The following is a 52,220-nucleotide window of genomic DNA, read 5'->3' as shown; positions in this document are numbered from 1 at the left end:
TAAGAGCTTATCATCTTACAGGTACAGTAAAGTGACCGACAACTTGGAGACAGAACCAGGCCAAGATTTTATGGAAGGATTTAGTGGAATTGTACAGGATCAGCAATGTCACAGAATATAACAAAGGTTGAAAAGTTCCAGCTTGGGAACCGTAAACAAAGGGGGAGAGATTGTGCAGGTTTTTCCCTGTCAGTCTTTGCGCATCCTATCCCTGTTTCTCCCTTTGTCAAAGAGGAATTATACAGTATGGGACTCTGGGACTTGGGAACAGGCTTTAAACATGATAGGATGATGTAAATAAACACAGACTTAACGGAAATAAACAGACAAACACGCTTCCACATAAATAAAGATTGATTGACAGAAACAGAACAAAAATGAGCCTCAAAATGACCTCTTGTCCATCCTGGAATAGAACTAATTATCTTCTTGTCTGATGTGGAGGATGTATTGTCTGTCCCAGGTGGGAGTTTTCCTTTCTTCACAGTCTCATCCCTGTTAAACAGCCAGTTCATCTAATGCAAGCAATAGCCTAACAGTCCATCTACAAGTCTGTTATATGATATTCATCACATGCTGACAAATATATGTACACTTTTGCACATGTGCTGTATACATAGTTTAGTGTTGTTTAATTGGCTTACTGTTGACTGGTTTCCCCCTGTTTGCATCGGTTTCTTCCCATTGTCCATAGACAGACTGGTACTGTAGGTTCATTGGCCTGAACCTAAGTGTGGGTGTGTGTGTTTGTGTCTGTGTGAGCCCTGTGATGGACTGGCGTCCCATCCAGGGTGTATCCTGCCTTGTGCCTGTCGCTTGCCAGGATAGGCTCCAGCTCCCAAGACCCTTAATTGGAGGAAAGAATTAGAAAATAATTGGAAGGATGGATAGATGTTTTACTGGGGGTTTGGATTTAAATTTGAACATAAGAACTTGATTTTGAACTTCATTTTGGAAAATATTCTTTATCTTGTGTAGTTTGTTCAGGTGCACAAAAGAGATTTTTTAACAGAATGGTCATACACGCTATTTGTTAATAATAATGAATAACAATAATTGCTTACACTTATATAGTGCTTTTCAGGACACTCCACTCAAAGTGCTTTACAGCTCATTGGGACTCCCCACCACCACCACCTATATGCAGCCCCACCTGGATGATGCAACGGCAGCCATAGTGTGCCAGTACGCTCCCCACACATCAGCTCTCAGTGGGGAGGAGAGCAATGAAGCCAATTCATAGATGGGGTTTATTAGCAGGCCATGATTGGTAAGGGCCAATGGGAAATTTGGTCAGGATGCCGGGGTTACACCCTACTCCTTTCAAGAATCACCCTTTGATTTTTAATGACCACAGAGAGTCAGGACCTCGGTTTTACTTCTCTCCTGAAAGACGGTCCCAGGGGTTTAGCCAGGAATTAATTTTTGGGTGGGCCTGTGCAAAAGTGGGTGGTCTGGGCTCTTATATACAATATACTCACTCTCACTCTCTCTCACACACACACACAGGTAAGGAACAATTACCTAGGCTGCCAACACTACTGTGCCACAGCGGACACACACAAAAAAAAATCAGTCCCTACCTCTGTTGTGAGGTTTTGGCCTTAGAATTGAATATGTCGAATATGTCGATATTCTCGTCAATGTCTAAAGAGTCTGCAAAGTCCCGTTCAAATGACAGCTAGTTTGCAAAGGTCTCTCAGATAAGGACTTTTTCTTTAGCTAAAGAAAAGCTGCAAGAGCTCATTTTCATTTGTTGCTTGTAACAGTTCTATGTATTTCGTATGCCTGCTTTTATATTGTTCAGTAGTTTTACGAGTTACTCTGAAGTTAATATTTTATTGCAAAACACAATGAACACAACGCAAAACTCAAGATTCAAAATCCGTCCGAAATATTGCATTTAAAATACCATGCAGGCTTGACTTTGCCTTGAAATATTCAGCAGACTAGACATACCAGAAGAACGTGCACGCACGTATGGGTTTCAGAGGTTGGAGTAAATGCATCGCCCCAAGGGTAATATCGAGTGAAGCGCCATGAGAATAAAAACTGCGAAGGTATTAAAATATTAAGTTCTAAAGATCTTGTTTGGTCCCTCACGATGCTTTTAAACTTGTATGAAACCCACGAAATTAGTATACTATTTTCGATGCCAAAAGACAACTACTTTGGAAATCCGTGACTTACTTCCCACAAGACTTAACACTGAATCGGTATAGTCGCATTACAGTGCTCATAGTACCTTTAATTGCAAGAATGGTCTGCTAATAAAAGCGTCAAATACATAGTTTGGATGTATTTTAGCTCTGTAAACGCCGTTCGCTTAAAAATATTGCAGGGCATTTAGAGGCGATATGAATAGTTACCTGTAAAAAACACACTCGCATCTGTCAATACTATTGTAGCACTCTCGGGTTGACGTGGGTATATGCGCCCTAGCCGCTGTCACCTCAGGCCGGCCCCCCACCGCTGGGGATTCGAACCCAGGCCTCCGGCGTCACAATTCACAGGGAAGGGCGGCGACGTCACCGCGCTGGTAAGCCGGCTCGAACAGCCTACACTATCGTAATGTTATTCGCGCATTCTAAAACTTGTAATGTGTTTACAGGAGAAAGTTTAGAACCTCTTCTTGCTAAACTCCTGCAGGTCGAGCACGTATCGAGCTGCTACAAGCAAACGCGTGCACTGCCCCTTGCGTTCCGGAAACACTTGCATTCGGGAAGCCAGGCTGTACTCCTTAAAACCCAAGATGCCTGTAGCATCTCATGTGTCTTATTTGTTTCAGGACTGGTCTGGCCATCTACACGCGGCTTTTTGAAAAACGTAGATATACTGTATTCATTTGTTTCGCCATGTTGGCTAATAAACCAAAAACCTAGCGCTAGATAGCTCTAAGAGCGTCTGACAACAACGATAGCCAATTAGGCTACGCGTGTACAGTCCCACTATATTTACATGATTTTCTTGTTGGTCGCAAAAGATACAGCGAGCCCATAGCAAATTACATACGGTGAAAAAAAAATCAAACACGTAAGATTAAAAAGCAAATCATGTAACGCAAACAAGGAAAAGAAGTCTGAAGTGAACTGAAAAATGCACATGTAAGACAAACAGGGCTCTTTAATTTAAGTGTTGTGAAGGAAAACAACAAAAAAAACACCAAACAAAACTTCAGCACCTCTCTGAGCTCCACCTACTCTTCCACAAGAGTCTATTCGCTAGATTTGCAGTTAGGCTGCTCATTTTTTCCAAAAATCTCTTCCTAAAACTCACACAGTCCCCGGAGGTTTGGGTTGGTTGTTTTGGATGGTTTGATTTCTTTCTTCCATTCTTTCTCTGATGCTGCACAAGCCGGGGGATCTGAACAGGCAGCCCCTCAACTTCTTGCTGTGTTAGGGAGCCGTCAGGCATATCTTTCTCCATCGCATGGACCTCTGGCAGCCCCACCTTTTTTTTCCTAAGACTTTTCTTCCACAACTGGCAACAACAGACCCTTGCCAAGGCAGTGGTTCAGTATTGCTCTTTTTCATAGTCCTCCGTGCAAGCGCAGGGTCATCTCTGTCTACTTCAGGGCAGGACTGCAGTGCCCTCTACTCAGGTGTCTCTGTGCGCAGGCTCCTCCGGGGTTAGTTGTCTTCTGCTTTTCTCTGAGGGTCCCTCCTCTGGTCTGGGGTCTGGGGTCTTCTTCCTCAGGGGTGAAGGCAACTCATTTCCCCTCCTTTCTGGAGGTTCAGCCTCTGGGGACTCTTGGGTTTGAAGGCAACTCCGTCTCCCTCTGATGCCATTGGATCGAAACCCACCATTCGGTGTGATACTGCTCGTTTAGCCTGGCTGTACGACGGCTCCGCTAACAAATTGTTCTGGTGTGCCAGGGATCCAACTGTTTCAGTCCCCCACCTCTACAATCGTCCTTTAAAAAAGTCACCCGTTTTAGATGGAAGAGTCCCGAAATCTGCCCCAAGTCTCCTCTGCTTCTTTTAGTTTCACCGTCAGGTCCAGTCATTCTGTGAGCTCCGTGAAGTTGTCCTCCCTACAGGCGTCACTAATGATGAAACCCACTGCATCTGTTAGTGCTGAGTTTGTGTCGGTTTGTACCGTTGAAAGCATTTGTACTGCTTTCATTACCGAGATATAGCGCCTTGCCGTTTCGCGTAGTAACATGACTGTCTACAAGGAAGCTTAAAAGTACCAACACACTCGGTACTTTTAATTACTCTATGTGATGAAACCAACGGGTGCAATGTTTCGGTGCGATCTTCTTCTTGTGAATTGCACTTGATCTATATTCACAACTGTAACAATATTTTTCAAGTTTCACTGGCACGTGTAACGATCATTATAACGTTCTCGACAAATGAAGCTTTCAAAGAGGTCTTTGCTGGAGATGCAGAAGCTCTAAACGCTGGGGTCAACTTATGAAAGATCTGGTGGTCGTTATCCTTTTGTATTTGCTTCATACACCAAAAAGGGAGGCGCTATATTGAAATGCAAAACATACCAGACTCAAATTGCACAAAATGCAAACCCGTTGTTTTCATTACATCAAGTAATTAAAAGTACCTGTTGGTGTTGGTAACGTCTGAGGTCTGTATGTGTGAGATGGTGGAGTTTCCAATGTTGTTTTGCAGTTGAGTTATGAACTACCCAGGTCAACCGATTACTTCTTCAGATTTTTAAAAAGGGACACAGCTATGAAATATTGAGACGTGCTCGTTAATACCTCTTTGTAAGAACATGCAGTTGCTTGTTAATATTCGCCTTTTAAGGCTACATCCACAACTCTTCCGATTAGGGTATAATATTGGAGACAAACTTAAATTTTCCTGTTCAAACAAATCCACAGAAGATACTGGTATTATATAATGAAAAACATGTCAACATGTCAGGCATTGAATTGTGGAAGTGACAAGATTTCACAAGAGGGAACTGTGATGACTGTGAACCACATCCCGGGTTACACAACACTTGGAAAAAACAAAAGAAATGTGTCCAATCTTTGAGATGACTTGATTCGGAATATTAGTGGCAAAAATTAAAATCTCAGTTTGATGGAGGATGAACATCTGTACTGTCAGAGAAGCAGACAGTCTGAATTTTTATATTAACGGTACAGGTAAGACTTGGGTCAATAACATTTAATTTTTAATTGCATCTGTGAAGAAGATAAAGAATTTTAGAAATTACAGTCCTTTCTTTTCCTAGTGCTTAAAATGACGTTAACACTGGTGTGACTTATTCATTTTTTATTATTAGTTAAATGCAAATAAAGATGTTAAGATTAAGTGTTAATTAGGTATTGTATAACAGATGACAGGCTAAGATATTAATAGTGAAGTGTTTTGGAAGATTATATGTTGAAATAGCTTGAAATCATTGGAAAATATTACCACTTCATTCTATGTATAATACCTTGAAACTTTATTATCAGTTAATCTAAAGTTTTACTAAACTAAAACAATTGTAATTCTTGATCTGAAAGTTAAAAATAAGGTAGCAATGCAATTTTATCACCATGAACTGGATTGTACCCCTCTACAGTACTTCCTCATGTGCGTTTTTTTGTATAAACCTGACACACGTGTTCTAGAACACTCCCTGAGGCCAGAAGCTTCTAGAACATTCTTAGATGCCCAAAGCTTTTCAGACAGTCGATTCAATTTCAATTTAAAATGGGCCCGTGCGTATTCCTCTGCCTTACCCATCACATCTCCTCTGCTTCATCGCATCTTCCTGAAGATAACAACACTCAGTAACTGTACTGATACATACTTTATATATATATATTTACAAATTCCTTTCTATTATAGATTACTGTACAGCATCTTGTTCAGTCTTTAGAAGCAACATTCTCTAGAGACGTCTATGCTGTTCATATCTAATATTTTTGTCTTGAGCTTTACAAAACCTTTCTTTTGAGAATCTGACCCTTTTCTATACTTGATTTGATTAGAGAGGAAGTGAAACTGGCATTATTCCCAGAGCAATGATATCTAAGCAGAAAGTGAGACAACCATGGAGACATTTGTAATGGTTACATATGATAATATAATTATAATTATATAATTATTTAGAATGAACAGGCAAGTTAGTAAAGTGTAATTTTCAGAAACACAATTACTATGCTGATATTACATGGGAGCTGTACAGGCAGAAAGGGTAATGGAGAGAATTCACTAGCATGAGGTTTCTCCATTATTGAGGAACTACAACATTATAGTTATAACAGAAGCAAAACATGGCTTGAGGAGGATAATGTGCAAAAACAGGCCAGACAGACGTTGTGGTAAAGCTGATCAATCAAAATAACCTGCTAGCTAGAAAACAGAAGCAATAGGGTAAAGGCAATTTACAATCTATACTCCTTAAACTAAAAAGTAGATATTCTAATGGATTAACATTGGGCATATGCGAGTATGGTATAGGAAAATGCACTGTAGCAAACATTTTGCTGGGAAATTACAACTTTCTACACAAACTGGGACATTGTGATGGGCAATACAGAAGCTAAAATCAATGGTTGCTTAATAGATGGTTATTGATTTCTTTTTAATCTGGTTTGCAAAGGTACTTATCAAACTAGTTTTTTTTCAACCAACAAGGATATAAATAAGGTACAGAAAATAAAGCCACTGTACATTGCAACCACAATCTGGTATCCTTTAATGAATATTTTAAAAGTTAAATGAAGAATTTAGAATTTCAGAAAAGGAGGTTATAAAGGAATGAGGCTCAGTTTACCATCAGTAAACTGGGAGCAGATGGATTCAGAGTCAAATGTGGGGTTACCTTCAAAGATCTGGTGTTAAAGAGTCAAACATGTATCCCTAAAAAAGTTCGATTGAATGAGTATGTGAAGTGGCTTAATGGAGAGATTAGAAACAAAAGTGCACTTTACTGACTACATTAAAACATTCAAGATTTGAAGATAGACAGTAAGGTGCAGTGTGGTGTAACAGGATCTTTTAATACTAGGTGGATATCAGAACAGTACTGTAGATACTGAAAGGCAGTTGCAAGATGAAAAATAGAGCTTATACAGTGAGAAGAAATAAACCACCAACACCACAAAAATTCCCCAAGCTCTATCCTAGTTGTCTTTAGTGTCCTCTGTATAAACACAGACAAGCAGGTAAGCTGCTTACTGTCTTCACTACAAGATTAATCTGAAACTCTTCCAAAAACCTCCAAAAATTGCACTACACTCTTCAATCACATCTATCACTTCAATCATTTCTCCCTTCTTCCTCTGGTGCAGCACAGATGCTCACAGATGCTCTGCTAGCCTCCCAGTACACAGAGCTCAACAGCCAGCCTGGAAATCCTAGCTTCCTTGTTTTAAAAGACATCCCACCAATTGGTCAGGTCACTGAGGGTGGCAGATGCATTGCTCTCTGAGGAATGTGATTCAGACAAGCACCTCCATCTTGTCTTTGCCTACTGCCTTCTTACAGAGTATAAAAGTAAATTCAAAGCATTTTATTCAGTACTGAATATTAGAACAACTGGAAAAGTCAGATAAAATAGGTTATGAGATAAATGAGCGAAAACAGAAGATCAGGAATAGAATGTTAAAATAATATTTCATGCAGGTTTTAGAAGACATTGAGAGCTTCCCCTCATTTTTGTTATGGCCACTCCCAACCTCTCGCAGACGACCCTGCATTGTTCCCAATCGGACTTCAGGGCTTTCCAATTCCAACAAACGTCGCCGTAACAATCAATCCACTAACCAGGTCTTCCGTCCATCGCCACACCCTCCACTCCCCGGATTACTTAAGCCTTCATCCAAGTTCCAAGCTCCAAGTTTCAAGTTTATTGTCATTACACTCATATACATGGTATATGGTATAACAAAATGCTATTTAGCTAGCTCTCGGACATAAGTAGTACAAAGAGAAAAAAAAAACAACAACAACAACAACAATACAATTGTGTAGCAAAAGAAAGACAGAGACAACAGGCAGTGTGCAAAAAACAACAACAGACGATGTGCAAAAAAACAACAACAGGCAATGTGCAAAAAACAACAACAGGCAATGTGCAAAACAACAAAAAGGTAACAGGTTATGTGCAAAAATATGTGTCAACATAATAAAATAAAGGGATAGAAATGATGGGGAGTGAGCTTTTGACATGTATGGTAGAGGTAGAGTTTCAATGTGTGTTTGGGTTTTTGGTAAGAAAGAAAGGAAGATGGCACTGTGAGGTTCAGATCATAGGTGAGAGGTGAGGTGAGAGTGAGAGAGGCTGGGAGTTTAACAGTTTGATAGTGTGGGGGTAAAACGCTCAGGGTTGGTTTTCACCTTTGATGTACGATTCGGATACGTACAGTATGCTTGGATTCTCTTTTCTTCTCCACACCGCCTTTACTTTTCGATCAGCTACGCGAAGGGTCCTAAAATCCATCCGGCAAGTAGTGTAACAGTTTTATAGAATACGCTTCATCTGTTTTGGATAATTTTAGCATAACTGTTGGATTTAAGACCACTAAAAACTATGAATTTGCCATTTTCCGAGTTAAAGTGATGTAAATGATGAATGCTATTCATAGGCCCCTAGCAACTCTCACGTTGAATACGAATGAAAAAGCAACAGTGAGATATATTTAGTGTCAGATAAAGTCCCTCATAAAATATATTGAAATGTATCATTCATTATTAAAATTAAAAGCCAAAGTAATGTTCTCTCAGAAATAGAGAGCCGGTTAACAAGCAGGAAAGACAGGAAATGGAGAAGAAAATGGAGTTCACTTTTACATTGTCTCAATAACATTTTTATTGTATTTTCTAAGGTTTTGATGTGTTCGCAAATAGGAAGTGAAATTATATTGAAGAACTTGTTTTAGAGGCCATGCAATCTGGTGAGTATAGAAATTTTTAACATGGGTAAACAGCTGTGGTTTTGTTTTCAGATGATTTTTAAAATTTGAATAAGCCTATATATTTTTTAATCTTAACATTTATTTGCAAGGTACAAAGAAAATTAAGTTTCAGAATTTTAAACAACTGTTTGCTTTATTGGCATACCAAATAGCAATCGGAGTTGAAATGTTTAGATAAATGTCTATAGGTGTGCAATTCATAATAAACATACCACCTTCTCCCACGCGAGGGGATCTATCTTTTGTTCCTGTAAAAACAAGTGCTAATTTTTTATCACCTCTTCCATTTCATGGTCACTCCTGCTTTTCATTTGCTAAATGTGTAACTGCCTCTCGTTGGGCCTTCGTGTTTACTTTAAATGTGATTTTTGTGAGCACAAAAGCTTTCATACCATGTATTTTTCTCCTCTTTGGTGCGCCACGCATTTTGTAGTACAGGATCGCTGCAGGGATAAAGGATGCCTTAACTACTTGATGACTCCTGCACAGTGGAAATGGAGTTCTGCCTTGCTGCATTCTCTATTGCTGTTTTTGCACCACTTAAGACTTGTTATACGATCACCTTCCAAGTCAAAGCTCTACATGCTCTTGGTACTCTCAAAGACTGCAGCATCACCTACCACACTTGTAGCCCGATTCTCACTTCATGACCTTCATGACAGCTGGGAATTGTTCAAATACTCCTCCTGTTGTGAATGCTTGCAGTGCAGTGCCGTGTTGTTGTTTTTTAGGTGATAAAGGCTGTTCTTCTATGGAATTGCACTCCTCAGCTAATGCCAGGGATGGAGCCACTGTCATCACGCCAGTCGTTCAAGGCCAGAGCATCACTAATTTAACTATCAATATTGCAAGCACACTGAACGAGAGTGCAGGTAATTTCTCTTATAAACTCTGTTAAGTAAATTAAACAAAGGAACAATTTGGTTATTTTCTCCATTGTTTCAAATTTAGGCTGACTGATAGTAACTGACATGCTTTCTATCTCAGGCTCATACACTGAGGTGGGACATATGAGGAATATTATTACATCCTTCAAGACTTTAGTTAATGAGACATTTCTCTTGTAGACTGAAACAGCAACACAGTTAGGCTACCACGTGCCCCTTATTATGAGCTGTACAGAGAAAATGTGTAAAAAAGGCAGACACATGATTTAGCTCTGATTGGCATAGTAGCTTGCTGTGGATGGTAGTTCTGAACCAATAATTGCAGAAAAAAGCTTTAGATCTTATTGGGAAATGAACACAATTCAATATGTTTCTGTCTGTTTTACATTGTACTTGTTGGCATTAAACATTATAAAGGGGAAATTCAGAAATAAGAGCAGAGAGAAGTTTTAGAAGGTTGTTGTAGAATAAACCATGTCAACCTTTGAGTCCTGGAATGGCTAGTTTTCCTGGTAGGATTAGAGGTTGGGGCAAGATTAAGGTTTAGGGTAGGATTAGGAAATGTCAGTATACAGTATTTAGGCTTTGTGAGTAAATCCTAGTGGTGCTGACCTAACTACATGATGTATGACAGTGTCCACCTGCCCTATGATTATTAATTAGATGAAAGAGAACTATATTTTTTTTCAATAAAGCGCTTTGAGAAGCCACTTTTAAAAGGAGCTATACATTATGATTATGATTATGATTATTATTATTATTATTATTATTATTATTATTATTATTATTATTATAATTAGTAGTAGTAGTAGTAGTAGTTGTATATACACAATATATCATTTATATGAAGACAGTAATTCAATGTCTTGGAAGTCTCCAAAAGACACATTACTTTTAACATTTCAACTTCAAAAGGTAATATTTTAACGTTACATGCCTCACAAGCACAATATATCCTTTTTAGATTTTTTCCAGCATCAAAAAAGAGATAATAGTACTGTTTGTCTTAGCTTTTTTTATGGTTAATTCAGTACTCTTAACTTTATAGTTATGAACACAACGCCTACAGACGTCAGGTTATCCTTTACCTTTTAATTGATTTTATGACTTCAAGAATCAAGTTTGTTTCCTCTTTCTGTAAAAAAATATCTATCCTAGGTCTGTGTTCTAAGGTAAAAGTCTCTCTATATTCTGGGCAGATGAAACTGGGTTTAATTAAAGATTCATGCAGAATAGACATTCTGTTCATATTATGTATTCACTTTTTTACTGTGCAGAATGTTACCTTTTATATTATTTATGTCTGAACACGTATTGTAATTATCATTAATTCAGGAACAATTCCTTCCAAAAATGAAGGCACTGTATCAGCATGTAAGATTTATCAATCATTTTGTTGTCTTTCAGATGAACAACAACTGACGATTTCAGGTAATAACCAGTCTGGTTTCAGATTAATAAATCACTGAAGCCTCTATTGTTATTGAATGCATTAATGCTACATAACTATCGTTTCTGTAAGCAGGCCACATAATGATGAATTCAGGATTTAATGGAAACAGTAGTAGGGGCAAAATAAATATATTGTATATTAATTATATGCAGGCTGTGAATCCATGTGCATGTTTTAAGGTTAAGGTTCTAAAAGAAAACATTTTTCTGAGCTTCTTAAATTGAACAGCTGTATACAAATGACCTCTGCACAAGTCCTCTGCTTGGACTTATATCTATACAGCTGCCACTTTTATCAAAAGCAACTTATGGTACATCTACACTCATTTATACAGTTGGGGGTTTTACTGGAACTATTTCGGTGAAGAGCTTTGCTCAAGGTGCAATAGCAGGAACTCACCTGAAATTTGAACCCACAACTTTAATCAGTTCTCCATTTTTTATATGTACAGTAAAATTACTTAAGTAATGATTGGTGTATTGTGAAAAGGTACAGTCCCTCTTTGCATAGTATACTTCTGGGAAAGGGTTCATGTAATATGACCCTAAAATGTATTACTTGTAAGTAGTAGAAATACATAATAATGACAGCCCCATAGTTGTCTCGCAGTCATAAAGCAGAGAACTAACACTAGGGGTCCTTCTAAAACCCAACAGAGTGAGAGTCAAACTAGACATGTTATAGAAAATTTTAATGCCCATGTGTAACTTGAAAAATAAACAGTAATATAAAACTTCTTTTACAAGTACTACAACTGTTAGCTCTGCTAATAACTATCATACTGTACTGTCCGTACTTTTAAAAGTACTGCTACTTCTCAGCTTGCTCTACAGTTTTTTTAAATTAATAAATGTTTTCATTTCTTAATTTCAGATAAGCTCCTTGAGGATTTGAAAGACGTTCACAAATCTGCGCTCATAAACAAATTCGAACACGTATCTGATTGCATTGCTAAATACGGGAAACAGCCCCTTCTCAAAGACTTGTTCACTGATGTTCTGGTGACTGAAAGTGGAAGTGGCGATGAGACATTAGAAAGGAAAACGTCCTGTTCCTTAAAGCGCAATGAAATTTTCAAATCTGAGTGTGAAAGGAAAAATGTTAGGACTGTACTGACAAAGGGGATAGCAGGGATTGGTAAAACTGTCTACGTGCAGAAATTCATTTTTGACTGGGCCTCTGGAGAGAGCAACCAGGAGTTTGACTTTGTATGTGTCTTTCCTTTCCGTGAGCTCAACCTGCTCAGGAAAGAAATTAGCCTCGTCGAGCTCATGCAACAGTACTACCCGCACATGAAAAGGTGTGAAAATATTTTGTCTGACGGCGTGATCAAATTCCTGTTTGTCTTTGACGGATTGGACGAGAGCAGACATCAGTTGGATTTTTATAAATGTCCGCCATTGGAAGATGAGAGGAAAGCCGCCTCTATGGATGTTTTGCTTACAAACATAATTCGGGGGAACCTACTTTCTCAGGCATCCATCTGGATAACCTCCAGGTCTTCTGCAGCAAACCAGATTCCTGCTAATGTCATCAATAGGGTGACGGAGATACAAGGGTTCGATGACAAGGAGAGAGAAGAGTACTTCAGGAAGAAGTGCAAAAACACAATTTTGGCAGCCGAAATAGTGGCACACATAAAGGCACACAGGAGTCTGTATCTAATGTGCTATGTGCCTTCTTTCTGCTGGGTGCTAGCCTGTGTTTTTGAACAAACCCTTGCCAGAGATGGCAACGGTTACCTTCCAAGAACTTTGGCAGAAATATATACAAAGTTTTTGATAGTTGTTCTGACTTTCCAGAATCAGAAATACGACGATCAGAGAAGATGGACAGATTACAGCTTACTGGAGTCTAACAGAGATGCCATTCTTAATTTAGGAAGGCTGGCATTTGAACATCTGGAAAAAAGTAATGTCATTTTTTATGAGCAGGATCTGATCAAATATGGCATTCATATGAGCCAGCCGTCAGTATTTACTGGGGTGTGCAAAGAAATATTTCTTGAAAACTCGGTATCATTGCAGGAAAGCGTCTACTCATTTGCACATCTGACACTCCAAGAATATTTTGCGGCCCTGTATGTGTTCATCAGTTATCAAAATAAAAAGCTAAATGTGCTTAGAAAGACCAGAGATTACACTTTCAGCTGTGTTGCTGGACAGCCTAGTTTACGGGATGTGTTTAGAATAGGACTGAAAAAGTCTCTCCTCAGTAAAAGTGGTCATCTTGATGTCTTTGTCAGGTTTCTGTTAGGCGTCAGTACAGAACACAGCCAAAATCTATTAAATGGACTTTTATTAAACACAGAAGACAATTCTGATGTCATTAGTCAGACCACCGAATACATCAAGGATTTAATTAGGAGCGACATCTCTCCTGAAAGATGCATCAATCTTTTTCATTGCCTGAATGAGCTAAATGACAACTTTCTTGTGGAGGAGCTGAAAACGTCCTTAAACTCAGGACAGCTTTCAAAGGCAAAGCTTTCACCATCGCAGTACTCAGCGCTTGCCTACATCTTCCAGATGTCCCCAGGTGAAACTGATGAACTCAACTTGCGCAAATACCGCCTTCACGAAGAAGGTGTTATCCGAATGTTACCCGTTGCAAAGCTTTACAAGAGACTAAGGTAAGTTTTGCTCCCGAACCAGAAATGAATGCAAGTATTGTGCATGTAATTCCAGATACAGGTAAACATTTTTCATTAATGGATAACTGCTGGATCAGGGATCATTATTTTGAGCTGCTGTTTGTAGTACAGAACTGCTCCAAGCTCACATACATACATTTAGTGTTTTGAAACTGAATGTCTGGAGTATTCCATGATGAGAGGTCAAAAAGATAAAGATTCACAAACCGGATACAAAGCCATTTAGAACAAGCAAAATTATATTCTTGTATAGCAAAAGTATAGTAAAATATTATAGTATAGCGAAATTATAATATTTTATATGATAAAGTTATATTTATTCCAGCAGCCGTATCACCCTGCAACTCACAACTGGCAGCCCACTGAAGCTCAGCAGGTGTGAGCCTGGTCAGTACCTGGATGGGAGACCTCCTGGGAAAAACTAAGGTTGCTGCTGAAAGAGGTGTTAATGGGGCCAGCAGGGGGCGCTCACCCTGCGGTCCATGTGGGTCCTAATGCCCCAGTATAGTGACGGGGACACTCTACTGTAAACAGGCGCCGTCCTTCGGAAGAGACGTAAAACCGAGGTCCTGACTCTCTGTGGTCATTAAAAATCCCAGGGTGTTTCTGAAAAAGTAGGGGTGCTATTCTGGTGTCCTGACCAAGTTTCCCTTTGGCCTTTACCAGTCATGGCCTCCTAGGGGTCATGGCCTCCTAATTGGCTTCATCACACTCCTCTCCTCCCCACTGAGAGCTCCTGTGTGGTGAGTGTACTGTGAGCGCAGTATGGGCTGCTGTCACATCATCCAGGTGGGGCTGCATGTTGGTGGTGGTGGAGGGGAGAAACCATTACCTGTAAAGCGCTTTGAATGGAGTGTCCAGAAAAGCGCTATATAAATGTTAGGATTATTATTATATTCCAGTCTGTGTCTGTGAGTCTTTACAAGGGTATAAATAATAACCCTTCCGAAGTATGTGCATTTTGCTGTTGTGAGCTTGGGTACTGTCGAGACGGCAGTAGCAGTTAATTCACGTTAAAAAGGAGACCATATCTGCACAGCAGACATCAGCCTAAACCTCATGAGCAAACGGCAAATGTTGCAAGTGTTACTAGAGACAGTTAATCTGCCTGTGTTTTCCCACGCGGCCCGTGCAGTGTGGAACAGTGTTGCCTCACGGCCAGAAGCTGCGTGGATCTGGCCTTCGTCCTCAGATCCCACCAGTCGCGGCTCAGACAGCTGGAGCTGGGCTGGAATATCCTGCAGGACGCTGGCGTGAAGCTGCTGTGTGCTGGGCTGGCGGATCCAAGCTGCAAGTTACGAAGACTGGGGCGAGTATATGGAGCTGGAGATGCGATCTCGGCTGTTTGCTATTCATATAATTACTAATGGATGCGGACAGATTTTATTACCTCTTTTGCACCTCTCACTTTCCATTTCATATTAATCCTGTGCTTAGCTTTTAGCTCAAATACCTTTACTAGTGATTGAAGAGGTGCAAGGTCTTTTCACAGATAACATCTGTTCATCGTATGAGGAGTGAAGCAGGTTGAAATGAACGAAATTTCAATTTTTTATGTTTAGCCTCACGTATGTATTTGAGATTAATTGCATGATTAACATAGTGTACTTTTCCAAGCCCTAGGGGTGGAGGATGAAAATGTAAAAATCCCAGGAAAATATGCAGCACTTGGGGATTGGTTTGCTTTCTGTTGCAATACCATTTTATTTGATTCTCTAAATAAATTACATTTCAGTCAAAGCTTGGGCATTAGTAACATACAGTATTTGTGAGTTGCAGACCTAACAAACCACAAGGGCACCAAATTTCATTTCCTGTTCTGTCTTCAAAATAAAATTACGTACACAACGGTATGCTCTGCTTTACACTTATTCAGATGATTCATTTAAAAACTTTTCAATCAAAATGCAACTAATCAGAGTAAATTTGAGAAGGAACCTTACTTTAAATCTGTTTAAAACAAAAGCCTAGAATCGAAGTCCTGAAATGATGCTTTACCTAGACCTGTGTTTGAAACAATTGCACAATCCCTGCAGGCTAAAGCAGTGTGGTCTGACGAAAGTGAGCTCTGAATATCTTGCGTCCGTTCTCTGTACAAACCATGCAAGTCTGAGGGAGCTGGAACTCATGATGAATCAAATAGAAGACGATGGTTTAAAGAAACTGTCTACTGGTCTGACACATCCCAATTGCAAATTACAGAAACTGGGGTGAGTATCAGTGCTCGAGGCTGACTCGGTCAATTCTTTGTTAATGTGTAGCAAATCAAAGCACAAAGCAGCTCTTCCAGATCACAGCCAAAGGTATTTAAAAAATACTTTTCTAGACTTTTCTAGACTGCCTGAAATCAGATCAAGGGCAGGTGCAACCAGGCAGTATACATTAAAAGGATCATATCAACATGTACTCTCAATATAACTCAGGGCACACTTTGTTCTCTGGACCTCCCAGGAGGGTAGAGCATGCAGAGAAAAAGTCTGTTCTTGTATTTAGACAAAACAAGAGCATTACTAAGCTAAATAACTTATAATTTTTCACAATTGTAGTAATATCCAGTATTTGCTTTGAGGTAGTGTAGATATTCCACTGATCTGAAGCTGTGAAATACAGAAGAGTGTCTGCTGTTGACATTTTCAAAGGTGTCTTTGAAATTGCTCATTGTTTTAATTGAAATTCAGCTTTGTAGAAACACTATTTCTGATTTATTGATTATGATTTATATATGAAGTATATATTTTTCACTTTGTTTCATTTAACTATTCCTTTAAGTAATTGGTTGTGTTTCCATGGTGATCTAGTAACCCCAACTGCAGTCTTTATGATATAATTAAATAATCAAATTAGTCAAAAGCTCCATTTATTTACCTGCTTTACCCTTAGAAGGGTGGTGATCCTTAGAGACTAACCAGTAAGACACAGGGGTGAATGGAAGGGCTCAAAGCGCCCACCCATTGCAGGCAACCTGCACTGGAGTCTGTTACTGGACTGAGTCAGTTAACCTGGAAAGCACCTCTGAAGACTAAGGGAGGAAACCTGAGGGCCCAGAGAAAACTCCAGCTGAGTTAATAAATACAAGGGGAACATGCAGAATCCACCCACTAAGAGACAATTATGAATGTAATATCCTGGAGCTATAAAGTGTCAGTGTAACCCACAGCACCACCCAATACCCATATCACCATTCATTTACATGATTAGTACATAGCACATGGACATTGTACACATGTCAGGTTTATATTAATAAACTAATACAAATTTTCAATTGGAATCATTTGCTGTGAGCTCTAAATAGTCCCACGAATTGCAGAGGTTATGATTAATGCGTTTAATGTCATAGTCAGAGAATGCTTCAGCATTTTCTCTCTTTGAAATGTAGCCGTGGTTTGAAGATTATAAAGAGAGACATTCTGAGCTCTTTCCTTGTTTCTCCAGGTTAAGGCACTGTGGTCTTACTGCTGGCAGCTGTCAGTATCTGTCCAGCAGTCTCTGCAGAGTCCAGTCCAGTCTGAGGGAGTTAGTGCTGAGCAGGAACACTGTGGGGGATGATGGAGTAAAGATCCTGTCAGAGGGACTGAAGGACCCACAGTGTCAGCTACAAACACTGAAGTAAGGGGGTGAGACTTTATTTCCTAAAAACAGTAAATACCAATGTCCCAATATTATGACTTGGGAAACTGTGCTATTGGTGGAGCTGTTCGTCAGGTAAGACAAGGTTCTTTCTTAGCCATTGAAGATTCCATGGCAGAGCTTTTAAGAGTGAAAGTGTTAAATCTGAATTTCCACACTGGTCTTACACAATCTGGGCTCAATCTGTGATTCAATAGGGGAAGCAATTTCTCACTTCTTTACTTGACCTGCTGTGTTGTAGGACATCTGGCACATACAGTAATGGCTGCTGCACATCACTCAGGTGGGTGCACGACTTCAGTGAAGAATGAGTCAGTCCCCTTTCGTAGGTACTGTAAAGGTATTTAGAATAAAGCAACATTAAATCCATTTAAGATCTGCTTAAACTTCACAATACTCCAGTAAAACCACATTAAGAATATAATGTTCAATTGTGTTCATTATCATAAAGAAACAATATTCATTTTTGATAACCATTCATAATATTTATAGTCTCAGAGGGTTATTGTATCTGTACAGCTTAACAGACCAAAGATTATTCAACACAGAATGTAAGGAAGAGAGTTAATTCAGGTATGTAGAATCCAATATAAAGTATATAGGGTGTATTAAAAGAATAGGCTCAGGGGACTATTTCACACTCAGTAATAACTGATACAGACACCAGGACACAGCTGGAAACTAAAAGTTAATCTATTTTAGATGGGGGATAAGAAAAAATCCTTCAGACAAAGAAGGCCAGGCACCTTTTAAGAAACAGTAACTGATACACTTTTAAAAAAGATGAGACGAATGACCTCCCCCCACTTGCCAAGCTTCTTATTCTTTAACTGGATTTCTGCAGTGGCTAGACACTCCTGCCCCAACCAGAAAACATGAACCTCATCATTTACTGCTCTGTTTACACAAGAGGTAGCTCATCACTCTGTAGCTACATGTTGCCTCTTGACTGCTACTCACCATCATGGGCTTGAGTTTCACAGGTACTGTATGCTGTGACACTCAGATTTACTTGCAGATCGATGGTAAAACATATATGCACAGAACATTTTTAGAATGTACAGTACTGTGATGAGACTGAGACTATAATTATAAGCTCGTAACATCAAGTTCCCAGTTTGTAAGTATAGCGTTGTTATTCTATTCCGAAACTGAACCTTTGATGGAGGTTTTGACAGAGCTTTCTTGTTTTTCTGCATAACATTGCTTAGGGAACATCCTGGATCTGTGTGAAGTTTTTACAGGCATTTATTCAATAATAAGTAATATTAATTGCTTACACTTATATAGCTCTTTACTGGACACTCCACTCAAAGCGCTTTACAGGTAATGGGGACTCCCCTCCAGTCCCCAGCCCCCACCTGGATGATGCGACAGCAGCCATAGTGCGCCAGTACACTCACCACACGTCAGCTATCAGTGGGGAGAAGAATAGAGTGATGAAGCCAATTCAGTGATTAGACTACTGCAACGGCTTTCCTACTGGAGTATCTGTTGAGGTACTAAATATCCCTCAATATGAACAGATTTCTGTGGGTCACTTTTTAAATAAAAGAACTTAGTATCGGCACATAACTGTCTTCCTTTTATGCATATACTGTAGCTCCAATCCTTTGTAAATGGTATTGACCTCTTTAATTTCAAGTGGATGTTTCACTGCTCACATACAGTATTAGGCTCTATTAGTCAAGCTGTGATTATCAGATTTTAGCTCCACTAGAGTCTAAGACTCATTCATTACTGTGTTGACAACCAGGCTGCTGTACAATGCATTGAGAACTTATTGCCCAGATCCTTTGTAGCCTCTGTGATTGTCATTTTTTGATGACTCTCTTAAATTTCCACTGCTGCTTTTATTATATAATGTCATTCTACTCTTGGCTTCATTGATCAGTTTATTGTGATCTTTTTGTTCTATTTAATTTTACTTCTGTTCTGTCACTAGTGAGCTGCTATCCTGCTGATGTCTTCCTGCTTCATGAGGAATCCCGATCGCAGTCAGCTCGTGTCAGATATTAATGTCATTACTTCTGCATTATAGTGCTCATAGCCTGTGCGCAGATTGCTTATAATCTATTTCATTGTTCAAACAAAAAGGAATTCCAAATACCCAGCTGTTTCACAAATCTAAGTCATATCATTGTAATCGGGTAGTTATACTTTGATAAATATTGCGAACTGTAACTTATCGTTCTGTCGTGAGGCAGTTTTATGTTCAGAAATACTGTAAATGCTTATGATGCATAATGACTTACTCCTGTTTCTCCAGGTTAGAGGGATGTGGGCTCACCCCTGCATGTTGTGAAGACATTGCCTCAGTTTTCTGCACAAACCATTCAAGCTTGACAGAGCTGGATCTTAAAATAAATGGGTTGGAAGATTCAGGACTGGATATTTTGTGTTGGGGACTCAGGAATCCCAACTGTAAAATAAAGAACCTGGGGTAAAGAGCAATAAATAATAATGATTAATTGATGTTAGATATTGTTGTCAAACAGCAACAATACAGTACATACATGCAACATACATACAGTACAACATCTAACAATGGCACTGCCCAGAGTTAGGCCTGAGCATTTTCCATTATCACCGAACAACATCTTAGTGCTTTAGCCATAGAGGAGAAAGTTCTGTTTATTCAGACAATAATGATGACTATTCACCTTACTGTAACACTTTATAACAGTATAGAAGGTATAACAGTGGTAGAAGACAGGCTGTACTATATTCTACTCTTCCTTATTCATTAAAAATAAACACTTCTATTACCAATGAAAAATCCTGAGGGTAAGAGGTAACTACTTTTGCCATGAGCTGCACAAAGTACTGCCTAGTGAATGTCCTGTTGCTGCCGCAGTAGTCTCTTTCAGCAGCAGGGACAGAGGAACAAAGCAGTTAAACCTTTAACTTTTCAGGATTTAACAGCCCACAGTATATTGCAGCATGCAGTTTTGCAGTATATTGGAAAAATACTGAAGATCACACATGTTAGCTAGTATGGAACCAGGGGTTTGTAACCCTCGTTGCGTGGGATCAGTCAGGCAAAGTTTCTCACCCCTAATGAGAAAGCCGCAATGTTGGGTATCTAGTAAATGTCTTATTGGAATGTACTTTGGTACATTATTCCAATATGGAATAATTTGATATTATGCAATATCTTTTGTCATCAGCACCGCCATGATAGTCATTTGCAGTAGAAGTGATTATTAGATGAATGCCCTTTGAGGGTCCTGGCTGACTAATTTTGATGTGCAGGACAGCAATGGTTAATGCACTATATGGTATGCTCTCTGCAGGTTAGAATTCTGCAGATTAACAGCCAGGAGCTGTGAGTCTCTAGTTTGTGCTCTTAGTGCCACCCAGTCAAATCTGCAAGAGCTGGACCTGAATGCAAACAACCTGGGGGATTCTGGAGTGGAGTTTTTGTCTGCTGGACTGAAGAACCCTAACTGTAGACTACAGACACTTAGGTAAGGATTGCATTTCTTCTGCTGTAAGCCAAACCATTGATTAGAATGAGTTACAATGGGACTATTGCATTTTTAAGTTGTCCATCTGGACAGAACCCGTCTCTCACTGCAATGTGTTGACATCTTCAAGACCCACGTAAAAAAGAGATAAAAAAACATGCAGTACTGCTAGTAGATGCCCGGCCTGTTGCTTATTGCTTTTGTTTTCCAGATTGAGGAGTTGTGGTCTGACTTCCAGAAGCTGTAAATATCTTGCCCTGGCTGTTGGCATGTTTGCCTCCACGCTGAAAGAGCTGGACCTCAGTGATAATGAGATGGGGGATGACGCGGTGGAGTTTCTGGCTGTGGCAATGAAGAACCCAAACTGCAAGTTACAGCAGGTCTGGTAGGTATGGTTATTGAATGTCTCTTTTAGAAAGGGAAACTGACTAATTTTAAGATCTAATTGAAGAGTTTTGAGTGGGGAGCTGCGTCAGCAAGCGTTGGCTGCAAAAGAAAAAGTAATGGTTAATTCCACACTGAAAAGTCCAAAGAAGAAACCCGATGCTTCATCTGTTGAGCCTCCTTCTGGTGTTGCATTTCTAATACTTTAATTAACCTTTAATTATTTCCTATTTTCAAATCTGAATTACACTTAGAAGTGTGATTTTTAGGTAATATAAAGAAATTAATATAAAATTGAAGAGATTTAATTGAGAAACAGGGGGTGGCATGATGGTGGAGGGGTTATCATTGCTACTTGCAGGGGTGGGGTCCTGGTCCAATTCCTGGGGTGCTGTGTGTGTGATGTTTGTGCCTTTGCTGTGCTGTGTAAAGCAATGTTGTGTGTGTGTATGCATTCAGGGTGCAGAGGAAGGGAGATTGGAATAATAAATTCCTTATTGGCACATCCGACTGCATCAAACTCAATGAGCCCCTGGAGCTAATTTGTACTGAAACTATTTTTTGGAGAGGAAATAATTAAGCTGTTGGAAACAGATAGCAGGATGTGAAACAAGTTAATATTGAAGGAAGAAGCACACTCATACTGTGACTGGATAGGGGCTTCTGATTGTTGTCTAAAAATGAAAAATGATTCAATTTGCATTTTAAGGCAAACAAACTCCCTTAACAACTCTCTCAGGGAATACCCTGAGTGTGTTGGCAAACACTGCTCAGACATGACAGTAGAAATCGAAAACCAGATTAAGATTGCTTCCTTTTTGGTTCTCGACAACATACAGTAGGTGTTCTTAGTTTAATTAGTTGGATTGGTATTAACAGACACAGCATTGCAGAAACTGAGACTGATAATACAAACTGCTCCTTAATGTCTGCTTTGAGAGGTAGTGAGCAGTCATACTGTACCTCTCATTGATTGGTATTGAGAGGTCAGGTATTGAGGCCAAAATGTTTTTCAGATGCAATATACAATCAACTAAGGTCATGGAATGTACATATTTGTATGAGCTTGTTTGTTTCTGGATCCACTAAGTGGATTGTGTACATGTGTTTTACAGTGATGATAGAGGTGTAAATCGGTATAAACATGAAATTCCAGTCACTTTGTAACGGTCCTCTCACTCCAACATCTTCACTTCAGTCTCGCAGGAAGTCAGATCAGCTGGGCCCTGAAAGGAGAGCTCGTATCCGTGTTGGCCGAGCTGCGTCAGTCAGGAAAAGACATGAGCTTCAAGCTGAACAACAATGAAATTCTGTAGGAATGAGAGGTCTGGGCTCATCCAGGAGGAATACATGAAGACTGGAGGCTATGCTTTCTATAGGAAATAAGGACCATCGGATAAATCACAGAAAACAATAACAGGAAGATCTATAGGTGCCAAATTCATCAATAATTCTGTGGACATTGTTTAAGAACTGAACAATTGTGAAGCAGAACAAATAACCCTGAAACACAATTACCACTAAAATAAAAATATAAATCACTTCAGCGCATATAAAATCCAAATACTGTAGATTTTTTACAAGGCTTATCCTATGGAATGGGCACATACTGTATAAACAGTTTACAATTCAAATCTTTGAGGTTTGTGGTACAGTATCTTTTTTAAGAGATAGCAGTCACTGTGAATTATGGAAATTATTATTAATTTTTGGAGTTAGAAGTCTGTGTCAAAGCAGAATTAGAGGTCTGAGACACGTTCCAGCATGGTGAGAAAATGACATCTTAAAGACACTGAGCATTGCTGATATGAAGGAATGTCAAACCTGACAGCCTCCTTCTAAGCCACCTGTCTAGCAGATTAGTGTGTCTGGTGAATGTTTGTGTTAAATAGCCTACACAATTACATACTGATGAAACTATTTTAAAACAGATAAGAAAAATAAATTATGAAACCGTTTTGTGAATACTTTCCCACAAGGGACATTCAAAATGAAGTTGAGTTATTTGTAAGATGTTAGCTATTGATGAATGTGACAGATTAAATCACTTTTACAATCTAATAGAAAAGCACTACAGCATGTTATGACGTGTACATTGATCCTGATCGAAACACAATTACTGCTGTTAAAGGTTCAATTTAACAGCCCAAATGTTCAAGTAGGTATCTCCGTCACCGTGCATAGGCAGCAAAGCAAGAAGAAAGGTTTTATTCCATGCTGAAAAAAACACAAAGTTTCGGCTGACCTGAAGAAGGCTTCACAGTCGATATATTATTTCTCTTTCACTTCAGCATGGAATAAAACACCTACGCCGATATGCAAACGGTTTGTAATACATTTTTATCATGAATGTTTCTGTGGATTTTTTACATGCACTTCTTCAAAGCGCCTACCTTTCTGAGAGACACTGGGGCCGCACGGTGTGTTGGAGCTGTTTTTTCCTGATCGCCTCATCCCTACCCCACTGCTCTGAGAATGCCAGCCACAGGAGGAGGGGAAGCCTCCTTCTGACAAGCCTCACTATTCACCTTGTTCATACCATATGGCAATATCATACAGTCACAAACACTGACAGGCAGAGGAGCTGGTTTTCTTGCTGCACTGCATTCAGATAGCATCGCATACAGAAAACAGGTTAAAAGCACCGTGCTCTTTTTAACATCCCCTCAAGCTTAATATAAGAATGTGATGTAGAACAGTGGCTCTGTTGTGGGTTCGAATCCCAGCTGTTATACCTGGAGTAAGGTACGTCCCTCAGACTCCTCCAGTTAATGCCCTGCTGTGCAAGTGGGTTGTCTTTGGGGTGTCACTGGGAACCAGAATGTATCCTCAATTGACCTGATTAATGAAAGGATATGTTTGACTAAAAATGGAATTGTACAGATACATTTAATAAACATTTTGAAATGCAGGCACAATAAAACATTGCTCCATTCAAGTCATCTCACAAGTGTCCATGATTGTCATGAGCCTCACTGTATAGTGTATCATACTGCATGCATGCATATTATATCAGTATCATGATATTATTGCACTATTAACTTGCTAAGGTGTGTCTGTACAGCAACATCTGCAGATGAATACGTTTACAAGGTAGCTCTATGCTGAAGAACAAATATAATGAAGTCACATGGCATGATGCGTAAGGTACTTCAATTGGCAGATGTGATCTGTGATCTGTGAGTGACTAATGTGGAGCTCCTTGCGGTTCCCCACTAAAAACCAACAGCAAACTGAATGCTCCTAACCACTCACACCACAGAGAACCAGAACTTCACTGAGCTGGTTCTTAAGGCTTTCTTTTTTTAACTGCATCTGAACCTGAAACTTATAACCCGTTATCGCCTGTTGAGATTGGAAAGTACTGCCTGGTGAAAAAAACAACTATAAACTCAGAAACTGGGCATCAAAGAGGAGAAAGGGAAGATTTTCAATGGCATTAGAATGCCTGCAGAATATTCAAAGTGGACACTGGCCAGAGTTCATTTCTCCAAGAGCCAGAGGTGAATCGTGACTTACAATATATAGTAGGAGCACTTATTACAGGTTCCAACCAAAAATTAAAACTCAGGCCATAAAGGGTAAAAGAGGCTTCAAACAGACAAAAGAGAGAAAAATCAGGTATTTAATTTATTAACAAAGTACATAGAGATGTGCATGACTTATGTGTCATTTGTCTACAGGGAAAATCATCCAGGCCTGCACATAAACATATCGCAGTTTTCTTACTTTTGTTTTTTTTTTTGGTGGGGCGGGGGTGGTGGAGCAGTTATGATACAGTTTAAATGTCTTTATGAAATCGATTTGTTTCGGAAAGAAGGGTAAAAATAACACCGGCAAAGTAAAATGACAGTGAACAGTGACAAATAACACTAGCAATGACAAATATCATAGCATATGCATATAGCTATGATTACAAAAATACATAGCATATAATGCAAATACAGTATAATTATAACCATGGTTATGGCATAAATAGTAACATTTTTAAATACAGTTCATCTACTGCAATAAAAGCACAAGTAAACATGCTTTAATGGCAGATGAAGGCAGAAAACCAATAAAGTATTAATAAAGTAATTTACTATTGTCACTAGTAATGCTTAAGTGACTTTACTGTAAAACTGTCAAAACTATTCAACATCTTACTCAGATTCAGTCTTGAAGCATTTGCAAATGCTTGTGTTGTATTTATCTTTTATTAATAATTATAATATATTCTGCTTTCTTCTTAAGTGAGTTTCAGTAGAAAAGAGTCCTTCATTGTTTTTTGTGGTTTAGTATAAAGAAAAGCTTCTTAGGATGGGTTTGACACTATTCCTATTGAAATGCGAGACAGATTTTTCAGTAGAAAATAAGACACCGGAAAGGGTACTTTTCAGTGCTGAGCTACATGAAAAAATAGTGCACCCAGCCACAAAAGATCAGATCAAGAGTTTACTTTCTGTTATAGCAGGTGTGGGTGTGAGATTGCCTCTTGCACATTTTAATTACTTAAGACAATATCTAATTTAAAACAACTGAAGTTGTCCATTGAAAAATGTGTAAATTCTATAGGCGTTACTCAAAATATCTGAGTCACTTGTTTCAGAAAGTGGTTGTCCATATAGTAAAACATAAAACGAGCAAACATTTCAAACATTCACAAGCACATAAAATGGCACCAACTAGCTGCTCCAATATCAAAGATTTATTTTTATGACTCTTTCAAGAATACTACTTCAATGACCTTTTTTATGTTCCAAGCCTAAAGCGTCGTGTGTCAATTGTGTATTGTGTTTTTTTAATGGCATTTTTTTTAAAGTGTCTTAATTGTTTTGCCAAGAGAAGTTTCATTCCACAATCTGATATCCCAAATCAGTGAAATCAAGACAGCATCAAAAAATTATATTAGTTTTGTAATGTATCTTCAAAAAGATATAGAAAGTGGAGAAGAGCCAAATGACTGTAAACACAGGTTAATTTCATTTTAACTTTAATTGTGCGATTGTAAATCATTCTTTATGACGTGTAACAATTAACATTGAAGTAGCCATTAATTAATCTAGGAGGACAATCTTAAGAACTTTAAAAATGATGTGGATTAGTTTGCTACATGTTCTTCACCATCAATTAATGTTCTTTAGTTTATTAGACTAGTTATTTATTTATAGATGACTTTTCAGCCCTTAACCTGAAATTTTATTGATACCTGTAGGTGTTCTCGAATTTCTTTTGATGTTTGTATATTTAAGACAACAAAATTCATATTAAATTAGGAATTTTCAAACATGTTAACTGCAAGCATGCAATACTGCTCAATTTTGTTTCAGCTTTTACATTTTTAAAGCTAATTTAACTAATTTAAATTTAAAAACCGATCTAGTTTTTAGTTTTAATTTTCATGACTAAATTGCTTAAGTGATTTCTCTATGGGAGTGCCTTTTGCTTAAAAGGGATAAATGGTCATTTATGCACCAGAAAACACTCTGAAACCACAGAATTAAAGTGTTTTGCAAATATGCCCAGTAGTTTAATATCTTGCAAAGTAGTATGATTTTCAAATAACAAAAACGCTCTGTCAAAATGAAATTCACACGTCTGTCTTGTGTGAGATGTAAAAATGTGAAGTGATCTCTGAGATTCTTCATAATACCATTTTTGTACACCAAGTGCCTTGGGACAATGGAATCTAGAGTAAACTGGGATTTTCACAATGAATACTAAAAATAATAATGCCTTGTGAAAAAAAATAGTGGTAAGCACAACTCCAAAGTTATTATTAAAGCCAATTTTCAGTTCTGCTCTCTTGGGGCAATTAAACAAATTGATAGTGTGGAACCTCTTTTGAATTTGTAATGAGGCTCATAAAAGAGCTGTGAATAACTCATCCCTACAAAATGAGTTGTAAAATACTGTATATTGTTCATATTGAACTCATAAGTACATGTAAGTATATGAACTTATTAGCTACAAAACGGTAATGGCAGTTTTGACTTTGCAGTCCCAGTACTTTTGGAAGGCACTGTATACTTTTGTAGTTTTAGAAAGCTCATTCCGCAGCCACACCCAGTTTTCATTTTAGGAAACAGTGATGATACTTCAGTGTTGTGTTGGTATTTGACAAGGTACCCACCAAGCTGCTGAAGCTGATATCCTGGCTTCTTTCGACAAAAGAGCTGGACGAGATCCTTCAATGAATGAACTGCTTCCTACTGTACCAACTGGGCTAAATGGGTGAAATGGTCTCTCCTTTGTAACTGTTTTTTATTATTAAAGCTACAAATGAGATGATGTATTTTTGTTACTTGTTTTCTTCATGGTGTAAAAAGCAGAAAAAGCACCCAGTCCCCGAAAATAATACATAGGCTGTTTGTTTTACGTGAAAACAAAACTGAGACATTGTTGCAGCGTTACATAAAGTGAGTTCAGAAGCAGTTGATACAGTACGTGGGTGGGGCCCAGACATTGTGGTAACAGTCTGAATGTATGAAACTATTTGGTAAAAATGAAAAATCCAACTGAGATCTGTCTGTTCTTGACTTGTGAGCTTGATATGCTAAAATGAAATTACAGTGGTCATAGCATTGAAAAAGTCATTCCCTTGCTTTTCTAAAGCATAGTCTTGCTAACCATTATTGAACTACTTAGAAGAGCCAACCACTGTATATATGAACCTAACATGTTTCAGTCACAGAGTATTTTTGCGTGCCTGTAATATTGGCCAGTAACATCCACACACAGTTTAACTGGTTGCTGACACTCCACTCCAGTGGAGAAAGATTGATAGGAATATCTTACCATCCTCTCATGAACACAAGCACAATATCTCTCTGAGGTGCCATAGTGGAAAAAAATATATATATTTTTTAAAATTTTGAAATCTCTACCTTGTGGTAGTTTCCCTCCTGATGAAGTCAAACAATATTTTTCATTCCTGTTGGAACACAGTATGTACCCAGTGTTGATTTTACCAGCACTGAAAAAAAAGGATAAATTAAATGGATCTATCTGGGCTCAGCATGGACGGATGAACATCGCAGATGTCTAACCATTGGCTGCTGATACTGTGATGAGGAAAAAGGCCATTGTAAGGCAGCGAGGAGTTAGACTTTCTGTCCCTTTCATCCACAACTTTCCAATAGTCTTGGTCCTTGAAGATGTAGGTAGCGTTGTAGTAGTAGGAGAAGTAGACAGCATCCAGATTTCCCACTGGGTGATCACCAGACACCACTGCAGGAAAAACATCAATTATCCGCTTGGGGTAACCATCAACCTTTCTGTTGAGATCAACATTGAAGGCAGTTACCTGTCAGTAACACAGAAAAACACAGACCTTAACAAGCACCATTTTAGGTTCACCTCTGTTGAAATACACCACCGATAATGTGAATCAGTTTTGAGGTAAAAGGAGGTAATGAACAACTTTTTAACATTTGGACTTTAGTAATAAGTCCTGTTACATACAACAAACAAATACTGTGGTGGAAACCGGTTCACAGGAGTCTCATTGGAGACATTGTTAGTCTTGTGATAGCAGGTTTAAAATGTTTCAGAAATTACAAAGCAGATGCTCAACGTCTTTAGTTTTGGATGGTAGAATGTGAGGATCTAACCTGGATTGCTTAGTGACAGAATGGACATGGTGACTAAGAAACAAAACATCTAAAGTTCTCTGATCCAAATGACAACGTGCTGAAATGTGACAAAATCTGCTGTTCTATACAAAACCCTTTACAAAACTTTCTATGCATGCATAATTCACAGTTTTTCCAATATGTTTTATTGAAGACCTTTTAAAACCTGGTCATATCTTTCTAAACTTCTGAACAAAATTTAAAAACTCCTCTGTAAATGTGGAGAAGTTTAGATTTTTTTCAGTGACTTCTATGAGAGGAAAAGGTATAAATTAAAGATGTTTCTAAGAGACACTTTACTATGTCTGTATTGGTTCAAGTAGGGAGCTGCGTAGGCTGTAAAGGAACAAGTTAAAGGTTTATTCCATTCGGAGAAGAGAAGACAGCAAACAACGTTTCGGCTGTGGAGCCTTCTTCGGGTATGTTCTTATTCACACCCAATGAAGGCTCCACAGCCGAAACGTTGTGTTTCCTTCCTTCTCTTCTCAGCAGGGAGTAAACCTTTAACTTGCCCATATGTCTGTACATTAAATGGAGGGAAACTCAGATGGCGGTTGGGAAGGGGCCTGTGTTACAGAAGCTGCAGTCTCACATTGTTCCCTCTGAAGAAGAAGATGTTGTGATCCCGCCTGTCGAAGAAGGCCGTGTCGATGGGACTGGGGACCCCCGGGAATCTGTCCTTAATGAGCTGGGGGAAGGGCCTGCCCTGGGAATCCTCAGTGCATGCTCTGTCATTCTCCGTGTCGTACTGCCAGAACTGTGTGCCTGAGCGATAAAAGTAGAATTCATAGACCGTCGTTTCACACAGTGTGCACCAGCTACTGGGAGTGACAGATACCATAAAAATAAAAAAAAGCTGTCAATTAAGACATAGGATTTTCCACAGGTTGTGCAATGCATATATTACGGTTAAAGTTGAAAATCTAAATCTATGGAGCTGCTGGTTATGATTATAAATTATATTATAAATATAATTGAATATCAATATATTATAAATTTAACCATGTGTCAATCTGTAAAATAATACATTTACAGTATGAATTTATCAGCTTGTCAGTCAATTTACTGTACAAAAGAGACAGTTTTTTAGAAATTGGTGAGCTAATTAGAAACCAGAGCATTGCAGAAAACCTCTGTTCCAGCCCAAACACATCTTGAGGCATCCAGGCAGCATTCAAAGACGGACAGTATACACTATAGCCTATTTCAAAAGTACTAGTACCTACCCTACATTGAATCCCTTTGCAGTTATTATTCACTGGCAACTTGCGCAAGACTCTGCAGAAACCTTAGGAACTATCAGCAGAGTTTTTAAAATTAGGCTTTGTTCAATAAAAAAATCATTAACATTTCAGCTTGCACACAGAATAAGCCTGATTGATAAGGACAAAAGCCCCTGTCTTTATGACATCCAGTACATGACTATTCACTCCTGTTCCACTCTACTGAATGTTAAATGTTTAAAATTAAATTCAGCTCAATCATCATCGTCGCGCATTCCCAGCGTTTGAAAACGTGACGCGCAGCACACGTGACCTGTGGTGAGTGGACGACATTTGATTGCAGCGGTGACTCTGTGACTCAGTGAGAGTGTCTGCGGAGCTGCTGGGCAGACTGGGCTGGATGAGAACCTCATGCAGTGATCGGATGGCTTTCTGCTGGCAATTACACCGATTCCAGTGTGGAATCTTAAAAATAATTATCTGCAAATGACCTGCGCACCAGACTACCTGAAGGACAAGACAAATGTTTATAGAACCTGCAGTCTTACTGTACATCATTAAAAATCCCAGGGCGTTTCTCAAAAAGAGTAGGGGTGTAACCCCGGCGTCCTGGCCACATTTCCCATTGGCCCTTACCAATCATGGCCTCCTTATAATCTCCATCTATGAATTGGCTTCATTACTCTGCTCTCCTCCCCACTGACAGCTGATGTGTGGTGAGTGTTCTGGCGCACTATGGCTGCTGTCACATCATCCAGATGGGGCTGCACACTGGTGGTGGTGGAGGGGAGTCCCCATTACCTGTAAAGCGCTTTGAGTGGAGAGTCCAGAAAAAGCCCTATACAAGTGTAAGCAATTATTATTATTATTATTCCCTCAGAAGAAGCAGATGTTGTGATCCCGCATGTCGAAGAAAGCTGTGTCGATGGGACTGGACACAACTGGGGACATCAGCTTTCTTTGATGTTTTACTTTTATAATTGCACTTTATTTGCCTTATTTGTAAATTTGGAAATAGTGTAGCTTGTGTGTTGTGTGTAGTTTAGTGTATGTAATGTCACTATTAATAAATATTTGTTGACTCCAGTGTGCCTGAATTATTACTCTTTGCACCAAAGCTGTGCTAGAGAACAAATAATTCATAGGCCTCTAACTATACCAACCCTCAGTTGCAGTATTTCCTGCTTTTCTCAATTTTTGTTACCTTCTGTTTTAATAATAATTAAATAATTATAATAATTATTTATTATTACATTATAATGTGTTCATCATATTTGGATAAACAGTACTGGCAGATTTCACATATATTTTAGGGTTTTGAAGACAGGCTGTTACCAAAGCTGCCTGAGCGCTTGAAGAAATGTCTGGGCTAGATCAGGCATCTTCAGTGAGTCTCTGCTTTCCGATACACTCGTAAATTTAGAATTTGTTATTCATAATTTTTCCACTTTATTAATTAATAGACCAATGAGCTAGCAATTTATTAAAGAGCCAGTCATTTAACATATCGATGTGTTTCTAAAATTAAAATTAAATGGTCTAATTATAAACTGAGCAATGACCTGATAACTCTAGAAATGTTGCGGTCATGTTACATTTTGACACCCTGACCATTTTTCAAATAATAGATTTACCTATTTTCCACACAAATATGCAATACATACAGGAGTATGGCCTATTCTAGGATTTAGCAGATTGGATTTCGAGCTACAAAATATAGAATTAGCTGATCAGGGAGCTGATCATAGAATTTCCTTGACACTAAAATCATATATATTGGGCATTCAGGCTACACAGTACTTCTCAGCTATAGCCCTCCTAGGGTTGAAATGGACAGCAAACTAAACCTACCTACCTTTGAAAAAAAGAACAGAATCCTTATCAGTGGTCCAGACATGAACACATGCATCAATACCCTCAGAGGGTATACCATGCCAGCCCACTCGCAGGAGGATGGGGTCTCGGTACCTGGGCCTGCTGTACTGATTCTCATACCTCCAGTACCAGCTGCTGCGGAAGAAGTAGGTACTGAACTTGTATTTCACATGGCCCTCCTCATCCTCGCCTTTGTAAACCATGTCAAAAACGGTGCCGAACTCTTGTCCACAAGTACCTGTGAGAAACACCAATGCCACTGGAGCTATTCATTCTGTCTATGGAGGGATAATAATGCAACATCTCCATTTATAACAAGATAAGAAAGAACTGCAGCTTGCCTTCAATATCCGCTGCTCTCCACTCATTACTGAAATTAGTGGGGAGCTGCACAAGAATATGAAAATCAAGGGACACATGTATTGGAATGGCATTTGGTTTAATGGTTCAGGGGAATGTTATGCATGGAAGAGTAAAGAAATTAGGTCAAAAACAAATTAGTGCTACAAGACAGTATCCCAGCATATTGGGAATCACATATTGGGAAACACAGCACAAGCAGTATGCAAATAAATCACCACTGTCTCACACTGCTATGAGTGTTCTTTGACTATGATTTTCTGTAATGTCTTTGTAATGGAGCGTACATGCATTTCATTGCACTTGTGCATATGACCAGTAAACTGCACTCTGAACACCTTTTAGTTTATTCCAAGGGAGGTCTGAGAAAGAAACATGAGCTGTTTTACAAAGGCATTAACTATTCAGTCCAATGCTTAATCACCTCATCAAAGTCATGCTATCTGAATGTTGCAACTAAGTATCCCAGTGTTTAGACCACAGAAACATTTGAGTTGCTCATACTGTATGTTCGGTCAATTTAAATGCAGGAAATTACCGTAAATCCCCTGAATGGCATTTCTGTCTTTCCGGTCAAGCTCTAGATAGGCATTCTGGGAATTATAGCTGGCCTGCATTACAGACCCCACTCTGCTGATGTGGGGCAGTCCCAGGACGTGACCGATTTCATGAACTGCTACCTGTATGTGAGAAAGAAAGAAACAGAGCATTCCTATTAGATGTCAATGAGATAAATTAGAAGTCCATCTGATTTCTGATTCAAACATCACCTTACGCACCTGTTCAGAGTACAATAGTACTTATGTATTTGGGAACGTTTTGTTTTCTTTCAAGTGGTTATGGCTACTGCCTCACTGTACTGGGGTACTGGTTTCAATTCCAGACTTGGTGTCTGTGTGGAGTTTGTATCTCCTCCCTGTGTTCGTGTGGGTGTCCTCGGAGTGCTCTAGTATCCTTGCACAGTCCAAAGACACACTGGTAGGTTAACTGGGTTCTGGGAATATTGACCCAAGTGTGGGTCCATGTTTGTGTTTAGTGTCTCTGTGTGTGTGCCCTGCGATGGACTGGTGTCCTGTCCAGGGTGTAGTCTGTATTGGATTAAGCAGTTAAAAAATGGATGGATGAAAATCTTCCTTCATCATGTTTTAGAAATTTGTTTCATATTTCACAATGGATTAACATATTTAGGAATCACTATTTGTTTTGATAAATCTCAGCTCACAGGGTCAGCTCCAGTAACTATTGGAGGATCCCCTGATATGCCTACCCATTAGCTCCATTCTTTTTTTTAACACTCCACAGTCTACAGAGCCTGACAAGAATGCTGGTTTTCATAGGAGGAAGTGTCTATAAACACTGCAGGACCACAAGCACCCAGGAACTCGCAGGTTTCCTCAGGAGAAAGGCAGCCCTGGGTGACTAGGTCCATCTATACACACTAAAGGAGCTCGGATGCACCACCTCACGGGGAATCACAATCACAATCGGTAATGACCAGATCATGACTCAACTTCACAAACTCACAAAAGCTATGATCTATGATCTAAGATCATAGCTCAGTCTGGGCCTGGATGAGCTAATTGTAAATCTCATTCAGTATAATTTTTATTGCACACTGAAACATATCTATGTGTTCATTCCTTGAATACTCTGATCTCTAAAGGAAAGAGGCTAACGTGTATACTGTGGAACAACGATGGTGAGTGTCCCTCTCAGGCCTGTTTGGAATCACTAAAACATTAAGGACAGGAAATAAGGCATGTCATGAGATGGGCGGTATCAGGGTGCGAGTTGCAAAATGAATCCAGTTAAATCCGCACTGGAAAGCAGAAAGACCCCACAGCTGAAACCTTTGAGTTTATGCTTCTTTCTTTCCACTTTTCAGCATAACCTTCTCCCACCTCTAAAGTGAGCCCACATCATCTATCTCCCAGTTACCGTTAAGAGGTTTATTCCTTGCTCGCTCCGCGGGGGCACGAAGTGCTTGTCATCGTTGAAGTGGATGTCTCCCAGGTGCCAGGCGTGTGCAAGCTCCTGCCCTGCGCCATCGAAAGCCTGAGAGCAGCCCAGGTGCCTTCCTGTGGAGGAGGAGAGGGGGTCACGAACTCCGTCCAGCCAGCTGGTAGCCCTGTTGACCACTCTGTTCAGCACTTCACAAAAACCCCTCGAAGGACTGCACAAGGACAGTCTCTCTGATGGAACACCACCGAAAGTCACGTGTACAGTATGTTGATCGTTGTCACAAAGAAGAATAATGTAAAATACAGTAAAAGTGGGATAACTTTCAAAGAAAAAAAAACAAAATGCAAAAAGTACTTTTATTTATCTTTTTTTAACTTTGACATAAATACTTCACCTTGCTTGTGTTCTCAGTTCTGAACTGAAACTTGAACCACATTTCACCTGTATGTTTATCTTTTGTCCATAGAATAATAGGCCCGTAATGAGCCAAACAGCTAGCAGCAGTTTTTTCCAAAAATGTTTTTTTCTAACAGACCCAATAAAGGAAAAAAGAAATTACATGGCAAGTACAGCACTAGCATTATTTCAAAATGCAATTTAAAAAGTCCATTGTGCATGAAATGTATAAATAAAAATCCCTTTCTTCATATAAATGCCACCAAATGTACTCAAAGTCTACTATAGAATTAACTTAACGTGAAACAAAAATCACAACTTATCATTTCAGCATTTACATTTCATGCTAGATCATTAAAATACTTGGACTCTGAGGGAAACCACTCTGTGAAGGATACTCATCAATCTTTCCAAGAGCAAAGTCAACATTGCAGGCTGGGATAAAGTCCAGGCAGCGCACAGACACTCCCACAGCCAGAAGGATCTATCCGTCAGTCTGAAGAAGATTTGTACCTCCACTCACCCATCCACAGCATTTACTACTACATTTCTTAAGAAGAACACACAGAGGAAGAAAGCACTCTATAAAATGGTTCAAAGAAAACAATTATCCTGTTAAAGGAGAGGAGTTTAGTGGTTTGCAACCAGATTAAAATATGTGAAAGAAATGCAGAGAAAACAATATTTGAATGAAAGCTAAAATAAACAATATTGTTTTTCAGTAAAAGAGACAAAAGACCAGTAGAATAAAAGAAAAGGGAAACTTTATAATTAGATGATAATTAAAACTTAGATATAATAATCATCATTATGGAATAGTAATTAATTCTATGGGGTAGTACCTGACGATTTGAAAAAGTTCATTTTTAATTAACTTGAGTTCTTTAAACAAGCAACTGCATAATTGGGAACAAACAAAATATTTGATATGGTATATTATGATTTCTAGATCATAATATGAGTTCCTCATAGAATTCTGTAATTATAGAAAGTTGTTTTAAGAAAAAGAAAGCATTTGGAGTAAATTATTGCATAGAAAATGAATACAGATGCTCAATATAAGGTGATGCATTTAGAGATGTGCTTCATGGTTTTGTATTAGAACCAATACAATTCTAAGTTTATATCAATTATATACAGTAGATTCTGGAAAAATAAGTAAACATGTCTATTTTGCACATGATACCAACAAAAGAATGAGCAAGTATTGTAAAGGTAGCAGAAGAAATTCAAAATGATTTAGACTACATTTAATACTTGGAGAACACCTGCACATGTATTGTAGATGTTCAGGGTGTTACATGCAGGTAGCAAAAATATTTTTAAGTGAGATTTTCCTCCTATTTCTTTTTCAGAAAGCGTCATGAAATTTGAATAAAGATTTAGGATTTAATTCACTATACTCCAAGAACTGTGTTACTCTTCATCCGTACTATTTTTTTAACGTCAAACCAAATTTTTAAAATGAACTATTTTACTTTGTAAAACATGTCAGTAAAGATCCGTTTTATTCACATGCCTGAAGGATGACACACAAAAGCTTGTGCTTTTTTTACTTTTCAGTGTGTACAGCAATCAAGCTTTTCTTGTCTCTTTGCAGATCATGTATGGAAGCTGCTCTCCTCCCCAGCATGCATTAGAGACAAATGTTCCACAAAATAAGACAAGGCAAGAGGTTTCTGAGAGAAACCTGCCCCTCTAGTTGAGTAACTACACAGTGTGACTATCATTATTCTTCAAAGAATCCCCTCCATACCTGTGAAATCCAGTCAGATTACAATACCGGCAGGAATCTCTTTAAATGTACTTACTGGTTCCGAAACCAAGCTTGACATCTATCTCACTGGCGCGAGAGGTCAGGTCTTCCTGGAAGTTCAGGGGTATCACCTCGCTCCACAGTCGGAACGCGCGCTTCAGAATCTTCCTCTGGTCCTCGATGGGCAGCCAGGAACTATAGCCTTCTCCCAGGAGCCTCCACTTCAGAGCCCGTTTGGAGAACCCCATCCCCCAGTCGCTGCTGCGAACGTACACCACACTTCTGCGCTGTTTCTGTGAGCGCTCCACCAGCTGCTGCAGGAAGCGCTTCTCCCGGGGCCTGCCAGCCCTGGTGCCACTGCTGCTGGCGTCAGTAGGGGAGCCATCATTGTGTGGCGCGGCCTCTGCGCTAGAGTTACTGACTGTAGAATTGCTCCTGGCTCTTGGTGTGTCCTCTGGATCCTGGATGCCGTGTGGGGATTTGTAATCAGGGACTCCACAGCGTGGCCGAGTCATAGTTTTCTGCGTGGGCTCATCAAGAGCCCCGGTCACAGGAAGATTGTTAGCTTGCTGAAAGTGCTCGAGGGCCTGGAGGAAACTCGATTCCGGAACCGTTTCAGTGGGAGCACTGTCCTCTGCGCTGCTGCTTCCCGAATTGTCCGGGACATCCTGGGGTGGGTTTTCGGGAGAATCAGGACTTTCCTCCTGGGGCACAGCAGCACGGTGGCGTTGCAGAGATTCCCAATTCACTGGCTTAATCCAACCGTACCTTCTCAGAAATTGCTGAAAGGTACACGCAGGATTCATTGAAGGGCTTTAACTTCGCTCAAACAATGACAGAAATATGATGATATCGTTTCGAGAGAGTAGAGCGAAAAATGTTTTAATGGTTTAAAAGTTTTTAACTATTAAGCAAATATTTTTAACGTAATAAAAATACCAATAAAGTGAGCACAGGAATAATACCTCAACAGAAAACTCAACTCTGGCACATTTTCAGCGAATCTCCTACTAATATCATGGTCATCAACCCAATCAACAGTAACGAAGACATGTGACCTAGGAGCTGGTTATTCCTATACAGACATTAAGGTGAACTCCTTTACAAAGATTCAGAAAAAGCTGGTGTTCAAATACCAAGTTTGAAAATGATAGATTTCAAGGTGTGTTTTACCTATGATAAAAGCTTTCTACTATGCAGTAATTTAAAACATTTACCTTACTAAATAAGCTGAGCACATTAATACATTATGGTGCAGAACGTTACATAACAGTTATGGTAGAAAACTTTCTTTCATAACTGTTATCTTGCTGTTTTATTTTCTTATTTTCAAAATATTTTCCCAATATTGTCAAAGATACAAATGCCTCTTAAAGGCCCTTTAAACCCTGCTTAAATACGGCATCCCAATGTTTTTGCGGGAGAGCTTATTCTTTGTATTTGTATTTGTTTTGCCTGCTGTAAATAAAATTATTTGAAAATAAGCTGTCAAAATGTGTGCCATTCTCCAAATATGTACACCAACTGTGAGAAGCCCGGACTTCCGGGCATACAGGAGCAAATTTTAACATCTGTAGCAAAGAGTGCAGCTGATTAATGAGAAAATAAAAACAGTGACTTCAAATAAAACGAATGCAATGTGCTCATTAAAACCAGTAAACCATTTTAATAGACCTTCTGCTCAGCCACAAGCGTGGAAAGATGCTTACTTTCGCTGACTGTGGAGACAGGATGGGATTCACCTCACTCTGTGAGTGATACTGCAGGTTGGAGCAGTCCCTGTTGTGACACAGCCTCTCCGCCTGGGCCAGAGTCATCACCAGCATGTGGCTTAGTACGAGACTGACCAAAACCATATTGCTTTAAGAACGCTGTGCTCAGGAGTCCCAGTAAGAGTCCCTCTTCCTGTAGCTCCTGGGTAGCGTGGTTTCAGCCTTGTCAGGAGACCCGAGTGAAGAGAGATGGTATTTGGTATCATTTTGGGTGCAGTGGTATTTGTTTTTCTTTTAATTTCTGAGATGTTCCTCTGCTACAGTAACCATTCAAATTAAAAAAAAAATATCTCGAGTTCAAGGACAGTTGTAACATATTGGAAAAATACTATCATCGCTACTTAAAAGTAAATTCAAAGAACATTCATAACAAGACACATTTCGTATAGGAGAAAACCTCGGCTTTTGCTCAATGTTTTCACTCTGGCCTCAGTCTAACTGATCCCATAGTCTAATACACGTTCCTGTTATCTTTCTCCCCGTTTAAATTTCACTTTCTCACAATTTAAAATGCATTTCTAAATCTCTCAGCCGTCCCTAGCATTTTGAAGGGGACGTCTGGCGTTACTGTACGCACTTTAAATTAATCTTTGAACCACCCGCATCTCTTCCCACACAAAACAGTCCAATTTCGCCGAATAGTACAATAAACTTACCTTCGTTTGACAAAAATACAAAGTATTCTGTAAAGGAAATCAGTATTTCCAAAACGTCGTTTTAGTGCTTGGCTGATCTAAGAAAAAACGAGAAAATGCTTATACTGTAGGTAGAAAAAGACAAAACTGCCCGGCATTTCAGTGTGCTACAACGGCATTCCATAGAAGTGTCTATAAGAAACGCACCCTACCTGGCAGAATTGCAAGAATACAAGTGTTACCTTGTCATTAAAATGACAAAAATGCTATTTAATAAGATACACAAAATAAAATACGATGGTGTGTTTTAGCCGAGCAGTGGAAGCCACTGCGAGTCCTGCTCAGTTTCCTCAGAGCCAAGGGAAGGTGGATTTTTTCACCTCTTCCTAAGGAGCGGGACGTAGGAGTGGTTATCTACACAAAGTACGAGATTTAGGGAAACAGATTATAGACTATGTAAAACCCAAGAACTCCAGGTTAGGTTTCATTCAAATGTTTTCATCATTTCACTTTATGTTTTGAAAATTAATAAATATGTCACAGTGATTAGATGGCTGAGGTTTTTTTAAAGGTAACACTTTTGAAACTAATTAAATTATTCTAAACCATAACATAACAAACCATACCCCCAAACTGACTTTGTCAGTATTGGTTTTTTAATCCTTAATGCATACATTTATTTATTGCATAACTACAATTATGTAGTTACAGAACATAATTATGGAACAGCTTCTACCTCCAGGCAATAAAAGACTGCTAAATAGCCAACCTGCAGCTCCTTAAGCAAATCACCCATATACATGGACACACAGGTTTCACTGTATTCAGCATACTGACCTACTTGTATACTGTATATTGCATACACCCTGTACACATGGCAGCTCTATTCATATTGAGTTTTATTCCATTTCTATTACATTATTATCTATTATCATGTAACCTTATTTTTATCACCTTAATTTTGTGATTCTTGAGATTTTTGTGAGCTCGCAGAAAAGACATTTCATTGCCAGCAACTACTGCTGCACCCTGTACTGTTGTGCATTTGATAAATAAACTTTGATTTGATTTGATTTGTTTATGTAGGTTTTTTTGTCAATTGACCTCTTTCTCTCTGTGTATTTGATATTCATAAGACAACTAACGAGTCAAATGATCAAAGTGAGCATCCCAAACACAACAATGTAAAGAAGAGGTGACTAGTGGAAGTTAAGAGCAGATCCAGTTATGAATAAAATGTAAAGACATAATAATAATAATTTAGAAAAAAGTCTGTGGATGTCTGTAACACATGGGTCTGGCCTACTTGAAGACAACTGAGTGGTAGTGAGCGAAGTAGCTTTGTATCATTTGTATCTATTCTACTGTAAACCAGTACATCCTCTGTATTAAAATGCACCAATTAGTTATGGTAATTTAATGATAATCCTACGTGTAATTATACCATAAACCTCTTAAGATGTGACAGCCATAACCTGCTGTAGTCTCTCAAATGCAAAGCACTATAGAGTTCTATAGACTGCAGTATAGAGTTCCTCTCTACTGTTATGTAGATGGGAAAGGCTTCTGTTAAAAGCCAGTAAAAAGACACAGTAACATTCTTTGACTCTGAACCTTATTCACCTGATTTCTCAGGAAATGCACTTTTGTTCAAAGTGTGACTAATTTCAGCAAAACTCAGTGACTCTGAGTGGGTAGGGTTCCTACAGATGCAGATGGGTCAGTATCTGCAGAAAAAAAGGCATATAGTATTAAAAAGGTAATAAGTAAATAGTTGATTAATGCTATCAAAACAAACATTGGATGATGAAGACATGTGAACAATGTGCAAAGAAAAATGTGCCAAAGAATGATTACACCTATTACGTAAATTAATTCCTAGTGCATAAAATTCAGGGGATGCATAATAACATTGGATTTTATTAGTCAGATTGGTAGTTAGATTTTAGTATCTTTGAAAACTTACAGTTGACTCGTATTTGACTTGGAGTCAATATTCTGTGAGACGACACCCCTCCTCCACTCTAACTGCACTTACAATTTTAAAGTATCAAATGCAATGTGCAAAGTGTTCACATCAAATAATATCACAGCACGTAGAAGTGCTGTTTCTTTACCTGGAAAGGCACATCAGCGCCTAGGTCTTCTAGATGACAGAGAACAAAAATACAGGGGAAATGACCCCTATTTACTGCTTTTTTCCAGACTCCTTGTAACCTTCAAGCACATCACCACTTAAAGACTACTATCCCATACTATTCACTCTAAGTCTTAGTGCACAGGCAAGCAGAATACAGTAAAAATAGATAGATAGATACTTTATTGATCCCATGAGGGAAATTGCAGTGCAACAGCAGCTTAACACAGACAACACAGCCACAGTGTAACGAATGATACAATAATAATAATAGTACAATACGTACAATACAATCAGTACAGTGAGGGGTGCACTAAAAGAGTTACTCACAGTCCGGACACACAAAGAACAAACTAGAACAGAACAGTACGCAGAAAAATCGTATCACACATATGAATATAAATATAGATGTAAATATAGATATAGATATAGATATAAATGTATTGCACAGGTCCCTGGCATATATTGCACAAAAAACGGTTGTAAACGGGAAAAGAAAGAGAACAGATGTAGCAGGAGATGTGTAGATGTGTTCAGTCCAGAAACAGGTCACTGTCAATGTTGCCTCTGCCCAGACGCAAGGTGGAGGCGTTGTACAGTCTTATGGCAGAAAGCAAGAATGACCTCCTGTAGCGCTCCCTGTCGCACCGTGGATGAATAGCAGGAACACACAATAAGATAAGGCAGGAATAATTGAATAGCTTGCTCTAAACTGTGCTCCCTCCATGGTAATCAAGTCCACAAGAGCTCCACTGAAGCCCTGGCAAATGTCACATCTCCTGTTCCCAGGGACCAGTGGTTCTTCTTATTATATATCACATCATCGTCTATCCTTTTCATAGTAGATTCATTCAATCCAGGATCACGGGGGAGCCAGATCCCAGCTCGGCAAGCTAGGGGTGCAGGGCAGGGTTCACCCAGGACAGGGACACAGCTCCTCACCTCCATGCACACAATCACAGCTGGAAACACTTTTCCAGAAGCCAGTTCATCTACCAGTTTGTCTTTGGACTGCGGGAGGAGACCGGAGCACCAGGAGGAAAACCTGCGGACAGCACCTCGGGTCTGGAATTTAACCTAAGACCCCAGCATCGCAAAGGCAGCAAAGCTGACCACTGTGTCATCCAATATCAGAAAAGAAATCGACTGTGCCATGGAGCGCCGAGTCGAGAATAAGATCCCTTTAAATCTCATATGGCTGCATGCAGTTATAGACGATTATACTTGAAGAGGAAAGAACAGCTCAACGGCATTGCTCAGGTCACGGAACTCAAAAACTGTCTCGGCCTGCACCAACATTTTATTTTAATCTGCAAGACGTATCCAAAACATTGGTCTTCAATTGTAAGAAAGGTCTGCAATATTTTAATTTTAAATATTTTGCTTACAAAAGAAATGCAAGAGCTGCATTTGTAGACTTCTGTTCACGGATGGATCCAGAACTAAGTCTATTACATAATTCCAAAAGTGCGTCTCTCTGGGTGTATAACAGAAAGCCCATCTGACACATCATGGCCATAAACACTACACTTCTCTCCATGCTTTTATAGGGAAAATTGCAATTCATCTCAATAGTCTTAGCAGGTGAGGAGACAGACTTCTCCGATATCTCATGAATGATGTTCTAATCATTTTGTTCCTTCCAGATAATCAGTCCCAGCATTAAGGATTCCCAGACTTGGCATAGTCTCTTGATAAATGGTTTAAATCACAACGTTCTAAGAACAAAAACATATATTCCTAGAATCCATTATTCGTAAGACGTAAACATATAACAGTTGATATACAGTACCTGTGTATAATTCTGCAGCAGAATGAAATGCTTTCATTGTAGTTATTTAAAAGAGGAAAAACAACTGCGACAAAAGACTTTAAAAGGCATCAGTTCCATTATTCTGACTTTTGTGCACCAGGTTGCATTTTTAAACCCGGGTCACAGCTGCCTAAGTTTGTTTTTGGGCCAAAGATACACCGGCTAAGTTAATTGATGCATTTGAATGGAGTGAAAGACTCCAGACTATTCAGTTCAAAATGTTTTCAGAAATGTTATATTGAATACATGCATATATAATAGATCACTATATTAGCCCTATACAATTTCTGGTATTAGGAATTTGTCTTTTCACATACCCCAGCTTGCTCTCCATGAGACACACAGACAGGGAGAGAGAAGCTTAGAGTCAGAGTGCAGGGTCAGCCATTTACACGGCACCCCTGGAGAAGCTGGGGCTAAGGGCCTTGCTCAGGGGCCCCAACGAAGTAGGATTCCTCCGTCAGCCATGAGATACGAACTAGCAAACAAAAATCTGTTTTGTGACAAATACTGTATAATACAGAAATGGGAAGAAGAACAGGTGAGTAGGTTCATCTGACTAATCAGAAGAATACTGCTGTCTTCAGGAGGCTGTTATTGACAGTTTATTGTTATTGAGTTTATCCAGGATAAAACTGCAGAGGAGAGCTGTGGAGGCTGTCGGCTGACAGACTCAGACAGGAAGGAGACTAAGTCCGCACACTGGAAACAGAGCTCTGGTAAAGGCTGAACGGGAGCTGGGGAGAGGGTTAGTGCAGTCTGTGTGAGGAATCACTTTATAGAAAGTAGAGAAGATAACAATCCTTACACTGCTTTCCACTCAAAGTGCTTTACAGGTAATGGGGACTCCCCTCCACCACCACCAGTGTGCAGCCCCACCTGATAGTGATACGACAGCAGCCCATACTGTGCTCACAGTACACTCACCACACAGCAGCTATCAGAACATGGTGATGAAGCCAGTTCAATGATGGGGGTAATTAGGAGGCCATGATTGGTAAAGGCCATCTGGAAATTTGACCAGAACACCGGGGTTACACCCCTGCTCTTTCCAAGAAATGCCCCGGGCTTTTTAATGAGCACAGAGAGTCAGGACCTCAGTTTTACGTCTCATCCAAAGGATGGTGCCTTTTGCTTATACAATATATATGCTTTAAAGTTGTTTTGTAGGAAACTCTCAGGTACCTAAGTCTCTATTCCTGGTAATATTAAAATGAAGTTCAATCACACTTAAATATACCCGGTATATTCACTTCACCAATTCCCCGCACTAGATCGGTTGACCAGACCTGCAATGTTTAGTGAAAATTGCATAATGGGTAATGATGTAGCATAGGATTGTTAGTACAGTATATTGCTATATATTTCATTTTTTTCAAAAAATGTTTATATTTTAATGAAATAGTTGCAGTGTATTACCAAATATTGAAATATACAGTACTTCCAGAATTTTACACAACATCTCAGTCAAATCTCTATGAGGTTTTCTGGCTTCCAAGACAAAAAACTCAAGTCTTCAAGTCATTTAACCCATTGTGCTCAAATCTGAACTCAATCATCAGCAATGTTTCATTATAATAATTCTAATAATGTAACAATAATTGCAACAATTCTATTATATATCCAAACATACCATTTGCTCTTTTAATTGGTGTTAGTTCTTTAAATTGTGACGCCTTTTAACTTTGGCCTGTACTTTATCTTCAAATGCCAAACTGTCCAAAGCAATCTCTTTCATTAATCAGATATTTGCTTATGTAACATACATGGGAATCATCTTGGCAAAACTATCAGCATTACGAAAACTGTAGGGTAAAAAGAAAACTTAACCATATTTTTCAAAGAACAACAATAGTAAATTATAAGTATCAACTACTATTATTGCTCATATGTCAGCAGGTTCCTACTCACTTAAAAGAAAAATGCTAGCAGAAACATTGATTACATTCTTTTCCATAATTTCTCATAGTAAATATGAGGGGACAGTGTTAATACATTTACTGTGTGCTGCAATCTTGAGGCAGTTACCTTTTAAATTCTTTCTAAAATGCTTTCGAAGGAATTGGATTATGCAGCTTTGTCTGAGCTGCTTCCAGAAAGCTGTCACAAACATTGAAAGAACGCTTTCCTCTGTTCACGTTTTCTCCGCAAAACACACACTAGTCTGTAAATCAGGAAGAGATGGTTTATGGTCTGGCTACAGTGTAGCTGCCCTTCATTCCCTGTATTACTCATGATTATTCAAGAGCACTGAAACATCATTGTACTTATATTATTCAACTCATTTATACAGATAATTGGCAACTCTCTATTACTCTTGTGTGAAGTAGGAGCTCTGCAATTTACTGTCATTGTGACCAAGGTGTAAAATAGCCCTCTGCTTTCTCTCTTTTGTTAATTGTTTAAATTTGAAAATATTTTTTCTTTACACTTTTGCCTATTTCACTGATGGCTCAGTACTCGTGTGGTCAGTGCAAATGATTGAACTAGGTTATGTCTAAAAACTCGTATATTTTTGCTGGTTAAAAGAATGGAGGAACTACCCTGTTTTACCCTGCAACTCACAAGCGGCAGCCCACTGAAGCTCAGCAGGTGTGAGCCTGGTCAGTACCTGGATGGGAGACCTCCTGGGAAACACTAAGGTTGCTTCTGGAAGAGGTGTCAGTGGGGCCAGTAGGGGGCGCTCACCCTGTGGTCTGTGTGAGTCCTAATGCCCCAGTATAGTGTTAGGGACACTAGACTGTAAAAAGGCTCCGTCCTTCATAAGAGATGTAAAACTGAGATCCTGACTCTCTGTGGTCCTTAAAGATCCGAGCACATTTCTCAAAAAGATTAGGGGTGTAACCCTGGTGTCCCATTGGCCTTTACTTATCATGGCCTCCCAATAATCCCCATCTACCTGTATGAACTGACTTCATCACTCTGCTCTCCTCCCCACTGATAGCTGGTGTGTGGTGTGTGTGCTGGTGTGTGGTGTGTGTACTGGCGCACTCTGGGTGCTGAAGAAGGCTCCACAGCCGAAACATCATGTTTTCTTTCTTCTCATTTCAGCACGGAATAAACCTATTACTTGTTCCTTATTATTATTATTATTAAAATTAAATATCTTGCATCTGGAAATTCTCATATTATAATTCTTGATGCTGTGAAATATTCCATTGCACCTAGATCTAAATTCTTGACAAAGATCTTAATTTTAAACATATTTTAATACGTGGAGTGGGAAAACATTGACAGGAAGAAACAACATAAGACTCAGTCATTGTTAATGATGATATAAGAAAACTGCATTCCTCTGATCTGTTTCTTCAAAAATAAAATGTTCGTTCATTTTCTACATACTGTTTTAGGCCAGAATCAGGGTACAGTTTTCTTCACTAGCAGGTTGATGGGATGAACATTTCTTCTGCACAGTGCATTCATCTGACAGGATAAATGCACCTAAATCCTCTTACTGGATGCCCATCAGTGGATCAATCAGCCGGGATTTCTTTCTATAATTGTGGGTGCTATTTCTCTTAGCTTTACTACTGGTAAAGAATCAAAAAGGCATGTATGGAAAGGAAAATGTAGTGTATTTACGGAATTTAATTTCTCATAAAAAGATATTATGAACTTTAAAATGCTATGATTTTTTGGGTAGAATCAAATATCAAATTTAGACAGGTAATTCCTGAAAATATGAAAGTTTAATAGAGTAGAACAGAAATGAAATGAATAGGAACTGGTAAAAGTTTATTCCATGTGAAAGCAAAAGAGAAGAGACACAATGTTTTGGCTACAAAGCCTTCTTCAGATGTGAAATGATCAAATTAATGAATATTCATGCTAGATGGGCTGGACAGCCTCGTCTCATTTGTAACATTTTGTAACACATATGTTTCTTGCCATAAAATTACGAGGCACATTTTTCAGTTTTTGAATTCTTTTTGGGAATGCTGGTGACACATCTTGCCAGAGGCTTTATGCCATAAAAACTTGCAGAATAACCCCTAAACCAACAACGATTCAGTGATTGTGTGAGCCTCTACTAATTTTGTGTGAATTGTTTAAATATAATAGTGACTGTAGTAGTAACCAGGACATTTGCCAGTGCAGCACAAAGTGCAAGACTCTAAAATTAGGTTTTACACAAAATTCAAGTTCAAGTTCAAAATTAAAAATGTTATTTTTAAAGGCGTTGTATATAGAAATACTGTATAGATCAAAGATACTGTGTGTTGTGTATGTGTATTACTAAGAAGATGAGTGATAAAATGTTGATTTGCAGGGTTTTTAGGTGTGAGGAGTTCATGGGTTACAGCAGTTTTTGAGCACTGAAGATGATGCAATTACAGTTTGCTTTAGAAAGATCAGGGATAGCAAAGGCGTGTTTGTGAAAACAAATGAAATGTTAACAAAGGTTTGTTAAAATGTCACTGTGAGTCATTAATTAGAAAAGTGAACAGCATCATGGCAAAAGAACCAATCATTGCCACTGTTGTTGAGTCAATATTTATTATCTTACAATTATGTGGTTATTAATTCAATGTACATTATATATGATTTTCATTTTACACTGTCAATTAAATTAACTTGCCACATCATACTGTATAGTTTTTCTTAATATTATGGAAACACAGGAGTTATTCTATGTCTTGAAAGTAAGGTGGAAGTTCTGAAATTTAATTTTTAGATGACTAACAAATTGTTCTTGAAATGAGATATTGGTCTATTGAAGAGAAGAGGCCATAAATTGAGAGATAAACAGCTACATTTACCAGCATTTCATACCACACGTAGTCCACACAAAAATTAAACTAGCCAGCATCCAGAAAATTCTATTGCCGAAATAAATAGCATATATCATGTTCAGTTTTTCATGAGTAATCTTCAAGTAATGCGGCATTTTATTACGCCGAAGATAGCCTACCTCCTAAATCTGGTCTGAACAGTTTTATTTGTGTATGAGGTCTGGTTGCTAGGTGTATGTTGGATACCGGTCATTCACATGTCACTTAATGCATGTTGAATTCCACTATGCTATTAGGTTATGACATATGGTGATATAGTATTATCTATAATATGACAGGTATTACATATGGTATTAATAAGGTTTATTTAATAACCCGAATGAACTACAGTACATCTCCATCTCAACTACAACCTGGGATTCACTATTTCTGTACAGTATATAGTATTTTAGATTAAAAATGAAACAATGTAAAAGGTACACTGAGCATCTTTAACATTATATTTACAGAATTAGATTCAAAATACTTGAGATTTTGGGCTGGGGATAGGAAAATATTTTTCTTTCTTTTGAAACACAGCATTTAAGGCATTGCTCCAAACAATATTTTCTTATAAAATGCTGTCCTTGCAACTGAGGAGGGTGAAAAAACATACTGACACACTGTATAGGGAAGGTTTGTGTCTTTCTTGTTGGAGGTGTTTTAGAAAAGATCAAGAAATAAATATACTGTGGCCCATTCAGCAGGCCAGCTTCCACACAGCCAGGTCTATGAGTACAGTACTTAATCTGAACAAAATCTGCAAAACTAAGGGACAGTCAGCACGAGCTTTGACAGCAGCTTGGCTGGGCTGCTTGTTCCAGACACACACAGCCCTAAAAAAGCACCTGTTGATATGTACACCCCTTAATTTCTATTTGCATCCCCTGGGCTGTGGATCAATGGCAATTCCGAACAAGTCCATTGGGTTGACTTTGTCGATATCATTTAAGGATTTGGACTTCTTGAATCATCGTCTTTGCTCAAGACCAAAATATTACATCACTTTAGCTTGTTAGAGTAGGACATTCTTTTTAACCCAGAAACCTAACTGTCTGCTTTTCTTCGAACTGATTCCAGAGTTATGATATCTTGTTTGCAACACGCTGCAAGAAATTATAGTTGTATGGTGTTCTGAATTAGGTCTTACTAGTACACTGCATATTTTAACATAACATCCTAATTCAACTTCTGTATTTTTAACCATATATCTGAACATTCAGTTTGCCTTTTTTGTTGTTTTAACACATGGTCTAAAATCATTAATTTATCTAAAATAATGCTTAAATAACGAGAACATAAATACCTTTACCTAGGTTTCTTCTTCAAGCTCAGGGTTTCTCATCTTATTTTGAAAGTCTATATTTGATACCTGCATGTAACACTCTGCATTTGTCTAAATTCTACAGCGTTTGCTAATCCTGCTTTTTGAAACCATCTCCAAACATGACTAGTGAACGAACTACTGCACGCCAGAATCCAGACCACTGATACAAATTAAGAGCACAGTGGTTCCAATACATATCCCTTTGGTACTCTACTAATTGCATCACCCCTGCATTACGTGTTCTAAAATCGAATCTATTACATCATAATCTCCGTCTGCATGTATCACTACGACAAGACCTGTCTCTTCCATATCTAAGGTGGAGATCCACTTGAATCCTATTGCCATACAAGGAACATGGATAGTTTATCACTTCCATGACATTACATATAATAGAGGTAAGACTTAGTGGTTCATATTTACTCATTTCTTTTTTTCTGTTTTTATTGATTTGTCCTAATTTTTCGATATTACCCACCTCCACAATTGGTGGAAAGTCTTGATAAAGGCTGTTAATGACATCTTCTGTTCCATAAGTACAAATGATAGAATATCATCTGGCCCTGGAGATATTTTTTCCTTAAATGCTTTAAATAACTGTTACACATCTGCCTCTTTTATGCAAATACTGTTTAATACAGAAACTAGCTTTTGCTTCACCTGAGGAAAATGGATGTTAGCCATTTTCCATTCATTGACTGAGGATTTTTCTTTTTTGGGCTGATACAATTTAAGCCGTTCTTGATTTTGCTTTCACAGTTTGCAATCTGAAAAAATGTTTAGCATTTATTTCACCATCCATTGTAATAATCTTTATCTCACTTTCAGCCTTTCTCCCATATTTTGTACCCATGCTTTCAATTTACTGTACTTTATTGCTTTTTATCTGGAGTTGCTCTTATTAAATAATGTTATATTTTCTCCTTATTCATTTAACCTATTTGATTAATCAAAGCTCAGGATCACTCTCATTCTTTAATTACCTGCTTTCCTTATAAAGCTTTGTTTTGCACTCTATCCGTACAATTCCAAAATATTCTTCAAAGTCACACTTTGTCCAACCTCTAAGAGGAAAATTAAAATTTCCTGTGATAAGCACTTTTTCCTTTACACACACATCCCAGATTCCTCCATGTCAGACTATATTCTAATTAATTCCAAAGATGGAGAAAAATATTTTCATGTTATAATAAAGATAAATCAGTAAAAAACAAAAAAATCACTGTGCAGACCGGTATAGGCTGACATGTAGTGTACAGTCTGTGCTTATGGGCCAGCTAGGCTGAGTGATATGTGAAGAGCTAACCCTGAGCGTGATAACCCTCCTTCTAACGGACTAAAATACAAACCTGGGAATATGGATTTTCACAATTTTATATTTTGTTGTTTTAAAAAAAATATATTTTAAATTCTGATTGTAGAAGAAGGGTATTTTGGGAGGAGGGTTCACATTTGTGCTACTCCTGTGCAACTCTTCTATCAATTTCTAGCACATTTACATAATCCATAATTAAAAACTCACTGACTGAAATCAAACCTTTGATAATGATATAAATTTAAGACCACGTACAGTATACCAGTGAAAATAAGCACACCACAACAAAAACTAATAGTGCAACTCATGATCCTGTTACGTTGGTGTTAACCATGAGTGAAACCTTCTTGAAGATCAAGTGGGGTAAGCACAATAATTACTAAAGCAGAGACGCTCCTGTTGTCTGAGTAATGAAGTACATGACACAAATCAGAAAGGGCTCAAGCAGGATTACTCACAGCTGGGTTTCCCTGAGAATACCCAAACACCGGCTGGGATAATCCCTCGGCTGGTTGAATTACCCACCTGTCACACCCTCTCATACCGAGACAGCGAAAAAGACTTCGAAACCTTAGTTGTGATCAAGCAAAATGTTTTCCGTGGCTTCTTGTATTTCTTTTTAATACATTAAAAAATGATTTTTAAGAATAATTATGTGCAAGAAGACTGCAGTCATAAATCCATTCACACTTCCTGCATGTTTTTTTTTAATAAATATTGCAATCCAGTTCGGAAATACAGTGTGAACAAAATGGTCACTTTCATCCTTTACCACATTTTAATGAAACACAAATTGCTCTAATAAAATTGTATCCCTGGAACCCTCTGTTGAATAGTGGGACCAAAACTTGACTTTTATTCAGTTCCAGGTAGAATTTCCAGTTTTCTACCACCAATTTCAATTACATTACATGCAATTTAAAATTCTTTCCCAATTTAAGCAAAACTGCTGGAATGCAAGATAGCAACCCTGTTACTATGATGGAATTTCTGAAAGAAAAAAAAAAGTTGTGAAAGCAGCCATCTCTGTCCCCAGGAGTTGAATCTTTTCCAGGTATTGTGAAAGGACTTGAAAGTTGCTGCTATGAACAGGAAAGCAAGATCTATTCCATAACCCAAAGATGTATAGGTTAAGGAGTAGTTAAACATATATCCAGAAAGATACCAGAAACTGAATTCAGAACACACCAAAAAAAAGACTACAAGCTGAAAAGAAGCAACAGGAGTTACACACAAATTTCTTAGATGAAGATTCCTAAATACATCTCTGAAAGTATTAAGTTTGCATTTTAATTTTCATTTTATCAGTACTCTGTAATATTTAGTTTATTGTGAAGTTAAATGTGCAATTTATACAATACTGTACAACTGCGATTTACAGAAATTATTTTTCTTTTTTGAAGTGCCTGAATTCTTTTGCCTGTGTCTGCAAGTGTCACAGTGATTTACTAATTTTGCATGTGTTCCAAATATTTTTACTGCAGAATGAAGCGCAGATGAATTTTCCGTCAGCTCTTGTTTCAGTCTACCTCTATTTAGACTAACGGTATTTCTTAGCAACACAAATTTCACTAATATGACTAAACACATTCATCAAAAACCTGACACTGTTTTTATTGGCAAGTAATGGACTTTTAAAGTAAAATAAGGCGTCAACGTTTTAAAATGTATTTAATAGTGGTACCAGAATATTGTTCACTATGTTGCCTGATTCAGAGAATGTATGTGTTATTGTATTCAATCAGTGATGGGTGAAATCTCTCAGGCCAACTTTTGACAGACCTGGTGTGGTTGTTTACACTTGGATATGTTTTTGTATTCTCAGTTCTGGTTAAACTACCAACCTGTCACCAGGAGGATTATTTTATTTGCCTTGTTCAGTGGAATTATAAGAGTGATTTGA

At 38.6% G+C, this 52,220-nt stretch overlaps 2 protein-coding genes and 1 long non-coding RNA gene across 3 annotated transcripts; 1 reads left to right on the top strand and 2 right to left on the bottom strand.

Annotated features, from left to right (window-relative positions):
- The first annotated feature begins 4,996 nt into the window (after positions 1–4,996).
- On the top strand, positions 4,997–27,631 carry LOC102687543 (NACHT, LRR and PYD domains-containing protein 12-like). Its single transcript, XM_015343876.2, has 12 exons — positions 4,997–5,116; positions 8,795–8,863; positions 9,616–9,756; positions 11,179–11,202; positions 12,098–13,856; positions 15,013–15,186; positions 15,914–16,087; positions 17,310–17,483; positions 19,774–19,947; positions 20,801–20,974; positions 21,186–21,359; positions 22,557–27,631. Exons 2-12 carry the CDS (start codon positions 8,854–8,856, stop codon positions 22,672–22,674), a joined length of 3,096 nt encoding a protein of 1,031 aa, XP_015199362.1. The 5' UTR covers positions 4,997–5,116; positions 8,795–8,853; the 3' UTR covers positions 22,675–27,631.
- LOC138238403 (uncharacterized) lies at positions 17,196–18,969 on the bottom strand. Its single transcript, XR_011189415.1, has 3 exons — positions 18,785–18,969; positions 17,732–17,836; positions 17,196–17,410 (listed from the first exon to the last, which is right to left on the bottom strand). It is a non-coding gene; the product is annotated as an uncharacterized lncRNA (long non-coding RNA).
- Positions 27,632–28,184: 553 nt separating the features above from the next.
- LOC102687335 (matrix metalloproteinase-21-like) lies at positions 28,185–39,297 on the bottom strand. The gene is made up of 9 exons (XM_069188863.1): positions 39,166–39,297; positions 38,975–39,051; positions 38,256–38,480; positions 36,602–37,328; positions 34,371–34,510; positions 32,971–33,112; positions 32,053–32,310; positions 29,567–29,739; positions 28,185–28,570 (listed from the first exon to the last, which is right to left on the bottom strand). The coding sequence occupies exons 3-9, from the start codon at positions 38,400–38,402 to the stop codon at positions 28,385–28,387; spliced, it is 1,773 nt and encodes a 590-aa protein (XP_069044964.1). The 5' UTR covers positions 38,403–38,480; positions 38,975–39,051; positions 39,166–39,297; the 3' UTR covers positions 28,185–28,384.
- Between the last annotated feature and the right edge of the window lie 12,923 nt (positions 39,298–52,220).

The sequence above is a fragment of the Lepisosteus oculatus genome, chromosome 1 (genome assembly GCF_040954835.1).
Source record: "Lepisosteus oculatus isolate fLepOcu1 chromosome 1, fLepOcu1.hap2, whole genome shotgun sequence".
NCBI lineage: Eukaryota > Metazoa > Chordata > Actinopteri > Semionotiformes > Lepisosteidae > Lepisosteus > Lepisosteus oculatus.
This window is presented reverse-complemented; position numbering and strand designations above follow the sequence as displayed.

Excerpts from the sequence above, each read along its gene's own strand:
- LOC102687335 (XM_069188863.1), bottom strand. The coding sequence starts at position 38,402 with ATGGTTTTGGTCAGTCTCGTACTAAGCCACATGCTGGTGATGACTCTG. Across the intron at positions 37,329-38,255 it reads TGTCTCCACAGTCAGCGAAA|CAATTTCTGAGAAGGTACGG; the intron begins GTAAGCATCTTT and ends TGTACCTTTCAG. Across the intron at positions 33,113-34,370 it reads AAGGAATAAACCTCTTAACG|GTAGCAGTTCATGAAATCGG; the intron begins GTAACTGGGAGA and ends TCTCACATACAG.
- LOC102687543 (XM_015343876.2), top strand. Across the intron at positions 16,088-17,309 it reads TGCAAATTACAGAAACTGGG|GTTAAGGCACTGTGGTCTTA; the intron begins GTGAGTATCAGT and ends TTGTTTCTCCAG. Across the intron at positions 17,484-19,773 it reads TGTCAGCTACAAACACTGAA|GTTAGAGGGATGTGGGCTCA; the intron begins GTAAGGGGGTGA and ends CTGTTTCTCCAG.